At 35.7% G+C, this 72,089-nt stretch overlaps 2 annotated features.

Annotated features, from left to right (window-relative positions):
- Window positions 21,403–21,903: an enhancer, noted in NCBI's record as "H3K27ac hESC enhancer chr1:195971863-195972363 (GRCh37/hg19 assembly coordinates)". NCBI's record gives its function as "activates a minimal SCP1, AML or CMV promoter by ChIP-STARR-seq in naive H9 embryonic stem cells {active_cell/tissue: H9 hESC(naive)}" and the evidence as "EXISTENCE:reporter gene assay evidence [ECO:0000049][PMID:30033119]".
- Window positions 42,181–43,380: an enhancer, noted in NCBI's record as "CDK7 strongly-dependent group 2 enhancer chr1:195950386-195951585 (GRCh37/hg19 assembly coordinates)". NCBI's record gives its function as "activates an origin of replication core promoter dependent on BRD2, BRD4, P300/CBP, MED14 and CDK7 cofactors, with strong dependence on CDK7, by STARR-seq in HCT116 cells {active_cell/tissue: HCT116}" and the evidence as "EXISTENCE:reporter gene assay evidence [ECO:0000049][PMID:35650434]".

The following is a 72,089-nucleotide window of genomic DNA, read 5'->3' as shown; positions in this document are numbered from 1 at the left end:
ATTTTAACCACTTTCGAGAAATAAATGAGAAAATGGTAATGGATACTAAGTGTAACATGATATGACAGATATATGTTTTATATTTTCAGAACATATGGTATAGTTGATGAGAAAGATATTTTTTAAATTACGAATATTTAATTATAAACTGGTATATGCCGTGAATGAAAGTACGGGGTGCTATGTAATCTTAGAATGGTAGAAACTGATTTAATGTTAGAGGACACTTTTCAGGAAAGCTGAAACCTAAAGGATGAGTTAAAAGGAATTAAATCAGCTGTGGTAGAGGTATGGGTGGGAGAGTGGAGCACATTCCACGGAGAGGAAGTACTGCTGTATGTGTAAATACTGGGGTGGGGCTGAGCATGTGTACTTGAAAAACGAAAACAAACAAACAATATTATGGCTAAAATACAGAGATGGAGAGGGAGATGATCATGAAAAGAGAATGAAAATGTAATAATAATGATATTATAAATTGATGTTTAAATTGTGTGAAAGGCATATAAATCAAAGTAGTTTATATGTTGTAGTTAATTAAATTTTTAAAACAATTATATGAAGCAAGTACTCAATATTAATAACCCATCTGAAAACCGAGGCTCAGAGAAGAATATATCTTGTATAGTTCACATAGCTAATGACTGAACTATTTCAAATTTAATCCCAGGCAGTCCAGTTCGACAACTCCTGTTTATAATGATTATGCCAAATATGCTCAAACAGCTGGGGAAGGATCATGCAGGACTCATATGCCAAATGAAGAATATTTTTTGTTTCTCCTAAGAGACATAGGAATCCATGGAAGGGTTTTAAAGGGCAACCTGAACAGATGTGATTTCTAAAATGGTTATTCTTTTTACGTGTGGAAAATTAACTGGAAAGTAGAAACAAAGTGTTAGTGAGAACAATTAGAAGGACTCTATATTCATCCAAGGCAAGAGATGGAGATGCTTGGCTTATAGTTATAATGGTATTAATGTAGATAATATTAATAAATCTGAGAGATAGTTTAGAAGCAAATTAAAAGAAACATCTCAATGTTGAATTGTATATGAGGGGAGAGAGTGGAAGCATTAGGGACAATTCCTAAGTTACTGTCTTATATAACTGTATTCACCATAAATCATTCATTAAAATGGGAATAGTGGAGAAACATAGTGAAAGATGGATGATGAGCTTCGTTTAGGACTGTTCAACTTGAGTTGACTTTCATTTATCCATATGCAGATACGAATTAAGAAGTTGGTGGTGATGTCTGGGCCTCACTGTAGTTATACATTCAGAGGTTATTTTCTAGAGATGATATTTAAAGCAATAGATACGGATAATATTGCCAGGAAAGAGAATGCAAAGCAAAAAATATGGAATCCAGAACCAGCTAGGAGGAAGAATTACCTTCTCAGCAAAGAAAAGCTAAATCGTCTGTAAAGAATACTGAGAAAAAAACCTCTGAATTGTACAAAGGAGAATACATAGATGAAAATAGCCAGATACATAGAATGAAAATGGAGAGGTGTCAGAGAAATCAAGGAAGAGATTGTTTGAAAAAAATAAGAGGCTACGGTGTTGAAATGTGCTTAGAGGTCAAGCAATTGAAAAAATAAATTAGTTGTTCTTGGTGTCAGAAATTAACTTAGAAACCAATTATTCCAAATTTATTATTGTTAATATATGCAATTGGGATCCAAAGAAACTGAGGGCTTTGACCATTAATATAAACTATGACTTTTAAAATATTTATGATTTAATGTCTGTTGCCATACATGTTGAGGATTTATTGCTTTTAAGTGTCTAAACTTACTTTTAAATTAACACAAGATTGAATTATTATTATGTGTTAGCTTGGATCATCGAGAACATAAAGATAAATAAGATTAGGGCTTCTAGTTAAACATAGCTGTATGTTTCATACTCTTCAACCAAATAAATCTCAATAAACTTCTTAGTAAATCTCAGTGAAGGAATAAAATAATCATAAACACACAAGGAAGAAAAATCAAGAAAGGAAATAATAATATACACAGTGACTTCAATAAATTTTCAGAAGATGAAAAACAAGTGGTAAAACTGAACTAACTGAGCAGAACAGAGAAGGTTGCAATCTAGCTAACCTTCAGACAGAACATAAAAAAGAAATAAGCCAATCAAGTACAATGAAAACCAAAAAATGAAGTGGGGGCAGAAATGAGTGGAGTTGGAGAAACTGGCATACTGAATTCAACTTCCCTTCCCTTTTCCTACTTCTGAAATATTAGAGTCAAGCATGTAAGCCTATAAACTTCTTATGAAAGGAAATGAGTAGATTCCTCTTTGGAGAAATTGAGTGGCCCTGAGGTTTAGTAAAAACTTATAATGACACTTGGAGGATGTGTGAGAAATAAAGCTACTCAATTGCTTTTACAATATTTATCAAAGAACAGCTTATGGTGATCTGACATGTGATGTCACAAAAGGGTAAAGCGAGGACTCAAGTATTTGCCCTCAGACATTCTTTCTTAAGAAGATATTGTACAATGACCACATCACCAAAACAAAGAAGAGTGAAAAAAGGAAAATGCAGGCTTGTGAGTGGAATCAAGAAATCCAATTCAGAATAATAATAATAATAAGTTCCCAGGCAACAGCTAGGTGCAAGCCTAGGGAGCTACCTGGCCACATGGAAAGGAGGATAGAGTACTCCAAAAGAGGGGCTCCAAGAAAAAGCAAATTAAAGAACTGAGGGGTTATCTGATACATTCGTTAATATTGACAGGAATGACAGAAAATTGAAAAGGTTTGGCTATCTCCTTACCTTAATATAGTACTACCTGACAATATTCTACATTTTATCAGTTTATATGTAATAGTGATACAGGAGCTAGAAATAAATTATTTAGGTAGATAGTCAGAATAAAAGAGGCCTCAATAAGGTTCCTTTTAATAAAAAGCAGCCCCCAAAATCATTTCTTGGCTGGGTGCAGTGGCTCATGCCCATAATCCTAGCACTTTGGGAGGCTGAGGTGAGCAGATCATCTGAAGTCAAGAGTTCAAGACCAGCCTGGCCAACATGGTGAAACCCCATCTCTACTAAAAACACAAAAAAATTAGCCGGACATGGTGGCTTGCACCTGTAATCCCAGCTACTCGGGAGCCGAAGGCAGGAGAATCGCTTGAACCCCGGAGGCGGAGATTGCAGAGAGCTGAGATTGCGCCATTGCACTACAGCCTGGGTGACAGAGCAGACTCCATCTCAAAAATAAATAAATAAATAAATAAATAAATAAATAAATAAATAAATAAAATGATTTCTTTTCTAACAAAAAGCAGCCTGAAAAATCAAGCTGCAAGCATAGAAAAGCAAACTAAAAGCTTGCACAGGTAAATGCTGGGAGCTGTGCCAATTGAAAAGGGATACCTGGAAACCAGGTATATTCAACTTAAAGGTTCCCTCTTCCCTTTTCTTTGTTGCCACTTGTGCAGTAAAAAAGTAAGCAACATGGCACCAGCCAGGTAGAGAACCCATCTGCATAATAAAAGATTAGGGTATGATGTCCAGCTACTTTGCACACTATGCAAACGACACACCTGGTCTGACCAATCTCTCAGGCCCTATGTAAATCACTCACTACCTCCTCAAGCTTGTCTATAAAATCCTATGCATTTCACCACAAAACCAGAAGACCCACTCGGGAGCCCCCCTCTCTCTCTGCAGGAGAGAGGACTTACTGTTTTCCTTCTTTCTCTTGCCTATTAAACCTCTGGTCTTAAATTCACTTCTTGTGTGTCTGTGTCCTCGATTTCCTTGGCGTGAGACAATGAACCTTGGGTATTTACCCCAGACAATGACACTGCTTCAATAGATCATGAGCTTTATTTACTAAAACAGTGTGTGGCATTAAAAAGGAGTTTTTAACTGAATACATAGGGAAATAATATTTAAGACTGATTTAAAAATAGTAGGTTATATTTAATAGATATACATTAGATAATATTGAATAAAAACTGAAAATTGCTAAGAGCATAGAATGTAAGTTATCTTTTAGAACTAGGCTCAGAAACAACTCCTGGGTATATACTACTTGGTGAGACTTCATATACCATGTCACTTAAAAATATATAAATTTATTACTTTGATAAGAACAAGTTACTAAAAAATAGATTAGTATAGCAGTCCCTTTAGTCAAATATTTCACAATCAAGTAAAGTGGGAAAGTGGGAAAAATCTATTTAAAAGTAAGGAAATAAGAATTTTAAAACTTATTCTATAAAGTTACAAAGAAGAATGTAATTCTGATACCTAGTGAGGGTCTTGAGAGATAATTTATCTGTTAAGGTTTAGTTGCTGAACAGAAATCATTATATCTATTTGAAGTTGAAAGGCATTTAGTAAAGGTAATTACATGCTTATAGAGTCAGTGGAAAGGTGTAGGCTGGATCTCCAAAAACAATCCCTGAATGAATGTGTTCAAAGGGCCTGCAAAGGGAACACTATTCAGGAAAGGAGAAAGTCAGTAAGCCACTGTCCCAAATACTGGTTTCATGATCACTCCGCTTAGCTGCAACCCAAATATATATATATGTATATATACACACCATATATATATATCTCAAATATATATATCAAATATATATATCTCAAATATATATATCAAATATATATATCATATATATCAAATATATATATCAAATATATATATATCTCAAAACAAAACAAAAACCTGACTGCTTCCAGAAGAATTTTATATCTATGTATATATATCTCAAAACAAAACAAAAACCTGACTGCTTCCAGAAGAGTTTTATGTGATAGATCCATCTCAGCAAAATTGATGTGTTTGTGCTGTTTCTTTTTTCCCCACTTATCTCAGTTATAAATACAAGTCTCACAGGGTTGTATCTGATTGGCAGAACCTAAATCAGATTTAGAACCCTAGCTATAAGTAGATTTTGAAAATGTAGCCTTTTTCTTTCTAGTCTCTGCAGAAAAGAAAAGTACACTAAATGGAGATTAGAGCAAATGCTGAAGTGCACATGTTATCACATTTACCCCAGGTGTTTACGAGATTCCTAAGCAAATAACAGAGCAAAGCAGAGAAAGTATTTCAGGTTCACAACTGAGGATAGGCTAGGTGATTTTACAGTAACAAAGCTGAAATAATAATCAGCAGCTTAGTTGGGAAAGTTGCATTCATATTCCCTCCTTGAACAATTTTGTCTAAACAAAGGACTTAATTTTAGATATATGTCAATTTTGACACTCCCCTCAAAGATTTTAACCATGGCTGTGATGGTCATACTCTTGATTTGTTATTTGATGAAAGGCTGATGTTCAATCATCCTTTGCCACACAAAGCTTTTTCTCAATGTACTTTTACAGTAATAGGAATTTAGAGAGTTGCTTCTTTCAGTGCTACAAGACTGAATTGGTGAACTCTTTCTCTCTTCCTTCTCATTCCTGCTTGCACATTGGGTAATTCATTCCTAAACTCACCTCTTTTGTGTCACCTTATAGGACGCAACTAATAGCTAATAGAAAACAAGGCGCAACCAATATTGTTTTTCCCACCAATTCTCCCTAAAGCTACAAATTTATTAGGTATATAATCTGTTTTTAAAGTTATCACATGTAAAATTTTACCAAATATTTTGCCACTGTGTTATGCAGATTGTTATCTCTCTAGTCTCTGATGGCATTTCCTCATCTCCTGCCAATTATTAAGCCATTGCTACATATCTTGGGTTTTGGTTACAGTAGCATCCCATTCCTTGTAGTAATTTTATTATCATAAAAGGTTATATTGTAATGTGATATAACCCACAAATGTTAGAGGCTTAATGCTTTAGGAAACTCAGCACTAAATTAGTATCTTCTGAGGTTCCTTGCTGGATGGCTTCTGGTTGGACGTAGGAAATAGAAAGCATGTAAAGGAGAACAGATTGTGGGATGAAGGAGTCTTAGACATTTTCTCAAAACATCTTTCCTGCTTTGGTGTCTTGTCTCTGCCAGTGGCTATGTCCCCTGGACCTAGGCTGGATGGATCCTTTTCCATAATGTTAGCAATCACTGAGCTACTATCATGCTATTTCCTCTTTTATCTACTCAGCACTTGCTACAGTTTTAATAATGGTGCCCCCTCCAAAATTAAGGTGAAACTTAATCTCCAATGCAACAGTATTAAGAGCTGTGGCCTTTAGGAGGTAATTAAGTCATGAGGACCCTCCCCTCATGAATAAAATTAGCACCTTTATAAAAGAGTTCTACGTTGAAGGGAGCTAAGGAGCAGCCTCTTGGCTTCTGTCCCGTTTGCCATATGAGGACAGAGTGTTCCTCCCTTACAAAGGACACAGCAGCAAGGTGTGAATTTGAAAGCAAAAAGCAGCCCCCACCAGACACCAATCCTACAAGCACCTTGATCTTAGACTTCCCAGCCTCTGTAACCATAAGAACTAAATTTTTATTGTTTAGAAATTACCCAGTCTGTGGAATTTTGTTATAGCAGAACAAATGAACTAATACAGGCCTTGTCTCTGGAGGCCTCAATATTTATTGTAACTTCCCTTAGTCTGGTTCCCACCTCTCTAAGTACTACCTTCATTAAATTATATTTATTTGAGCAAAGTGAGTTGAATTCTATTTCATGTCAATAACCTGACAAAGGAGTTCTGCACATTGTGGCACTCAGAACCCTTGACTGATGAAGACTCATCTCAATACATGCTTCTGTGATCATTATGGCAGAAGAGAATACAATAAATAATTTATCAGCTCTTATGACTTCCTCTCAGAAGTGACATACTTATGTTCATGGTTGACTCATGGAAGTAAGACATGTATCCACATCACTCTTCAAAAGGAGCAGAAAGGTACATTCTTACCATTTTCTTTGAAAACATAGTGAACAAGAACCCTTATGACTCTGATATGACTACCAACCTCAGTGTAAAGAAAGGCATTAGAACATGAAAACGAATAAAGTATTTGAGACTGATGGTCTGGTATGACATGAATGTCACATATATGCTGGGATTAGATGGAAACTTTTGTTGGGGTCAGGTTGGTATGAGCTATTCGTGCCATGCCAAATTTGTGTGATACCATTTTGTAGGATTGAAAGGAAAGCATAGGAAAAGGTATATGGAAAACAAAAGACAGGATAATGTCTATATTTTAGAATATTTCTCACCAGTCAATCATTCTATCCTGTGCATAGATTCTTTATAAAGTATATGAAGGGAGGTTATGCAACTTGATTGCACATAAATTAGAAAAGTAGCATTCAGGGCTCATTATTTCAAAAACTTGAATGTATATTAGAGTGTGACAATAAATTATATGATTTTCTATATTAGGCGAAGGTTTCTATAGCATGACTGAAGAAGTTAATTGAACGGATCCAGTTAGTGTTCAGTTAACACAACCATAGCATAATCCCAGTGTCAGAAAAAAAAAATGAAAAAACACACGATTGCTTGCAATAGAATTTATTTTCTAAAATGTCCCTGGATAAGAACAATTGTTTTAAAATAGTCTATCGAAAATGTACACATAAAGCAGCATAACACAGCAGATTTAAAATTTTCCAACTAATTAGTAGCTAACAAAACTTTTATATAAATCTATTAAAATAAAATTGGATTGGCCAAAACATTACTGAATAATTCTTAGATAAGGATAATCTTACAATGCACAAATAAAATGGCATAAAATTCCTTCATGTCATGTGTGTAATTTAATTTAATTATTGGCTCTCACATACATGGCTGGAGTATCATCAATCATCATAGATAATATTTTTCTAAGTCACCAAAACTAATTATAGTCAGTAATCTCTATTCACTGAGACTAATCTCTACACTACATTAAAAATCAATCTATTATATAGTGTCATGACAGTCTGTTGAGCGTAGTGTTTTTTTATGAATGTCAAAATTCTTTGTTGATTACCTGAATGCTTTACACAGATTTATCGAATTGTCTAAATTTGTTGTAAATAAATAATACACTGATGATTGGTATTTCATTTTTGTGTTGAGAGGAATTCTACATTAAAAAATATTTTATAAAAATTGCCACTCATTGTTTAGATTATTTTTGAATTAGAATTATTGATAAAAGGGGAGTAAACTGAAATACAATAGGGAAACACTGGGGAAAGGCAGAAGTATGGTTGACGTGACACATCCTATTCCAACAGTTTTTTTCTACACTCTTTTCTATACTGTGTTCAGTTGATTTTAAGATCGTATCTACGCCACAGTAAACATTTTGTTTCCCTTAGTTGACTCTTCCCCCAAGTACTTGTATAAATCAGTTCAAATTAGATATTTCGTGTTCATAGAATTTTAGAGATAAAGATACTGTGGAGATTCATTCACCAATGTAGAAACTGAGGAAAAGTTTAGGCAGCAAAGTTATCCTAGTAATTAGTAACATCATTACAGCTCATGTTTCCTAACTGTGTTTGTTACAAAAATCCTTTCAGAAAACCACAAATAAACATTAAATGTTTACAATCATACTCATATTGAAACATGTTTTCTCTGCTTAAAGGAATAGTATAAGATATACCCATACAGTTCTTTTTTTCAACTAGATTTACAAACTGTTAATATTTTGTTGTATTTTTTTATATCTTCAAGTTCTCCTCCTCCTCCTTACTCTCCTTTCATTTTTTTCTTTATATACAGGCACCTTTTTAATTTTTATAACCGTTTGGAAGTAATTTCAACCTAGTTACTTCGTCATACATCTCCTAAGTACATGGGCATTTTGTTATGCATTACTAATATACCCTTATCAAATTCAAGAAATACAATTTTGCCATTGTTATACAATCTAACCTAGAGTCTATAATTTCAACATTTGTCTCATTGGACAAATAATTTTTTTACACTTTTTAATCCAGGAGCCAAAAGTCACACATTTAATTATCAAGTTTCTTTAGCCTCCCTTAGATGCTGTACAGCTTTTCTGGGGAGGGAGTCTTTTTTTTATTTAGAGTCCTTGATAGTTGTGTTCTAGAGTGATTATTAATTTGAAAGTGTCTGAATGTTTCCTCACAATTAAAATTACCTTTTCCTCAAGAATACTAAGCAGGTGATATATCCTCAATGTAACATCAATTTGTTTATTAGTAATACAGCTTTTTTTTTTTTTGACACAGAATCTCACTCTGTCACCCAGGCTGGAGTGCAGTGGCACTATCTTAGCTCCTGCCTCAGCCCCCCAAGTAGCTGGGACTACAGGCATGCACCACCACATTTGGCTAATTTTTGTATTTTTGGTAGACAGGGTTTCACCATGTTGGCCAGGCCAGTCTCAAACTCCTGACCTCAAGTGATCCACCTGCCTTGGCCTCCCAAACTACTGGGATTACAGGCATAGTAGTACTAACTTTGATTAACAGTTTTTAAGATAGTATGCCCCAGATTTATCCATTGTAAAGGGGCTTTTATTTTCCCTTCTGCAATTGGTAAGTAGTCTGTGAAATGATACTTATTTCACAGTAGTCTGTGAAGTGTGAATATCTGGTTTACTAAACCAAGAGCTTGCTGTAGCATCCAGTAATAATTTTTCCTGTATTAATTTTTAAATTGTTAATTGGAAATAAGTAAAATAAAAATATTTATTATATTTATAATCAGTTTTATTTTTCAAAGTAATTTATATTGACTATCATATTTAATTTTCACTTGACATGTTTATCTTTTAAATAATGTTTATTTGCAGCCTTCCCCATCTAAGATTGAGCCAGAATACTTATGGACCCAAGGCAGGAGAGAACAGGTTTTGGCCTTTTTGAGTAAGGAAATACAGTCATCCCTTCAAATCTGTGGGGGATTGGCTACAGGACACCCTGGAATACCAAAACCCATGGATGTTCAAATCCCTTATATCAAATGATGATGTAGTATTTGCATCTAACCTATGCATATCCTTCCATATCCTTAAATCATCTATACATTATGTATAATATCTAATACAATGTAAAGGATATGCAAATCGGTGTTAAACCCTATGAGATTTTAAAAATTTGTATTGTATTTTATTGTTGTATTGTTATCTGTGCTGTTTTTCTTTCAGATATTTTTAATCTGTGGTTTGTTGAATCTGTGGGTGTGGAACCCATGGTTATTATGGAGGACTGACTGTCTTTGAAAGTTGGGGTGTGAAAAGGGAAAGATAATTTATAAACTTGTTTTGTGTCTCAGAAGGCAGAGGTATTTTTGATATTCTTAGCATATCAGGGCCTCATCTAGTTATCCATCTTCTGTTCTAGTATAGGAATAATGTGCAGAAACTGACTTGTACTGATGAGAGGCTGTATCTTATCATCTCTGTGTTTTACACTTGTGAGTGTGTGTGTGTGTGTGTGTGTGTGTGCAGGTATATACACACAGAAATATTAATATATGTCATTGGGAGTATTACCTCAAATCCCACTGAAGGTATAATTAAATATATAATATATTTACATAATTACCTTTCTAAATCCCCCGAATTCTGAATTCGGAAACACATCAGGCCCCAAGCATTTCTAAAAAAGGCTTGTAGACCAGTGTTAGGGTTCCTGCTTTTTCTTATTTCTGTTTCATGACTAAGCCTGGGATATGGCTTTAGAAACATACAGGTATGAAGGAGATATGAGGGAAACTAAAACAGATGTTTCCCATTTAAACTCTGTAAGGAGAAGGCCTGATGGGTTTGACCTGATCAAAGTATACCATTCGACACATCACTGTTTGGCAGAGGGAGGTCTTGACTTTAAACATCAAGAAAGCTTTATGGTCTGGAATGCATGCAGAAGTTCATTCATGACTTAAAGAGTGATACATTAGTGAGTTATAGGTGAGATTGATGAATGTCACTGATTGGGTCACTACAAATGGAGAGGAGGTAGGTCTATGCACATCAAGACCTAATAGGGGTTATAGCCAAAGCTCAAATTATAATGCCAGTTGAGCATTGCCAGAGCTCAAGCAAATGATCTGCGCTCATCAATTACAAATTCTATGATTAGATACCACTAGGGCATTCAAGGAACCAGAGGTCTTGGGACATTATGGAGGAAGTGGGAAAAATCACAGGACTCTACTTAGATATTTTAACACCCTCTTCTTCCCACTAAGATGGTGTAGAGCATCAAATATCAAACATTCATTGTAATTAAAATTTTTTCTTTCAATGGCTATACTAACTACATAATATGCATATATCTGTATTATATACGTTATAAACATATATGTACACATAGGTCTGAATTATATGTTATAATAATATAATCATATGTAGGTATATGTATATATATGTATATATACACAAAGTTCATATACATATATATTTAACTACACAAAGTGTTAAGTATATATACAAAGTGCATATACATATATATTTAACCACACACATATGTATGTTTCCCTTCTGTTTGTTTTTATATTTAACTTATTATAAGACTATTTTTTAATTAAAATAACTGCTAGGCATATAAAAAATACCTAAAATAAATGCATTTTATTCTCATAAGGTAGTAATGAAATAAGAATTTTAGTTTAAGATTATTTTTGCTTTTAAAAACCTTTACATTTTCCGAAGAATTTAACGTATTTCTGCTGAATATTTTATTAAAAATGCCAGAGATAAGAATACGGAGTTTCCTAAGTGTTACTTCTATTGGTGTACCAAAATCAATATAAGTAGTTTTGAGGCTGGAATGTTACTACATTTCAGCTCTCTTTCTCTAGAAATACAATGAGAAAAGAAGCAATAGTAATAAGAGATGATAGCTTCAAATGTTTGGGGGAAAAAAAGAGTTATTTCCAACTGTTCACCCATTATTGGCCAAAGAAAATATAGGACTGAAGTGGGATGCATGGGTTTCTAGCATTCTGAAAAGCACCCTTATTTTAGAGATGGGTCAATGTAAAAGAAAAAAAATCCTTAAATCATCTGAAAATGCTGCAGTATTACAAACCTTTTGGGGAAAATGAAACTGCAGTTTGAAAAAGATTGTGCACTTGTAAGAAAAGGAGGAAACTAGTTATTGTCTAAGTGTCTCCATGAAGACACTAGGAACACTGTATACAATAATTTTATAACCAGTAAATTGAAAATTAACTATATGTCCTCAATCAACTTGAGATTAATAAACTACTTGAATTAGGAGAGGAAAGCATTTAAACATAAGAAACGGACAAGGAACTTCAACAGTTTTAAAATGTATCTAGTTTATATGTAAAGAAACACCACTACCACAAACACACTCCAAAAGAGAACTTTGATTATAGACTCAAGTTGAAAACCATTGTATATTTACAATAGAGACTTTGTGTACTGAACAGAGTGGTCCCGCAAATTCATGTCCACTCAGGACCTGTGAATGTGATCTTATTTGGAAATAGGGTCTTTGCAGATGTAATTAGTTAATATGAAAGCATACTGGATCAGAAAGGGCCCTAAATCCAATGACAGATATATAATAATAAGAGGGAAATTTGGACACAGAAATACAGGTACAAACAGAGAAATAGGCCACGTGATAACAGAGGCAGAGATTAGAGTGACGTAACTACAAGTCAAGGGATATCAAGGATTGCTCTTAACCATCAGAAGCTAGGACAGAGGCAAGAAACAAATTTTTCTTAGAGCCTTCAGAAGAAGTATGGTCTTCCTGACATTTTGATTTCAGACTTTGAACCTCCAGAGAGAATAAAATTTTGATCGTTTTATGCTATCCCAGTTTGTGATACTTTGTTACAGCAGCTCTAGAAAACCAATACACTGGATAGAAATAAGAAGCAATCAAAATTTTTGTTTTTTGATGTAAATCCCAAAAATAAAGCCTAACTACTGTGTTTTTCATCTTGCCTTCATCATTGATTTTTTTATGCCAGCAAATATTTTTAAAATTATACTTTAAAAATAAGTTTTGATTTAAATGGCATGTTGGATAATACCTCGAATTATTATTCTGGCAAAATCTCATTTATTCATTATGTCAACATTCATTTACTGAGCATCAATATTGTAAATCTCACTTTTGATTTCTTTCATAGTCCAAATTTTCTCTTTTGTGACAAAGCTTCAAAACTTACCTAGCTAAATAGATAGTCTATTAATTGTCCAAAATATTTTTTGAGTTAACAATTTTTTAAAATTTATATTACTCTGTTTTAGAAGAGAATGAGAAGGCTTTTTCAGGAAGTCACCATTTAATATACAGTTGATATCCATGGGTTTCACATTCATGGATATAACCAACAATGAAAACATTTGGGGGAAAAATGGATGATTTCATCAGTACTGAACATGTACAGACTATTTTGTCATTATTTTCCAAACAATATAGTATAACAACCAATTACATAGCATTTATATTGTATTAGGTATTATAAATAATCTAGAGATGATTTTAAGTATATGGGAGGATGTATGTAGGTTATACGGAAATACTACACCATTTTGTCTAAGGAACATGAGCATTTGTTGATTTTGTTATCCATGGGGAGCTTTGGAACCAATCCCGCTTGGATAACAAGCAACAAACAGTATAGGGCAGATTTCAAATATTCCTCTGGGCCACATGGTAGTTGAGTTTCTAGTTGTACAGCGTAAATGAATTATATATGTGGTCATAGTCTTGGATAATTAATATTACTGCTTAAAATTTCTGATCTTTAAGTTCTATGGATCTATAATTATTACTAATACTTATGGCCTGAATTTGGATGTCATATATGCTGATAATAAAGCAACTGAGAACTTACGAGAATATCTAATGTGATAAGCAGGGTGGAAATGAATGTTTTATCCTGTAATAGTCAGGATCGTATAGTCAGTCCATTCCTTCATTATCATCTGCATTGGGATGTCTGCCTTCAATAATAATTGTACTAGATCTACACATAAATGCCAACATTGAAAATGTTTTGCCCCTTTTTAATGTGTAGTCAGTATGTGATTTTGACCTGAAATCTGAAGAGAAGAACTAATTAAGTTTTTTTTATCCATTATGTGTTAGAGCTATGCCAGAAAATTTTAACCTTTCAGTGTAAAAAATAAGTAGAGAATGAAGAAAAAAAAATCCAGAAATCCAAAATTGTATATGTCATAAGGGTTCATATATAAAACTTAATTTCAGTAGTTAAGAGTAGTTTTTAAAATTCCAGCCTAGGTTTTCTTCCCCATGATGCTATTTAAAAGAGTTGTGTCATAGTTCTACCTGACAAAGTGACCTTAGTGAAGTTAGTTAATTATCTTTGTCTCCATTGCTTTATTTTTTTTTAAAGAAATGGATTATTGTACTTTGCTACTATTACTTATGCTTGGTCAGTTCACTGTTAGCTATGTAATCTCTGTGCAGAAACAAAGCAATGGAGTTCACAAAACCTTTGAAAGAATTACCAACTTCATACTGCATTCTGGTTCAAGAGGGTGCATTGTGGGGTGCCTAAAGCCTCATTCAAAGCAGTACATATTATAAGGTTTATAGACTAACTCCCAACCTTAATTGCACCATCTACTTGTGTCTAGCACCCTCCAAATGTAAGAACAATATCCCAGAGAAGAAGGATGGGCCTTCCAATGAGAACATGGTTTCACATATGTTTCTGAGAAATTCTCACCCGGGTTCTTTAATCCCTTGTTGGATTTTGCCATTATATGGGCTGTAGAAACTAAGTAGTATTTATGTTTATTCAATTATTTATTTGGAATGAAAATTGTGTATATTTAAGGCATACAACATGATGTTTTGATCTACATAGTAAAATATTTACTACAGTGAAGCTAATTAACATATGCATCTTCCAACATAACTACTTGTGTTTGTGCCTGTGCGTATATGTGTCTGTGTGTGTGTGGTGAAAACATCTGAAATCTACTCCCTTAGCAAATTTCCAGTATACAATATGGCATTGTTAACTTTAGTTATCAAGCAGTGCATTAGATCTCTGGAACTTATTTTTCCTACCTAATATTTTGTATTCTTTGACCAACCTCTCTCCATTTCCCCCACCTCCTCTCCCCTTCTAACCACATTATTTGCAATAGCCAAGTTATGAAAACAACCAAAGTGTTCAAATGGGCTAATTTGTTCAGTCACCTGGGAATAAAAGACTCATCACTTAGAACATAGGGAAGAGCTAGCTCTTTGTTAATGGATAGAGGAATGCTCTGAAATGCAGAAATACTTACTATGAAGATAAACTCTCTCTCCAAGGAAGAACTATTGAGAGGAAAGAAAAATTTTAGAAAGATCAAACCATTGACTTTTTTATTATTTCTACTGCTGGTTACACATTTTGAGAACAAGGTGTCTTCTCTTTGATAATCAATATTTAAAAAATAACAGCCTAGACATACTTCATGTAACAATAGAAATAAACAAACATTGAATGTTCCTCTATGTGCCTTATATTGGTTAATTTTAATCACATCCAGATAGATACAATAGGACAAGTGATATGGCCAAGATCAAATAGCTATCAAAGGTCTTTGCTAAGAACTGAAATTTGGAACTGTTCAATATCTTATATTTTTAATATAATGGTCAAAAATATATTTTATTTTTAAAAGTATATTATTATAAGTTAGAAATACTGTAAAAGTGAAACTATTCACTACTCTGTTTTCTTTAATAGCTAAATAAAAGATATCTTAGATAAATCCTTAAGTAGCATGAAAAAAAGAATTAAGACCCCCTTGTCATCCCAGCACTTTGGGAGGCCAAGGCAGGTGGATCACAAGGTCAAGGGAATGAGCTGGCCAACATGGTGAAACCCAGTCGCTACTAAAAATACAAAAATTAGCCAGGTGTGGTGGCACGCACCTGTAGTCCCAGCTATTTGGAAGGCTGAGGCAGGAGAATCGCTTGAACCTGGGAGATGGAGGTTGCAGTGAGCCGAGATTGCACCAGTGCACTCCAGCCTGGGTGACAGAGCAGGACTCAGTCTCAAAAAAAAAAAAAAAAAAATTAAAACTCCCCCCGCCCCTGCCTTAATTTTTATCATTGGCTAATCTCTGTGATAAAGTGATACAATAATCATATTGTTATTGTTACGATCTCAATATAATTCATTTTAAGCAACCTCCATGCAAATGGGTCATATCTGTCACTCGCTAATTGAAAATGGATTTGTAAAGAAGCTAATACTTAAGTCACTATTCACAAATAATTACTAGCATTAAACATAGATTCTTATCTGTTGTACTCAATGTTAAGAATGTCTAAGAAACAGATTTCTTCTCTGCAAGTGAAACTAAATAACCACATTGTATCACCAGTGTTAAATACAAACTCCACAATGAATAAGAAACCTTTGAAAAATATATATTATATCTTCCTTTCTGGCAATTAACACCCAAATTAAACTATGTTACCACAGGTAGCACGATACTGACATGATGAAGTTTTATGTTTACCTGTTTTGTTTATGTTTACCTGTTTTACATTGCTTGGTTTGGTTTGTTTTATATAACCTTTCTCTGGCTACAATGTATTTGAAGTTCCTTTAGAAGTCTGGGCCACATACATTTAAAAAATAAACATAAGAAAGAGAATAACCAGAAGTTTATAGTCACTATTTACACAATATTATTATTTGCTTAATGACTTAAATAAGGTAAATTTAACAATGGCTATTACACAAATAGTCTGTGGCTGAAGTAGTAGAAATTGAAGGATAGCCAGTTAACAAATATTTAACTACACAAGTTCAAAGGGCATTTGTAGTAAGGAGACTAAAGAGAGGGTACGTGTTTGTTATTCCCTGAATGTGTACATGGTGCCTCAGAAATTGAGACATTATAGGATGGTTAAACCTAAAGATGCTAAACCTATATTTTGTGAGTTCATCTTTTCAATTCTGCCCCTTTCTATGTGACCTTCAGTAAATTGCTGAAACTATTTGTACCTTAATTTTCTTCTATAAAATGGAGATGATAGTATCAATATCTACCCAATGGGGTTCTCATACCTCACTTCATTAAGTATGAAGATGAGTGCTTGACACACAATAAACACTTTATCATTACAGTGTATTTTCTTCTTTAGACAACAGCATTTGACAGAGTTCCATTTAACACACGGAATAAAATGTTCTGATGCCACATTTTTTCTTCTTCCAATTTTTTTTTATTCTTTTTTTGAGATGGAGTTGCATTCTTGTTGCCCAGGCTGGAGTGCAATGGCACGGTCCTGGCTCACTGCATCCTCTCCTCCTGGGTTCAAGCAGTTCTCCTGCCTCAGCACCCTGAGTAGCTGGGATTACAGTCGTGCACCACCACTCCAGACTACCTTTTTTTTTTTTTTTTTTTTTGTATTTTTAGTAGAGACAGGGTTTCACCATTTTGGCCAGGCTGGTCTTGAACCCCTGACCTCAGGTGATCTGCCTGCCTCGGCCTCCCAAAGTGCTGGGATTACACATGTGAGCCACCATGCCCGGTCTGTAAATGAATAAAATTAACAGGAAAGAAAAAGAGGGAACCTATCTGATAGCCTTTGCTTGGTGGAATTACATGATCCATTGAATTTATTCCAAACTAATTTATCCAACCATGAATATGCTCCTAGTATAGCAACACACTCTGGAGATACACAGAAAAATATGTTGACTTTGCCTTTGAGAAAATTACAGTGGTAAGCTAGATAATAAATCTATGACTATTGTGTGATAAATAGTATCATAATGGTAAGCAAAGGTTGCTGTAGGAGCAGAAACTTCTTTTTTTTTTTTTTTTTTTTTTGAGAGGGAGTCTTGCTCTGTCGCCCAGACTGGAGTGCAGTGGCCTGATCTCGGCTGACTGCAAGCTCCGCCTCCCAGGTTCACGCCATTCTCCTGCCTCAGCCTCCCGAGCAGCTGGGAGTACAGGCGCCCGCCACCACGCTCGGCTAATTTTTTGTATTTTTAGTAGAGACAGGATTTCACCATGTTAGCCAGGATAGTCTCAATCTTCTGACCTCGTGATCCGCCCGCCTCGGCCTCCCAAAGTGCTGAGATTGCAGGCTTGAGCCACCGCGCCCGGCCGAGCAGAAACTTCTTAATCCAGGACAAGATGAGTTTTGCGCTTTAGAAGATAACTTCGGGAAATGGGGGACTATATGGAAGAGAGAGCATGTATGAAGATAGAAATGTCATCAGGAGAATGATGCATGAATAAAGATTAGAGATGATAGTGATAATTGGATTGTTATTGTTTTGATTAAGAGGACTCTCTCAATGATTTAAAAGGTGTGAAGGAGGTAAGATTAATGAGAGTTGGTAATTGTTTATTTGATATAAAATATAAGGAATGGGAGAGTATCAAGAATGACTCACTATTCTTCCATAATTTATTGGATTTTAAAACAGAATCGTTTTGATTCCTTTACTTTAAAAGGAAGATAAACTATTCTTAAATTCCAATTATAATTATCCCCCAGAAATACTAACCTGAACTATTCATTTTCTTTTTGATATTATTCTTCTGAAGTCTCTCTATTAAATAGAGAGATTCTAATAAATATCTTGATTTATTATTATTATTTTGGTGTTTTTCTTTAATAGGCCTTAATTATTTGTGAGGTAAAATTTAAAACTATCATTGATTGCCTGCCCATTTATATAGCGCTTTGCAGTTCTGAAATCATTTTCACATGTGTAAACCAAGTAAAAATATTGTTTTGATATTAGATATGATCCACTTAAGTTTTACAAATGAGACTTAGTGTAAGAAAAGAATAATTCTTCAAAGTACCTTGAAAGCACATTTCTCATTTCTAAATTGAACCATGAACTTAATAACATGGGCCATGATATACCCTGATAGGAATTGAGGAAAATGAGATAAAAAAGACAGTTCATTCTTGCTAAAGGAAAATTAAAATAACACTTTCTGTATATAACTTTCTAATTTTCATGACCTATCTCTTACATAATTACTAGAAGAGAATATTCTTCCCATCAGACAAAAGACAATTTAGCACCATAATGATACTACCTCTCAGCATCATTAGGCTACTTGATAGAGGATATGATTGATGCTTATGTAAACTCATTAACCACAGGAGGTCTACTCAAAATAGTAGGAACAAAATTCTGTTCACTAATAAACAGAATTGAAATGACCGGCTATTAGTTTAGCAGTGGTGAATGGATACTTGGAAATGTAATTTCACTTGATTTAGAGTAGTACATGACTACTCACTGACAAGTTCAGAATGCTATTAGGCCAGTTAATACTACAACCTGAAGTCACTTTATCAGAATATGTATTTTTTCAAATAATATTATGGACTAAAATAGTTATTATATTATAAAGAAGAAAAAATATAGTTGCGGGAAGTCAGGGACCCCAAACGGAGGGACCGGCTGAAGCCATGGCAGAAGAATGTGGATTGTGAAGATTTTATGGACATTTATTAGTTCCCCAAATTAATACTTTTATAATTTCTTATGCCTGTCTTTACTGCAATCTCTAAACATAAATTGTAAAGATTTCATGGACACTTATCACTTCCCCAATCAATACCCTTGTGATTTCCTATGCCTGTCTTTACTTTAATCTCTTAATCCTGTCAGCCGAGGAGGATGTATATTGCCTCAGGACCATGTGATAATTGTGTTAACTGCACAAATTGTAGAGCATGTGTGTTTGAACAATATGAAATGTGGGCACCTTGAAAAAAGAACAGGATAACAGCAATTGTTCAGGGAATAAGAGAGAGAACCTTAAACTCTGACCACCAGTGAGCCAGGCAGAACAGAACCATATTTCTCTTCTTTCAAAAGCAAATGGGAGAAATATCGCTGAATTCTTTTTCTCAGCATGGAACATCCCTGAGAAAGAGAATATGCGCCTGGAGGTATAGGCTTATAAACAGCCCCCCCAGGTGCGCCTGTCTTTTATGGTTGAGGCTGCAGAGATGAAATAGACTCCAGTCTTCCATAGCGCTCCCAGGCTTATTAGGAAGAGGAAATTCCCACCTAATAAATTTTGGTCAGACCAGTTGATCTCAAAACCCTGTCTCCTGTTAAGGTGTTATCAATGACAATGATGCCCGAAACTTCATTAACAATTTTAATTTTGCCTTGGACCTGTGGTCCTGTGATCTCACCTTGCCTCCACTTGCCTTGTGATATTCTATTACCCCCTGTTAAGTACTTGATGTCTGTCACCCACACCTATTCACACACTTCCTCCCCTTTTGAAAATCTCTAATAAAAACTTGCTGGTTTTTGTGGCTTGTGGGGCATCACGGAACCTACCGACATGTGATTTCTCCCCTGGACGCCCAGCTTTAAAATTTCTCTCTTTTGTACTCTGTCCCTTTATTTCTCAAGCCGGCTGATGCAAAGGAAAAATAGAAAAGAACCTACATGAATATCAGGGCAGGTTCCCCCATAAATATAAAGTTAACCTTGTGAATGTAAGTTCAGTAATGTTAAGTGTTTCCATGATCTAGTCCTGTGATTATAATAGACTAGAGAATTATAATTTTCATTTTAGAAAACTGGAATCGTGCTGCAAATTCTATAAATGAGATATCTTACATCTTTTCCTATTATTCAGTATTACCCAGTATTAACCGTGAGAGGTAAAGATATCTTTAAGAAGGTCAAAAATGAATATTTAACCTATCCACGAGAACATCTCAGATGAAAAATTTAGTTCAGATGGTCTATTCTTTTCTTTTAGAAATATTTGATAATACTAATAATTGATCTGAAATTTCTTTACAGCTGTAAATAATTTAGATAAGAACTTTTGATAGTTGGGGTTCAGTATGGCCAAAAGACAACACTTTTAAAACTCCGCAGCAGTAAAACATCAAGAATTTAATCCTGATGAATTAGTGTGGTTCTCCAACATTCACCCCTTAGAAAAATACAATATTTAAACCTCAGTGATTATTACTCATGTCAAAATAAACAATTACTTTCTACCTGGATAGTCAAAACCATTCAAAATCAAATATTAACATGGTAAATAAGAATCTATCACAGGCAATGATAGTTTTACTGCACAAAAACTATAGGTACACATATCTAATATTTATCACAGTAAGTTTGTGGAATGAATATTTTAATTCCTTTTTTACACTGGAGTAAAGGTAGAGGTAATATTAAGATGTTAGTATAATCAGAGGTTGAGAAAAGTTTCCCCCAAAAGAATCAACTAGATGTAGAAAAAAAAATTTTCTCCACCTATTTATAATAAATATTTTGAAAGGACTTCAAGGAAAATAAATTATCTTTGTATTTTGGATTTTCCTTCATAGAAATAGCTAAACTGTTAGGATTGGTTTAGGATAACAGCGTGGCATACTAGAATAGAGCCTAATAGCATTGAATTTAAGATACTACTTGCCCGTGATCCTTGTTCAAATTACTTAATGTGTCTGCAGTACAGATTTGCTTATAGAGCTTGTGACACTGACACGGATAGGTTGTCTTGAGCACTAGTAGATGAAAGGTATGTAGACTCTGGGTGTTAGACCTGCATATTAGTCAGCGTTCTCTAATGGAACAGAACTAATAGGATAGGTGAATACATGAAGGGGAGTGTATTAGGAAAAGTGACTCACACCATCACAAGGCGAAGTGTCACAATAGGCTGTCTGCAAGCTGAGGAGCCAGGAAGCCACTCCAAGTCCCAAAACCTCAAAAGTAGAGAAGCTAACAGTGCAACCCTCAGTCTGTGGCCAAAGGCCTGAGAGCCCCTGACAAAGCACTGGTGTAAGTCCAAGGGTCCAAAACCTGAATGTAGGGAGATCCCCTGAAACTATTGCTATGGAATAAAAGATGAAATGCTCCTGATTACTGTAAATACAAAATTGCATGCAGGATTGTGTAAAGACAACGCCAGGTTGGACTGCCAGAACAAGCCAACAGCATGTGATGTGCTTCCCCCTGCAGAGAGCCTATGAATGCACGTGCAGTCAGGGAGGTTTCACATCACCAAGATTCCTATCCCAGAAAAGCAGATGTTCATAGCTCTGGGAATGGAATGCAACCCTTGTGGAGAGCCTGTAAAAGGACGCATGGGGGGTGCCTGTCCATATGGATAAGATAGGGCTATAAAGGCCCTCATCTTGCCATGGCTCTTCTAGGCCTCTTTAGGGTTAAGGCATACTCCCTTAGAATTTCTGGTCTAACCGGTTGTCTAGCTTCACGGCCTGTTTCCATGGATTGTTTGTAACCACCCTTTGTTGCAATTATTACTGCTGATTAATATCTTGCTAATCATAGGTTATGGCAAGATTGTGTTTCTGTTTTAAGGTTCTAAGGTGACGCACACACTATATTGTAAATTCTTATCTCTGTATACTGTACTTCTACATACAAATGTACTGTACTTCTACATACAAATGTTATGTTAAAGAATTACTTCATCGCCATGTGACCATCTCACCTCATAATCAAATGACCCTAAATCCCTCACTAACCGAAACCCACCCTCACTAAACTTAATAATAAATGCTGGTATATCCAGTGCATCGTTGGCACTATGGGACCAGAAGGTGGTGACCCCCCTGGACCCAGCTTTCACTATCTTGCGTGTGTCTATTATTTCTCAACCTGCCGATCCACCTGGGAACAAAGAGAGAGCCCCGTTGCATTGCGGGCTGCTGGTCAGATCCCGCAATGCCTGAAGAACTTGGAGTCTGATGTTCAAGGGAAGGAAGCATCCAGCACAGGAGAAAGATGGAGGCCAGACAATTCAGACAGCCTAGGCCTTCCACATTCTGCCTATTTGTATTCTGGCTGCACTGGCAGCTCATTAGATTGGGCCCAACCAGATTGAGAGTGGGTCTGCCTCTCCCAGTCCACTGACTCAAATGTTAGTCTCCTTTGTCAACACGCTCACAGACACACTCAGGAACAATACTTTGCATCCTTCAATCCAATCAAGTTGACACCTAATGTTAATCATCACAAGTCCATCCCTTGTCAACTTGAACCCATACACATCTCCTGAAATTATAGATATAATCTTCAAATAAAGACAATAATAAGGTCATAATTATGCCTAACATAATCCAGCTATCCTTCGTACAACCAGAAGCACACTAATCTTTAACCTAAATGCTATTACGTAAAGTTAACAACACTTAAATGTTGATATGAAGTCAATAAATCTTATGTCATATGATAAAGAAAAAGGAAAGGAAATAAAATGTAGATATTTTCTTAGCTCAAGTGCATACATGCACAAACATGTTCTTAACAAAATAAGGAGGAAATACTCATGACAATTACCATCCTCGTTTCTGCAACTGGTCACGTGGTCATAGCTGGTACTGATGACTACCTTCTACTACTCATTCTGTACTGCCTTTGCCTTCAGCAAGCACCTCTGCAGATCATGGTTTTTCACCTAGTGGAGTAACCCAAACCTTCATTCCTGAAGGGTCTGGGCCATTTGTAGTGCTGCCTTGATTGGGTTGTTGTAATTTCCCATTGACCTTAATCAGAGGGCATGGTAATACTAAGAGATGCCCTAAGGGATCTCCTGTATTCCACACATACTCTTTCTTACATCTATTGTGGAGTAGTAGACTGATTTCGTTTTGATAGTCTGGGTCAGTCACCCCAGCCAACACCGTAACTGTCTTCTGAGCCTGTTGACTTAGAGGTAGGAGGATCCCAAAGTGACTAGGTGGCAATCATAACTTCCAGTTTAATGAAATCACAGTTGTGTCTCCTGGTGGCAGCATTTTTCCCTCTGGAACTAAGACCTCTATACCAGCAGGATGTAATGTCACAGAAACAGGAAGCAAAAATTTTGCTTGTGGGTCACTAGGGGTGATGGTGAATGGTGCCACTTCCACTTCTACCCCTTGATTACTGAACCCATGAATCCTGGTTCTGGAAGAAACAGTACTATATATTGGATGCTGATTCAGAACATACACAAACTTCTGGAGAATTTTGCCCCAGCCCTGCAAAGGATTGTTACCTAGTTGGAATTGTAATTGTGACTTCAAAAGGCCATTCCACCATTTTATCAATCCAGCTGCTTCAGGAGGATAGGGAACATGGTACGACCAATAATTCCGTGAGCATGAGCCCACTGCCACACTCCTTTGGTTGTAAAGTATGACTGCCTTGGTCAGAAGCAATGCTGTATGAAATAGCATGAAGGTGTAGAAGGCATTTCGTGAGTCCACGGATAGTAGTCTTGGCAGAAGCATTGAGTATAGTATAGGCAAATCCATATCCACAGTAAATGTCTATTTGGGTGAGGACAAACCTCTGCCCTTTCCATGATGGAAGAGGTCCAATATAATCAAGCCGCCACCAGGCAGCTGGCTGATCTACCCAAGGAATGGTGCCTTATTGAGGAACAAACCAACCACTTCAGTGTTGGTCTTTGCTACTGGCAAACTGGGCACTCAGCAGTGGCCATAGCCAGGTCAGCCTTGGTGAGTGGAAGTCCATGTTGCTGAACCTATGCGTAACCTCCATCCCTGCCACCATGGCCATTTGTTCATGGACCCACTGGGCAATGACAGAGGTGGCTGGGGAAAGAGGCTGAGTTTTTGTCCACAGAACAGGTCATCCTATCCACTTGGTTATTAAAATCCTCCTCTGCTGAGGTCACCCTTTGGTGAGCACTCACATGAGACACAAATGTGTTCACAGTTTTTGATCACTCAGATATGCCCATCCACATATCTCTTCCCCAAATTTCTTTGTTACCATTTTTCCAATCATGCTTCTTCTAAATCCCTCACCATCTAGCCAAATGACTGGCTACAGCCCATGAATCAGTATATAATCACATATCTGGCCATTTCTCCTTCCAGGCAAAGTGCACAACCAGGTGCACTGCTCAAAGTTCTGCCCACTGGGAGTATTTTCCTTCACCACTGTCCTTCAGGGATGTCCTAGAAATGGGCTGTAGTGCTGCAGCTGTCCACTTTGGGGTAGGCCCTTTTCTTCTCTTCCTCTGTCAACTGATCATAGGGAACTCCCCATGAAGCCATTAGTGCAGGCTAGGGGAGAGAAGGCAGGGCAGCAGGAGTGGGGACCATGGGCACCTGAGCCACTTCCTCAAGTAACTTACTTGTGCCCTCAGGACCTGCTTGAGACCAATCACATATATACCACTTCCATTTTATGGATGAAATGCTGCTGTGCATTCCCCACTTTATGGCTTGTTGGGTCAGAAAGCACCCAGTTCATGATAGACAGTTCAGGTCACATGGTGACTTGATGACCCATAGTCAAACATTTAGTTTCTACTGAAATCCAGTAACAGGCCAAAAGCTATCCCTCAAAAGGAGAGTAGTTATCTGCAGAAGATGGCAGGAACTTGCTCCAATATCCTAGAGGCCTCTGCTGTGAAGGCCAGCCAAAGGCTCCAAAGGTTCCAAACAGCATCCCCATCTGTCACTGACACCTCAAACACCATTGGATCTGCTGAGTCATATGGCCCAAGTGGCAGAGCAGCTTGCACAACAGCTTGGACCTGTTGCAGGGCCTTCTCCTGTTCTGGACTCCACTCAAAACTGGCAGCCATTTGGGTCACTTGATAAATGGCCTGAGTAACACACCCAAATGAGGAATGTACCGCCTCCTGTGAGTGGTGAATCAAGAGTATTAAATGCATTTATTTTGCGTTGACTTTCTAAACAGTTCACACTAAGGACTATCAGTGTTCTCCATACTGTTAGAAGTAGAGTTCTAGCATTCTTAGGTCTAATCATATTAAGCAGCCAAGTCCAGAAACCCCAAAACTAACTAAAGAAATCCATCGTTAAAATTCTGTTTATCTAGAACCACTCCTGGTACCAAAATCTGCATTAGTCAGGGTTCTCTGAAGAGTCAGAACTAAAAGGATAGATGAATATATGAAAGGGAGCTTATTGGGAGAATTGACTCACACAATCACAAGGTGAAGTCCTATAATAGACTGTCTGTAGGCTGAGGAACCAGGAAGCCAGTAAACATCCCCAAACCTCAAAAGTAGGGAAGCTGATGATGTAGCTTTCAGTCTGTGGCCGAAGGCCCAGGAACCTCTGGCAAATCACTGATATAAGTTCAGGAGTCCAAAACCTGAAGAACTTGATGTTCGAGGGCAGGAAACATCCAGCACAGGTGAAAGATGGAGGCCAGAAGACTCAGACAGTCTAGTCCTTCCACGTTCTGCCTGCTTTCATTCTAGCTGCTCTGGCAGCTCATTAGATGGTACCCAGATTGAGGGTAGGTCTGCCTCTCCCAGTCCACTGACTCAAATGTTAGTCTAACCCTCGCAGACACACCCAGGACAACACTTTGCATCCTTCAATCGAATCAAGTTGACACTCTGTATTAACCACCACAGCCTGACACATTATAAATAACTTAAAATGCAGAAGGAGGGGTTTGCCAATAAAATGCAGGAATTATAGCGGGCACCTTTTGCCAGTAATAGGCTTGTCCTCTGCAATCACTCCTCTTCCTCTCAATGAATATCACCCATTCCATCCTCACTGGATTCCTTATCCAAGAGCTGTATGAGTCAAACCACTCCCTCTCAAAATCTGTTTTTGTCTTCCAACTATGCCTGTTGACTAGGCCGCACCTTTTAAAAAATCTATTTGTATAATATATATTTTATATTTATATTCTTTTTTAATTTTTTTATTTTAAAATGTGAAAGTCTGGGCCCCACCTAAGATCCGCATAGTCAAACTCTGAATCAAAGCAAAAAGAACAGAAAACTTGAAACTAGATAATCTGCTTTTGGTACTCATGTACATCACTTTCTTTTATTTTGGGCAAGTTTATTAAACACTGAGTCTTGCTCTGTTAAAAAATCTTTTAAGCACTTTACAATTTCTAATGAGGATTAACTTGAGTATGTAATAGTGCTTTGTAAACTATAAATGATATCAAATTAACATTTTACTATGGTTACAAATATTACTATTGGGATATCTGTTTTTATGGAGTTTGACATATTTTAGATTTTACCATCTGTCTCTCTTTTCTAGAGTTCCCATTCTTCATTAGACTGGCTATGGTTACCCTAAACTCTCCTTTCTAGTTCTTCAAGCCAGAAAGGTAGATTTTTCTCCTGGAGTTTTGGCAGTCCCACATGATACAGACTATGTTTCTTCATATTTGGGCTTTGGTAAAGAAATACATTTTCTGGCCACATGAAATCCACACCTGACAAAGGATAAAATAATTGGAACTCATTTTAGGAGCTTATAGCTTTTTTGAGTTGTCAAGAGCTGTTATTTCTCTAGTCAGGTGAGAGATAATATTTCTGGCAATAGTAAGTTTGTAACTGCTACATCAAGCTGTCTTAAAAGGAAAATATGGCAATTCTCTTTGTGCAGCTAACTAGGTAAAGCTACGAATTTTATCAGCTGCCACTAAAAAGCCCAAGCCAATTCACTGCTACACTACACTACACTACAAATCACACTCCCAAATTCAAACCAACTTTACCCATTAATAACAAAATTGTTTATAATTAAAAGCATACATTCTTCTATTGTAAATCTGATGATCACGCAAAGGAAAACACACTATATGGGGTATAAACGCCAGTAAAAACAGACACAATATCCATTTTCCTCAGTTTTATCCTGCATCAGCATCTACCTGTCAATGAAATAGAAACAGTGAAACTCTCATTTATTTAATATCCACAATATATAAGACCCTTAAGTTTATTATGTTTTAAAATTCTATAGCAACATTATTAGGACATTTATTTCTATCTTAATTTTACAATGAGGATCATAAAGTGAAATAAGTTTTCTATCATCATACATCCTGATGGGAGGTAACATGGGATTCACATTTATGGTCTAATTGGTTTCAAGGCTCATGCTATTTCCACTATACCATTTTACTGATAAACCGTGCAATTTTAAAACAATAAGAGTTACTATGGTAGATAAAAATGAGCTTTCTAAAAATACTCCTTTAGCTGAGTCCAAATTTAAAAAAAAGAATAATTTTACCTAATATGCCAACCAGATGTTTTTTAAAAATATTGTATGGGTGCATAATATTTGTCAATAATATTGCATGTACCATATCCTTCTTCCTTAAATTCATATGTGAATAATTTTTTAATAAACATGTATCATCGTGTATTATTTAATGATGGCCCATCCCGATTATGTTTAATGACAAAGAAATTTAAAATGTAGAAATAAGACATAATGAAAAAGATAGTATAAATTCACTATTAGTATTATATATCTAACAAGAGCAATAATTTTTGTGATCTTATGCATCCTAAGTTCTAGACTTATTTTAAAATCCTTTGACCATTTCATCACAGATCATCCAGTGTCAAATTTTACTATTTGATAATATTAATATAATGGAATTCATAGGTCTGTATCTAGCCCCAGAAAAATCCTGAATACATTTTCTAGCTATATGACTCTAGGCAAGTCATCCATTTTACACTTATTTTTCTCAGACTAAATATGGGAAATAATATTTGCCTATATGGAAAGTTTGTTGAAAATTACAATTTATTCATTAAATAATATATAAATTAATGATTAATTTACAAATACATTATATGATGTCTATCACATGCTAGACATCTTGCTGGTCACAGGGGATACAAAAAGAAGTATGGCAAACCTTCACGAGTGAGACACAGCGATATGCAAAAATAAGTGCATCTTATTTTGGGATATGCACAGCCCTATTACAGGAGGACAATAAAGGACATCTCACCTAGCCCGGGGAAATTGCGTAAAGCTTTCTGCAGCAATTCTTTGACTAAATTTTAATCACTGAGTATAATTTAACTAGGCAAAACTCCAGAAACAAATGACAGCAAGATATATGTGGAAAATGTAACAAGCATTTGATTGTTGCATTATAATACATGAGAAAGTAGTTTTAGAGGAGTCTCAAAGACAGGCATTACTGGAAATTATTTTTACAATGTATACTGAAGTTTTAGAGTTGCATTTTCACTCAATATATTTACATATTCAAATATAAAAAAACAGAACTGTAAAAAAAGATAGGCATAAAACCTTTTACTACAATAACAATTATAATAATGTTTTGAAAGACATACTTAGATCTCTTTACCACAAAGTACAACACATTACGGTGACTGTATTTTCAAGGAATATTTGATAATATTGGAAACTGTTTATAATTATCATGTTAATATGAAGATGTAGGAAACAGAGATTATTCACATGTGGGGGCATGGCTGTTTTGCAAAAAAATCTGTTTATTTATGGATAGCAAAATTCTTATAAAGTGATGCATATGAATGTTCATCGTTTCACCCAGTAGAATAAATTTGTATGAATAATACATACTACTAACAGTGTGTTTTGTATATGGTAAATGGAATTGCAGATGTTTAACTTTTCTTCTGCTTCTTGTGTGTATCTTTCAAAATTTTATATTAATAAGATTTCAGATGAAAAATTATTTATCAAAATATAATTTAAAAGCAATTAGATTAATAAGCGTAAGGCTTCTAATACTACCAGAATATGAGATATGAATGCAAATATAAGATAAGTAATCAATTTTTCGTGATAATTCAAGTATGATGAGTTAAAACATCTAGATTACTTTATTAATATTAACATAACACAAAAGTGATATAAATTGGGAGTACATGGGATATCTTATAATAATCTCTTACCTAATAGCATCCTACACATTTAAGCATATCATATAAAAATAGGAAATTGCTATTTTAAAATTTGCACATATTAAAATATTACTTTTAGGACAAACAGCTGTAAGATGATATAAAATTCTTTTCAGGCCATTATTCAAAGATACAGTGACTGGTAAAATCACTTAAGGTATATTTATTTATTCAATGGATGGATGAATGAATGATTTGGAGAATATACTCTTTTTGCTAATGACGACAGTTGTTTAATAAGTTAGGACTTGATTTAAAAGTTACAGTTAATATATTTGTGTTTACCAATTATGCTATTACTGTGATTACTTAGTATTATTGCAAATCAATCTATCTCTATGTTACATTGGCCTAATTTATGCCAGATTGGCCAGATTTAGCTAATAGTGGGCATACAATTATTTGCAATTATCAATATCAAGCTCATTTCAGTTTTGTCAACTAGTTTCAAAGCTGTAATGCCCCTTGTAAATAAACCAAAATGAAACCAAGCCCAACAGAAAATCCAAACTTGAAGAAAAAGAAAAAAAAAAGAAAACATGTAACCTGAGACCATAAAGAAACACTAAATGAACTTAACACTACTATTCAATTAGCTGACTCTATCTTATTTTAATATCCTTATAGAAGAAAACAATAATGATAGAAAATGCATAAACTACAGGATATGAGCTGAGAGTTAAAGTTTACTGTTTTAAGCAGTAAGGGAATTTTCTACAAATGGAATAAATAAAATTTTAGACTAGTGGACTAAATAACAAATTATTTAGGAATAGCCAGGCTTAGAACATTATTGAATTAAACATATCTGAGATTTGCTACAATTACCAAACCATAAAATTCACTTCCATAAAAGAAAAGCTATTTTTACATGAAAAATTAGGAGAGTCTCCAAGGGAAAATCATGTCTACCACAGACAATTTTCTATAAATAATTGTTTTTTCTCTCACTTCTTCACTATCAACATGTCCAAAAATTTACAGTTAAAAATGTAACTGCTGCTCATAGAAAGAGAACATAGAATATAATGAATGATCCACAAATCCTCTGCAAGTACAACTTCTCAGGTTATTCTGAGGCTATTTCCTATACAGTGTGAAAAAGTAAAAGTAAAAGAGTAAGACAAGCATAAAACTCAGAGAAGTAAAGCAAACATGATATAAATCACTTTAGAAAAGCCTAACATCAACCATGACTGACTCTGACCAACATTTTTTTTTAATAGAAGCTGATGATAATAAATTGGGACATGTTGCTAATGCAGTTTATAGTAAAACAAAGAGAATGATAGAAAATTTCAAGAGGCAATGAATTTTTACTTTCCATCTCTAATCAAAGGATGGTAGCAGTTGGTACATCCTACTATGCACAAAATGTGTGATACACAGGAATTTTAAAAGAGCACGTTTTTACTACTTTTTATGCCTAAAAAAACACCAAGTTAATTTTTTATAACACTACTAGAAAAGCAGAAATAATTAAGATTCATTCTGTTTTGCCTTAAATTCAACTTAAATTTCAAATAGTTTTGTTATTATACAGTAATTTAATTTTATTTCACTATTTTTCTTTCACTAGCTAAATTTCCGTAATATTTGGATTTTCTTTTTTCTCCAAATAACTCAGCTTACAATTACTAATTGGCTATGCTCTTTTTAGAAAAGCTAATAACAATCTGAAATTCCTGAGATAACAAGATTCAAAATTAATACGTATCAATTGTGTTTTTACTGTTTGGATTCTACAGCTACTGATCTACGTACATTTTCACAATCTAGTATAAATATGTTTCAATAATGTCTATACAGAAACATTGCAGTAGATTTTATAATTAAATTTAAATGACCTTAGACTATTTCAGGAGGATCATACATACTTAAAAACATTAACAGAGAGTTCTAAGAGGTTAGTGATAATTTCTCCTTTTATATTCTCACTTCTAAAAAGTCTGTGTTAATCTTGCTTTTTATAGTAGCCATAAACATGGGATGTTTTGGAAGCTCAAAATATGAAGTTCATAGTTTTGTAGATGGCTGTAAAAAATGTACAAGATAAAGATTCACTAAGGAAGGGATTTGAGTATGTCTTGAGACAAGTCTTGAGAAATAGGAAGTCTCCTGAGGGATATTAATTCTTTTCACAGATATCTTTATGTATATGGCACATAGTGGGCTTTTTGTGTTATGCAGAGCATAGAACCCTAAAAATCAGAGACAACTTCTACCCATGTGTAGCTTACAGACTAGAAAAGAAAGACATTCCTGGCAGAGGGAACAGCATAATTAAAGGCTCAAGTTGCAAAATAACTTGCGGTGTTCAGAGAATTGCAAATAACTTGCAATGGCTGGAATAGAGTATATGTGGGTGAGAGGAGCAGAAGAAAGGAGTAGAAACTATCCTACGTAATCATTCTAATCAGATTGCAAATCCTTCTTCTAAAATTCTAAATTACTGTGGACTTCATGGGTAACTAAGAGTAGACATTAACCATAAGCAGTTTTGCCGTGTTACCTATCTTGTACATTACCTTGTTTTAATTCTTATATTTGCCTACAGATATGAGACATTTAGAAAACACTAGATAAAAGAGTATCTATGGCTTTCTAAATGACTTCTGGGGTCATTGATTAGATCAGTGATAAACAGGATTTTACCAAATGTAGATTGATTTCAGAACTCTTATCTGAGTTTTGGGAGTTGAACATTTCCTAAGCTTACTTTTTAGTTTTTCCCAGTAATTGATTGACTATGTTGAAAATAACTGATAGCTTATAGTGAGTCTTTCTATGTGCCCAGCACTGAGGGAGAGACTTACATATATTAATATGAATATCTACAAAAATATTGCAATGTAGTTATTATCAATACATATTAGCTCATTTTCATGCTGCTATAAAGAACTTGGTTATTTATAGAGGAAAGAGGTTTAATTGACTCACAGTTCCACATGGCTGGGGAGGGCTCAGGCAACTTATAATCATGGCAGAAGGCAACTTTTCACAGGGCAGCAGAAGAATGAGTGCTCGGCAAAGGGGGAAGCGCCTTATAAAACCATCATATCTCATGAGAACTAACTCACTATCACGAGAACAGGATGCAGGGATATTGCCTCATGATTCACTTAGGTCCACCTGGTCCCTCTCACGAGACACGGGGATTATGGGAGCTACAATTCAATATGAGATTTGGGTGGGGACACAGCCAATCCATGTCACAATACTAGTTTAGAGAAAAGAAAACTTTGTCTGAAAGAAATTAAGTAACTTTCACAATGCCACCAAATAAATTCCAGAGCTAAAAATAAACCTATTTTAGTCCGGCTCAAATTTACACACACACACATATAAATAAACATAAATGCACCCTCATTTTTTTATTACACTACACTGTCACTTTAGTTTGGATAACCTATATTTTTTGAAATTTAGATAATTTAGATTACCTGTTTTTCTTGAAATTACTTTAGCAATTTTAATGGTTTAAGTTTTGGCAAACTGCAAATGAGAATTTAAAGCTATATACCCTTATCAGTAGTATCATAATGAAAGCTAATAATTTTACATCACTCTGTACTTCTCTAGTCCATGCTTATTAACTATGTTTGCACAGGAAGTATATGATACATTCATACTGACCCTTATAGCTCCTAATTAAATGGTGTGATGGTTAATACTGAGTGTCAACTTGATTGAATTGAAGGATACAAAGTATTGATCCTGGGTGTGTCTGTGAGGGTGTTGCCAAAGGAGAATAACATTGGGGTCAGTAGGCTGCTAAAGGCAGACCCACCCTTAATCTGGGTGGACACAATCTAATCAGCTGCCAGTGTGGCTAGAATATAAGCAGGCAGAAAAATTTGAATAGAGAGACTGGCCTAGCCTTCCAGCCTATATCTGTCTCCCGTGCAGGATGTTTCCTGCCCTAGAACATTGGACTCCAAGTTTTTCAGTTTTGGAACTCAGACTGGCTGTCCCTGCTCCTCAACTCCTATATATGTGTGTGTGTGTGTGTGTGTGTGTGTGTGTGTGTGTGTGTGTATATATAAATATATATACATATACATAAATATATATGCATATATAAATATATATATAAATATATATGCATATATAAATATATATATAAATATATACGCATATATAAATATATATAAATATATACACATATATAAATATATATAAATATATACACATATATAAATATATACACATATATAAATATATACATATATAAATATATATACCTATATAAATATATATACATATATAAATATATATAAATTTATGTACATATACATATATATATAAATATATGTACATATACATATATACATATATAAATATATACACACACACACACACACACACACACACACACACACACATATATTCCATTAGTTTTGATCTTCTAGAGCACCCTGAGTAATACAAATGGTTAATTCATTTGGAATAACTCAGTACATTGAATTTGAGCTTTAAAGCAAGACAAAACAAGTTGCTATTTTGTACATGGACTATGCATCAGACTAGTCTATGCATAGTTTTTATAAAATAAAAACTTTAGTAATCAAAACATTCCTTATTGACTTTTTTGGAACACTTTAAATGTCTGGGATTTCAGCTTTATTCTAATTATATTCTCTAATTGAAATTTGAAATGAAATGACAGGCTTAAAAGAGTTTGAAAATACTTTTAAATTCTTAATTATTTACTCTGTCTTTAATCTCCTTTTTAAGTAATTCAACCATTGGACACGTCAAAGGTATCCTGTGTCAGGGCTCCCTCAACACAATTCTATGTAATCCTCGAATGAATGAGAGATAAAGGGGTCTCTATCTAAATCTCATCATGGCATACACAAAATTTTTCATGGATGCAGTAGTTAAGAGAGGGTACTAATCTGCAGATAAGATTTCAAGTCACTCCTCAAAACCTATTAATATTTGTCATTATCCTGGGTATATTTGGTTTTGGGTATAAATAAAGCTTACTAACCTTTCTCTTCTTCATTACAGCACTTATGATTATAAAAATATTGGTTATCTTTTTATCTCTGATATCTTACTGAATAAGATGCCATGTCTACAAAGAAAATGAGATTGAGTATCTTCAGATATTTGTATTTTTCTGACTCCTGAGCGCAAATAAAATTCATGCTAAATTCATTTAAAAATGCACATAAGAATGCATACTATATAAAATTCATATTTGTCATAAAATATATAATAAGCTATGTATAATATTAATTATAAATTCCATGTATTATACATTATATATGTACATATGTTCTGTATGCACTTACTATATGGCATATAAATAGAAAGATTTGAAATATATATAAGGATTATTTGATATAATACTATAACATACAACATATTTTTCTTATATATATGCTGTATAGTATAACCTCCAGTATTAATCATAGTCAAACTGTGAAACACCATCCTATTTGCATATATATATATTTAATTTGCTCTAGGGAAATTAGAATAAGCCTATCAGAGTAATTAAGCTCCGATTCTCTACATATCTGAAGGCAGTGAAGTATAAAGAATGAGAAATTGAAACATAAATAAACAATATTGTCATTTAAGCTTATGCTGAAATTTAGGTAGGACTCAAAAGGCTAGCTCATTGTCTAAAATCTTCATGAATACTTACAATAAATATAGTTCTAATTCTGTTGCTGGCAAAAATTTATTAAATCTATAACTATTATTTAAAATTAAAGACACTCTTCCATTTCTTGTTATTCTGAAATGCATGAATCATCTGAAAACAAAGGTTCACAACCACCTATATTATCATGAGTGGTAATCAGAGGCAAAAATGATGCTTACTGAGTTTCTTTGTACCTTGTGAAACTTTAAAAAGACATTCATAAATCACTGCTAAGGAGAAAAGAATACTGGATTAAGTGGATTAATATCCCAGTGTTTGGTACAAACTTACTGACCTGATTAATTATATTTAAAATGGTTTTATTAAAACATTTGCTGGTGATATATAAGGTACTTTTAAGATGAAGTGAGCTTCTATATACAAAAGCAATTTGAAAATATATAAACTTGAAGCAAATTTATCTCGACTGAGATCAGTTATTATAGTTCTAATTAAAATGTAGCAGTCCACATGAGAGAGTATTTCATGAACTAATCTATAAGAAATATATAATAAATTTAATTCAAGGACAGGTAAATCCCTTCTTTTAAAACAGAGTGGTAAGTCGCTGATGTTTAATCAGCATTAATAATCAAAATTTTCTCTTTCTAATTTTATATGTTATATCCACTGTGATAATTCTATCTGTATCTATATAGATACAGATATAGACTATATATATATTAGACAATTCTTGCATTGCTTAAAGAAATACCTAAGACTGGGTAATTTGTAAAGAAAAAAGGTTTAATTGGCCCATGGTTCTGCAGGCTATACAGGAAACATGGCTTCTAATGAGGCCTCAGAAAATTTCTATTCATGATGGAAGGTGAAGTGGGAGCTTGCATGTCATGTGGCAAGAGCAGAAGCAAACCAGAGTGAGGGGATGGTGCCACACACTTTTAAACCACCAGACCTCCTGTGAACTCAGGGCAAGAGCTCACTTATCACCAAACGAATGGCCCAAGACGTTCATGAGGGATCTGCCCCCGTGATACAAACACCTCCCACCAGGCCCTACCACCAGCATTGGGGATTATAATTCAACATGAGATTGGGGCAGGGACAAATATCCAACCTATGTCAATATACATATAAAATATAGATGTATATTCAGACATAAAGAGTCTGATGCTTCTTCTGGGACTCATTTTAAGAGAGCAAAGCATTTAAGGAATTCATAAATTAAAATGAAGTAATATGTTAATAGATATCCATATAGTCCACACAAAAGGTGTCTATAGCCTTTTATAAATACCAAATACTGACACCAAATAATTATATACCCTTTTGTAAATAACCGCTTTTGTAAATACAAAAATATCAAGGTTTAGAGGAAAATCTAGACACACGTTATATTGTATCTTGGGAAGATGGCAAAAGTCTCATATAAATAATATTTATATATTTTGACTGGCAAGGAATAAAAGAAAACTGTTTTTGCCATCTCAAGAGCATACACATTGAGATAATTAATTTTATTTGATTGCTAATAATTTCTATATGTTGATTCCTCAAGTATTTATAGTATTCTATATGATGCCTATAAGTCAATGTCTGCAAATACTATATGGCATTGCATTTATTCCAAACAGTTAGGAGAGATTGGATATCATCACTCAAGTAAACATAAAAACAAAAAAAAATCAAACTGTCTCAGTTTTATGGTAAAAATTATCTTTTGTTTACATTTGCATTTATTTCACTACTGAAGAGATTTATTTTGTGTTGCTTTTACAAGTACTTGTATTTATTTTTATAAATTGGTTTTTGCATTTTTATCTTTTTGATTACCTACATCCTATTGATGGATATATGTGATGTGTTAATAGGATGTTCTATTAAAAAATGTAAGGATGTCTTTTGTGCAGTACTGCAGACATTCCAAGACAGACGCATCATTTGTTGTCTCTTCTTTCGCTAACTCCAGACATACATACACCAATTTCTTGCCTCAGAACAAAAGAACACTATATTTCTAGAAGACTTAGTTTATTTTTCCACAAATTTATTGGATCTGTGAGTTTATAATGCTCATCAGTTTTGGACATTATTTAGCCACTCTATTAGTTAGGGCTCTCCAGTGAGGCAGAACCAATAGGATATATTTATGTTTAAAAGATCTATAAAAGATTAATTATGGGAATTGGCTGACATGAATATGATCATGAAGGTGGAGAAGTCCCACAATGTGCTGTGTGCAAGCAGAAGAACCAGGAAAATGGGTGGTATAATTCAGTTCAAGTTTGAAGTCCTGAGGACCTGGGAGCCAATAATGCATCTCAGAGTCCAAGGCCAAAGACCTGAGAACTCAGGAAAACTACTGGTGAGTCCTAGAATCCAAAGGCCCAAAAACCTGGAGCTCTGGTGTCCCAGAACAAGAGAAGGTAGCTTTCCCAGCTCAATATGGGAGAATTCTTCTTCCTCTTTATTCTATTAGAGTGGGCCCTTAACATACTGGGTGATGCCCACTCACATTGATGAGGGCAGATATTCAGTCTATTGATTCAAATGCTAATTTCTTCTGGAAACACCCTCCCAAACACATCCAGAAATAATGCTTTACCAGCTATCTGGGCATCCCTTAGTCCTGTCAAGTTGAGACAAAAATTAACCATCATAGCCACTATTTATTCACATATTATTCAAATATTTTCTATCTCCCACTCTTCTTCTTGAAATCCAATTACATATATAGTAAACCATACTATTTCACAAAGAATATCTTTCTTTTTTCATTTCTTCTTTTTAAAAAACATTCTCTGTTTTAATAGTCTGGATAACTGGAATACTATATCTTATAGTTCACTAATATTTAAAAAACAGGTTGAGTTATAATTGACATGCAAATACTACACATATTTAATGTATACAATTTCATGAGTTTGGACATATGCATGCATCTGTGAGACAGTTACCACAATAAAGGTAATAGATGTGTACATCACCTTCAAAAATTTTCTTGTGTTCCCACTTTTACTGTTAACTATAAGTGCTATGTTTTATAGGAGATCTGTAGAATTTAGTCATCTTACATAACTGAAACTTTATACCAGTTGAACAGCTCCTCAATTTTACCTGTCCCCAAGTCCTGCTAAACAGCATTTAATTTTCTGTGTCTATGGGCTTGACTATTTCACATGATCCTAAGGACTCCACATATACAAAACAATCTGTTAGAACTAATAAACTAATTCAGTAAGTGAGAAAGCTCTCATAAAAGTGGAACCATGCTGCATTTCTTTTTTTCTGTGACTGGCTTATTTCACTTAGATAATGTCTTACAGGCTCATCCATGTTGTCACAAATGGCAGGCTTTCCTTCATTTAAAAGTCTGAAAATATTCTATTGTCTGTATATATCATATTTTTATTAATCATCCATCTGTCCACAGACATTTAAGTTATTTCCATATCTTGGCTACTGTGAATAACAGTGCAATTAATGTGAATACACAGATACCTCTTTACAGTGTTAGGTCTTATGTATAATTCTTTAATCCATTCTGAGGTGATTTTGGATATGGTGATGCCCATTCTTACCACCTCTATTTAATTTAGTGCTGGAAGTCAACCAAAACAATTAGAAAAAAAGTGATAAATGACATCAAAACTGGAAAGGAATAAGTACAATTATCTCTGCTTGCAGATGACTTGGTCTTCTAAACAGAAAATCCTACGGACTAAACACACACACACACACACACACACACACCCCTTTTAGAACTAATAAACTAGTTCTGCCAAGTTGCAGGTTAAAAATATTAATATAAAAAATCAGTTTTCTTTCTATACATTAACAGCAAACTATCTCAAAAAGAAATTAAAAAATAATTTTATTTAGTATCACATCAAAAAGAATAAAATACTTTGAAACAAACTTAACCAAGAAAGTGAAGGACTTATACCTTAAAAACTATAAATTATTGATAAAAGAAAATTTAAAAGACACAAATAAATGGAAAGACACCCTGTGTTCATGGATTGGAGAGTTTACTATTGCTAAAATGCCCCAAACCCGAAGTGTTGTACAAATTCAATGCAGTCCATATCAAAATAATAATGACATTTCTACACAAATAGGAAAACAATTCTAAAATTTACATGGAAACACAAATGATTCCAAATATCCAGTTATCTTGAGAAAGAGGAACAAAGCTGGAGGCATGGAATTTCCTGATTTAAAGATATATTATGGTGCTACAGTAATTAAAACCGTATGCTACTGACATAAAAATGGGGCCCATATAAACCAATAGAACAGAATAGAGAACCCAGAAATAAACCCAAGTATATACAATCAACTGCTTTTCCACAAGAGTGCCAAGAATATAGGATGGGGAAAGAATGGTCTCCTCAACAAATGGTGCTGGGAAAACTGAGCAGCAGAGTAAAATTGCACCCTGTTCATTTTCTGATCTTTTCTTAGGAGTTCTTTAATCTGGCATTAAGCATAGCCAATAAATTTTTCATTTCAGATAATTGCATTTTACCCCCTTAGAAGGGCTTTTTTTTTCTTTTTTCACTAAGTTTACGTGACTCTTTAGGTAATTTATTTAAAATATTTTGACATCTTTATCTTCCAATTCCATGAATTCAGTTCTTTTTTAGGCCTGATTTTATGACTGATTTTTCACTTGCTTGTGGGTCCTTCTCTTCTGTTACTTTGCATCTCATATTTTTTGAAAGACTATTGCCTATCATTAATCTTACATTATGATTTTCTGGATAAAATGTTACTTTTTAAATGAAAGGCACTTAAATTACTTTCAGATCAGCTTTATCACATTTAGGCCAGTTTTAAGCTTTATTAGGACAGGTCTAAAATAGCTTTTAATCTTCATATATTTCAGTCCTCTTTCTGGTGTTACTATGGATAGCTCCAGTGTTCAATGAGACTGCTCCATGCTGGCTTGTTAACACCAGGAATTATTTTTGAGCTCTGGGAATTATTTAGCTTATAGTGATTTCACAAAATTTCTGGATTATTCATCTAGTGTCTGTGGGATCAGTAGTGATGGTTTTCTCTCATTTCTGATATTGGCAATTTGTGTTCTTCCTCTCCCTCTTTTTTCTTCCTTAGGCTGGCTACAGAACTATCGTTGAGCTTTTGCTTTCAATTATTTTCTATGTTGTTTTCTCTTTCCATTTTTTTGTTTTCTGCTATAATATTCATTATTCTGTTCTTTCTGCTTATTCTAGATATAAGTTGCTCTTCTTACTTTCATTTTCCAAAAGTTTAGTTTACTGATTTAGATATTTCTTCTTTTCTAACAAATGCATTTAATATTATAAATTATCATCTAACATGAATATTTAAAATTTTGATAAGTTGCATTCTTGTTTTCACGTAGCCTAAAATAGTTTTTGTTCATCTCACTTAGAAATGCATCATAAATTTCTAAATATTTAGGAATTTTTACATATATTTCTGTTACTGGTATCTAGTTTAATTTTGTTATGAACCAATAAAATATTTTATATGACTTGTACTAGTTTTTAAATTTGTTAAAGTCTATGGTTTTAACATTGCTAAGGTTAATTCTTCCTATGACATGGGTAAAAATGTATGTTCTGCTATTGCATAAAGTATTATATAAATGTTTATTAGGACAAATTTGTTGTTTGTCTCCAGGTCATCCATAGCCTTGATATCCTGCTTACTTGATATTGATATTCTACCTGCTTACTCTATTAATAACAGAGAAAGTATAGAGCTGGCTTTTGTTTTTATATTTAATCTCTGAATCTGTTTTTTATCTGGTAGTTTTAGACCTAGAATTAGCAAGCCATGGCTCAAAGACCAGCTATAGCTTATCACCTGCTTTTCTAAATAAACTCATATTGAAAACAGCCACACTCATTTATGTATGTATTGCCTATGACTGCTGCATAACAACAGCAGAGTTGAGTTGTTGCCAGATATAACATATCATCCTCAAAGCCTGTGATATCTACTAGCCAATTCTTTGCATAAAACAGAGTAGAAAAGATAATTGAAGATAATTGGTGAATAGACTCTTAAATTGTTTACATTATTTATTTATTGTTGCATAACAATGTTACCACAAAATTATTTGCATAAAATAGCATGCATTTATTACCACACAGCTTCTGTTAATTAGGAGTCTGGTTACAACTTAGTTGGCGCTTCTGTTTCAAAGCTTCATGAGGCTGTAATAGAAGTGTTGGTTGGTAATGTAGTCTCATCTCAAGGCAGAACTGGGGCAGGATTCACTTCCAAGCTCACATGGTAGTTATGACAATTCAATTATTTGATGTAAGGTTGGAGGCCTCATTTTCTTGCTGGTTGCCAGGAAGAGGTTACCCCAATTCCTAGCTGATGATTAGTTGGAGACTTCTCTCAGATTCTTGGGTTCCCCAAGATGACATTATGCTTCTTCAAAGCCAGCAAAAAAGAGAGTCTTCTAGCAAGATGAAAAATACAATCTCATGTAATATGATCATGGAAGTGATTATCATCTTTGCTTTACTCCATTGGTTGGTAGCAAATTATGAATCTTGCCCACACAACTAAGAGAGAAGATTCAACAAAGCCATGAATACAAGGAGATGAGGATTTGGAGGGCCTTTTAGAGTCTGTCTGCTACAATATGTTTCCCCCACTCTTTGGGATTTTGTCATCTTCAAGTCCTAGTCATGTTGAGACAGACTTGCACTTTAAACTCTGCCTTTCAGTCCTGTAAAAAGTGCTGCCTTCAGCTTGGAACCTACTTATTCATTGCTGTGATTTGGAAAATTTCCTCAAAGACAAAGCAATCATAAATATGAAGCTTAACCTGCTTGTTCTTTCTGTTAAGTAATGTCCTCAAGCCTTGCCTGTATATGTTTCCCTCAAATTTCTTCAAGTGGTTCTAAATATTTTTTTCATTCTTCATATTTATATTGGTTGTAGACTTAGTCTGATATAAGGTGCTGTGGCGTCTGCTTGATTTATTTATAATTAATTTTCTTGGCATAGGTTGGCAAGATTGTGGTAAAGAGCTGACAATGGAGTGTTACATTTTATTGTCAAAATGAATTTCCTTGGAACTGTAATCTCATATGGAGACATTGGAATTCCACATCTGGTATGTAGGTGGCATATATCAAACTTAAAACCTATTATTTTGATATCCCAAATGTACCATACATGCATTAAATGCAAAAAAGAAAAAACCCTGTGTAGTCATACCTTTGCTAACTAGGTATTTACTGCTTCCTCTTTCAAACTTCTTGGCTTTAAAAAGCATGCATCTAACTTTATTGGCATTTTCTTGTCTTGATTTAAAGGAAGACTTAAGCACAGTATTAGTCAAGGTTCTCTAAAGGGACAGAACTAACAGGATATATGTGTATATGAAGGGGAGTTTACTAGGAGAAATGACTCACATGATTACAAGGTGAAGTCTCACAAGAGGCTGTCTGCAAGCTGAGGAGCAAGGAATCCAGTCTGAGTCTCAAAACCTCAAAAGTACAGAAGCAGACAGTGGAGCCTTCAGTCTGTGGCCAAAGGCCTTAGAGTCCCTGGCAAATCACTGGTGTAAGTCCAAGATTCCAAAAGCTGAAGAAGTTGGAGTCTGATGTTCAAGGGCAGGAAGCATCCAGAACGGGAGAAAGATAAAAGCCAGAAGACTCAGCACGTCAAGCCTCATTCCACTTTCTTCTGCCTGCTTTATTCTAGCCGTGCTGGCAGCTGATTAGATGGTGTCCATCCAGACTGAGGGTGAGTCTACCTTTTCCAGTCAACTGACTCAAATATTAATCTCCTTTGGCAGCACCCTCACAGACACACCCAGGAAAAATACTTTGTATTCTTCAATCCAATCAAGTTGACACTCAACATTAACCATCATACACATAAAGAAAATCTTGAGCTATGCATGTTCACAGCAAGGAACAAAGTAACATCTGAATATTAAAAGATGGATGAAAAATGAATATTGATGAAACATATTGTTACATCTTTCTATATTCAATATAATATTGTCCTTTTGTCATCAGGCATACCAGCACAAAGACCAACAATTTTTACAGTCTAAATCATGTTATACTTTGTGTTGTTACTCTTGGGGAGGGGGCAAATATATCCCATTCAGTATCTGGAAATATATGTATCCATAAAGGGGAACCAAATATGCATACTCTCTTAACAATAATGTATTGTCAGGAAATTAAATGCCTGGCCCAAAACTGCATTTTCTAGCCCTACATTTTTATTTAGATGGAATAATATGACTAAAACTTACTAACTGCATTTGATGGAAGGAAACATTTTTAGAACAAAGCAGTTAAGGAGTAGATACTTCTTTTCCACTCTTTATTTTGGCTTCAATTTTCCTCCTTATGCTACCTTGATACAAATGAGGATGGTAACTTTGGAAAACATTTCTGGAAAGTGGTAAATAGAAGAAGCCTGTTCCTACATCTCTGCCTAAAAGAAAGCCAGTCACCAACCATGATAGTGATTTTGAACTCCATTAGACAAGAAATATTTTTTTCTTCTTAGATGCTTTATGTATTTTTGAACTTCTCTAAGTGTTATCATTATCTTAATAAATACATAATAAAAGATATTTAGTCTTTAATACAAAATTATACTATTGCATGTGAATAGTATAGTGAGCATTCATTTTACTAAATGAATTATGATTCACTTCAACTTGGAAAAATGATATATATATATAAATTTGAAACAGCAATAACCATCTCAAAGTGCCCTAGATAAAGATAGCCAAAGGTTATCCTCTCTGGTAATAGCTACTGGGAAACAAATTACTCTAAACTTAGTGGCTTAAAACAACAGTCATTGAATATCTTACAGTGTCTGTGGATCTAACTTCTGAGCATGATATATCTCAATTCCTCCGGGTCAAGACCTTTCATGAGGCTGCAATCAAACTACCAACTGAAACTAAAGTCATCTCAATGCTTGCATGGGGAATGATCTGCCTCCAAGTTCACTCAGGTGGTTGTTGACAGGCCTTAAATTTTCTTTGACTCTTATTTGAAAAAAAATCAGTTTCATGTCATGTGGGTGTTACATAAACGCACCAAAGATTGCCCTTATGTTAATGTAGTGGCCTAATATTGTTTACTTTTTAAACAAGAAGGCTAGGACAAGTAGCTCAAAGCTACTGACAACAAACTCAAATTTTTACAGATCCATTAAATGAAATAACCCAAATAAGTGTGTTTTTAGCCATTTAGAGCCTCCTTCCTTTATGTACCCCATGAAATTGCACTCAAAATCAGCTAGCCATACTTTAGACAAACCTTGGAGCTCTCTGACCCACAGTCTCCCCACTTTGCCACTGAGTGACAACACTAAACATGTAAGCCCGTTCTTTGATTCTCCTCTCCCTTGCCCTTTGCCTTTTCTGGGTGGTGGTCCCAGGTCACTATTTCTGGAAAGCCTCCCACTGTGAAGGACTTTACTTCACATGCAACTCTGTCAAGGCACCACCTAATAAAAGTTTTGCAATACTGCCATATCATGGTTCTGTCATTTCCTGAATTAGTCTCCAAATCCTCAGATTCACCACAGTGGGTCTCTCTGGAGACCAACTCACAACATGGCTGTTGGCTTCTTTCAGAGCAAGCAAGAGAGTGATGGAGGACACCTAAGACAGAAGCCACAGTCTTTATGTAACCTATTCTCAGAAGTGATGTCCCATCACTTCTGGCATATTCTGCTCTTTCAAAGCAAGTCCATACATCCAGCCCACACTCAAAGTAGGGACATTACACAAAGGTTCAAATACCAGAAGCCTGGGAGCATTGGGGGCCATCTGAGAGGCTGCATACTTTGTAAAGCAGTATGTTATCAAACACACTAAAAACCGATTACTGGTGAGAGGGACAGAGAAAGACAGTAGAATAGAAGGCTTCACCAGTTGTCCACCTGGCAAGGACATCAATTTAATAACTATCTACAAAAAATAAATTAATATATAAATAAATAAATAAAACACCTTCATGAGAACCAAAAATCAGGTGAGACTCATGGTATCTGGTTTTAACTTCATAGCACCCAGACAGGCACTGATGAGGTGGGAAAACAGTCTTGAATCACTGACAGCACCCCTCCCCAAAGCACTGGCAATGACAACACAGCATGGAGAGCATTTCTGTGCACTGGGGAGGGGAAGAGTGAAGCTATTGTGAGGCATTGAACTCAGTGTTGCCCTGTTATAGCAGAAAACAAAACTGGACCAAACTCAGCTGATACTGAGGGAGCATTTAAACCAGCTCCTTCCAGAAGGAAATTGCCACTTGCAGCAGACCAACTTGATTTCCCACAAGCCTCATCACTATGGGCTAACATGCACTGGGGCACCAAGTAAACTTCAAAGACAGTCTAGGCCACAAAGACTGCAACTCCTAGGCGAGTCCTAGTGCTGAACTTGGTCCTAGGCCAGTGGACTGGGGAGGCACACAACATTGGAGCACCCAGATATTTAACATTTACAGAACATTGCATCCAATGGCTGCAGAATACATATTCTTTTCCTCAGCATGTGTATCATTCTTAAGGTTAGACCATATGTTAGATCACAAAACAAGTCTTAAAACTTTCCAAAAATTAAATAATATGAAAGCATCTTCTTTGACCAGGATGAAATAAAACTAGAAATCAATAACTAGTGGAATTTTGGAACTATACAAACACATGGAATGCAAACAATATGCTCCTGAATGACCAGTGAGTCAATGACGAAATTAAGAAGGAAACAAAATATTCGGAAACAAATGACAGTGGAAACACAGCCTACCAAAACCTATGGGATACAGCAAAAGCAGTACTAAGAGGGAATTTTATAGCTATAAGTGCCTCCAAGTACATCAAAAAGAGGCAAAACTTCAAATAGACAACCTAATGATGCATTTTAAAGAAGTATAAAAGCAAAGGCAAACCAAATGCAAAAATAGTAGAATAAAAGAAGTAATAAAGATCCAAGAAGAAATAAATGAAATTGGAATGAAGTAAACAATAAATAGGAATACAGAGGATCAATAAAACAAAAAGCTATTTTTGTAAAGTTAAATAAAACTGACAAACTTAGTCAAACCAACTAAAAAAATAGAGAGAAGTTCCAAACAAATAAAATAAGGAATGAAAAAGGACACATTACAACTGATAACACAGAAATACAAATAGTGGCTACTATGAGAAACTCTATGTCAATATATTGGAAAATCTAGAAAAAATGGGCAAATTCCTAGACACAACCTACCAAGATTGAACAAGGAAGAAATCCAAAACTCAACAGACCAAAAAAAATTATGAGATTGATGCCTTAATAAAAAGCCTCCCAGTAAAGAAAAGCCAGAGACCTTATTGTTTCACTGCTGAATTCTACTGAACAGTAAAAGAAAGACTGACACCAATCCCACTCACATTATTCTGAAAAACAGAGCAGCAGATATTTCCAAGCTCATTTTACTAGGCCACTATTACCCTGATAACAAAATCAAAGACACATCAAGAAAAGAAAACTGCAGGCAAATATCTCAGATGAATATTAGTGCAAAAATCCTCAACAACATGCTACCAAGCCAAATTCAACAAAACGGTAAAAAGATCTTTCATTGTGACCAAGTGGGATTTATCCCTGGGATGCAAGTATGATTTAACATTTGCAAATCAATGAATGTGATATATTATATCAACAGAATGAAGGACAAATTTATGATTATTTCAATTAATCCTAAAAAAGCATTTGATAAAAATTCAACATCCCTTCATAATAACAACCCTTAAAAAACCAGATATACAAGGAACATTCCTCAACATAATAAAAGTCATGTGCAACAGACTCACACCTGGTATTATACTGAATGGGAAAAACTGAAAGCCTTTCCTCTAAGATCTGGACCTTGACAAGGATGCCCATTTTCACCACTGTTATCCAACAGAACACTGGAAGTCCTAGCTAGAGCAATCAGACAAGAGAAAGATGTAAAGCACATTCAAATTGGAAAATAAATAAAATTATCTTTGAGGCAGATGATATAATCTTATATTTGAAAAAACCTGAAGACTTCACAAAAAGCTATTAGAACTAATAAATAAATTTGCTAAAGTTGCAGTACACAATCAACATACAGAAATCAGAAGCATTTCTATATCCTAACAGTGAACAATCTGAAAATAAGTAAAAAAGCTACCCCATTTACAATAGCCACAAATAAAATCAAATACCTAGGAATTAACTTAAATAAGTGAAAGATTTCTATAATGAAAACTATAAAACACTGATGAAAGAAATTGAAGAGGACACTAAAAAATGGAAAGATATTCCATGTTCATTTATTGGAAGAATCAGTATTGTTAAAATGTCCATACTACCCTAAGTAATATATAGATTCAATGTAATCCCTATCAAAACACCAATGGCATTCTTCACCAAAATAGAAAAAAATCCTAAAATTTATATGGAACCACAAAAGACTCAGAATAAGCAAAGATATCCTAAGCAAAAGAAGAAGACTGGAGGAATCACATTACCTGACTTCAAATTATTCTACACAGTTGTAGTAACCAAAACAACATGGTACTGGCATAAAAACAGACACAGAGGCCAATGTAATAGAATAGAGAACCCAGAAACAAATCCTCACACCTACAGTGAACTCATTTTCGATGAGGGTGCCAAGGACATGGATTGGGGAAAAGACAGTCTCTTTAACAAATGGTTCTGGTAAAACTGGATATCCATATGAAGAATAATGAAACTAGACCCCTGTCTCTCACCATATACAAAATTCTAGTCAAAATGGAATAAAGGCTTAAGTCTAAGGCCTCAAACTATTAAAATACTGCAAGAAACTCTCCAGGACATTGGTCTGGGCAAAAATTTCTTGAGTGATACCCCACAAGCATAGGCAACTAACGCAAAAATAGACAAATGGGATCACATCAAGTTAAAAAGCTTCTGCACAGCCAAGGAAACAGTCAACAAAGTGAAGCAATAACCCACAGAATGGGAGAAAATATTTGCAAACCACCCATCTGACAAAGGATTAATACCAGAACATACAAGGAGCTCAAACAACTCCCTAGGAAAAAAAATCTAATAATCTGAATTAAAATGGGCAAAATACTTAAATAGACACTTTTCAAAAGAAGACATACTGGCAGACAGGCATATGAAAAGGTGCTCAACGTTGCTGATCACCAGAAATGCAAATCAAAATTACAATGAAATGTCTTCTCACTACAGCTCAAGTGGCTTATGTCTAAAAGACAGGCAATTGCAAATGCTGGTGAGAATGTGGAGAAAGGGGAACTCTCAGACACTGTTTGGTGGGAACTTAAATCAGTACAATCACTATGGAAAACAGTTGGGAGGTTTCTCAAAAAAAACGAAAATAGAGCTACCATATAACCTAGCAATCCTACTGCTAGTTATATGCTCAAAAGAAGTGAAATCTTTTTATTGGAGAGAAATGATGAAACGATAGTATATCAGAGAGAAACAATACTGCACTCTCATGTTTGTTGCAGCACTGTTCATAATAGCCAAAATTTGGAAGCAACCTAAATGTCCATCCACAGATAAACGGATAAAGAAAACGTTGTAGTTGTATGCAATGGAGTACTAATCAGTCATAAAAAGGAATGAGATTTTGTGATTTGCAACAAAGGGATGGAACTGAACTCATGGAGATAGAGAGTAGAAGGATGATTACCAGAGGCTGGGAAGGGTAGAGGTTGTTGAGACAGGGAGAAGAGGGGATGGTTAGTGGGTTAAAAAAAAATAGCGGTTAGAGGGAATAAGACCTAGCATTTGATAGCACAACATCAAAAATAATTTAATTATACCTTTTAAAATAACTAAAACAGTATAATTGCATTGTTTGTAACACAAAGAATAAATGCTTGAGGGGATGGATACCCCTTTTTCCATGATGTGGTTATTACGCATTGTATGCCTGTATCAAAACATCTCACGTACCCCATAAATCTATATACCTACTATACACCCCCACAAAAATTAAAATTAAAGAAAACTAATTACTGTCTTAAATTTGTATGTACTTAATAATATATAACATGTTTGCAAGATGACAAAGTAATAATTCTGAGACACAATGTATTAAGGCAAACACTCTCTTTTTTATTATACTTTAAGTTTTAGGGTACATGTGCACAACGTGCAGGTTTGTTACATATGTATACATGTGCCATGTTGGTGTGCTGCACCCATTAACTCATCATTTAACATTAGGTATATCTCCTAATGCTATCCCTCCCCCCTCCCCCCACCCCACAACAGGCCCTGGTGTGTGATATTCCCCTTCCTGTGTCCATGTGTTCTCATTGTTCAATTCCCATTTATGAGTGAGAACATGCCGTGTTTGGTTTTTTGTTGTTGCGATAGTTTAAGGCAAACACTCTTAAGAGGCTCAATAATTTAAGTGAATTAGAATATTGTGTTATAAATACTCTCAGAGTTTCAATAGAACATTACAGTGATTTTTATATATACATTTCCCTAAAATTGTAGTGGCTTATATTACTGAATTGTTAAAAAATATGTTTGAAAGTTATTTTGTCTTGCTTATTGTATCTTCTATTATCTTTATTTCACATTAAAATTTTCTTTTAATTCACATTTCCTTCTTGAGAACCTGATCATTATATAATTGGCTGATGACTGTAGTGGAATAAGCTGTTCATTTTAAATAACTTGATGTTGTCAGATAAACTTGTAATTTTTAATTTTCTGAAAACTATCATTACTTTGCAATAGAAAATCTTGAAACAAAGACTTTTATTATCATTATTAGTGATCATCATCAGAAATGGAAGGTTTTTATATAGTGCTTAATTTTGTTCAAAACACTTTCTTCCCGAAAATCTCATTTGAGTGTCACATTTTATGAAGTTATATCATTTTTTACTGTTTTCCACATACAATTTTGATTTAGAATCCAACCCAACCAAGAGTAAACTTACAAGCAAACTTTTTGCATCTCAGGGGTAAATTATTTTGAGGAAATACTATGATAAACTTGCTTTCTGCAAAAAAGTCTTTGGACTCTGCACTCATATGGCATCATGGTGAGAATAATTATGTCTTCCTGATACTGAAAAGTCTGACAATGATACACAAGATCAAAAACTCTTTTTGCTTTAGAATGTATTTTTTCTTAAGTTGTTATTTAGGTTTGTGAAATTCTTAAAGCAATGAAGCCTCTTCTTCAATATGTACAAAGAATAATAATCCCATATGGAACATTTGCTTCTTCCCTAAACCTCAAAAAGAAGATGCCAGTAGGTATATTCTCCTCTGATGAACACATTTAAATATACGCCAGAATAGTTGAGTCCTGGTGTAACTACTATCTCTTTTGAGTTATCAGCTGATTGTGGAAACATTCGTTCTCATAATCTTATCTTTAAAGCGTTAATTCTATAGAAGTGCTGTTTTTTTTTTCCTCCAACAATATTAATTGGATGATACAGAAGTTCCTAGGGATTATTGGCTAGATCTTTGCTCTTTTCCCCATCCCTTCTGCAGTCACATTTCTACAATAAATGAGAGGAGCAATAACATATTCTTAGATATTATCTCATACCTTGTTCTCACTTTTATTTATTCTTGGTACATTAAGCCATCCATTAAAACATATTGGCTAAAGGTTTTGTAATTGTTTTGGAGAAGGAAGGGGCAGTACTTCATTTCCTGTGTCAGGCATTTGTCAGAGCAAAACAATATTTTGTGAGAGAGCAAATATAATGAACTGAAGTGTTGACTCATTGATACTGCCTTTTTGGTTTCTAATTAAGTTTTGAAATTCAGAGGTTTTTAAATTAATGCACACGATGACTAAAAGTTAAAGCCCTGACACAGTGGTATAGGGTACACTTACTTTCTATATTTATATATTAATCATTTTTCCTTGTTTAACTCACCACTGTGTTGTGGCAGCTTATTCTGGAATCAAACTAGAAAGGATAGGTTAGAATGGCAGATAGAGATATGAAGCAGGAAGAAGAGAATAACACATGTTTTCTTTATTATGACTGCATTTATTTAAACTAGAAAATATATTAAGTATTTTAATTGCAGTTTGAATCCTACGTTTTTGAATTTCATTGCTTTATATGTGTAATCCCAAATTTCCAAATATACATATTTTTTATAAACATAATTCAGTAAAGAAAATTACTTATTTCTTAGTTCAAGTGTTTCCAAAAAGTGCACAGAAATCCACATAATTTATAATTGACTATTGAGTGAATTACTTATTTAACAAGGAGACGTATGTTAGAATTATTATTTCTCATGACTAGCCTGATTCAAATGCATTCAAACAATTCTCTTTATAGCCAAAGTATACAGTAGGCTACGTAACACATCAACCTACATTTTCTAGAAGAAATTTCCTAAGGGAATCACTTCTCATTTAAAAATCAGCCTCATGGATTAATTGACATTCTCATCTATTGTTTTTGTAAAGACCTCTTCTTATTTACCACTGATAACAATCTAAAAATTACCCATGTTTTGGAAATGTTTCTTAGTCATTTAATGCATGCCTCTGTGTTTTCTTAAACAAAATATGCTATACCAAAATTCTACCTTTTTGATAATTTAGGCTGTCATTCCGACTTGTTTGTGTTGTATTGAAAAACTTCATTTGCCTGTTTTCATCCTTGCAGCCATTGTCTCCGATTTTATAAAATACCCTATTTAAATTTATTTTGAGTATTTTCTGCCATATGAAAAATCAGTTATAAATCAGTTATTCATGGTGTATAAATGAAAAGTAAATAAATCCTGAATAACCATCATAGGGAGTCCTCCACAGAGTCAAGGTTTTAGGTTTGGATACAGAATTTTAACTAAGTTTAGATCCCTTATTTCCTGGGTCTACTGTGTTCGCTGCATTTTTAAATGGCAAGAAAAGTTAGTGTAGTTTCTGCAAAAAGGGAGAACAGTGGAAAATATTTGAGCTTTTGACTTGTGGGACAAGAGTAATGCTACATTATTTAGATGGCATCCTGCAGAGCAGGTTCTCCAATGACCACGTGCAAGGGAAGACTCCCACCACATGGAGGATAGCAAAGATCCATCACCTATGCCAACCGTCAGGAACAGAAGCATGAGCATTTCTTCCCATTGCATCTTTGGCTACAGTTCTACCAATTGCCTGAGTCTGGGAACAGAACACACACACACAGCAGGTTATATGAAGCAGGTTTGTTACTTACAGATGGCAGCAAGGGACAAAATAAGTCCTGGATTTATTTAGTCACTCTTCCAAGGTTATAGAAAGCTGCCTAGGGCAAATGGGGTCCTGATTGCACATGTTTTGCTTGCATTACAGCTGAGGGACTTTGAAAGTCAACCCATACCACTAAGGTTTATAACCCTCAGTGGAAACATGACTCACTGGGAAAAGTTCTGAAAGACATCCTGATTCCAGGGGGAGAAGAAGCAAAACCCAGGCTGTTCTGGGCAGTTCCTCCCTAACTCAAGACATTACTTTGTTAGAAGGCACAGGAATAAGATCCAGGCTGTTTCAGGCAATCTATCTCTGTATCAGTTATTGCATTCTCAGCACATTCTGTAATTATTCTTGAGAACTGCAAGTGAGAAAGGGGAGCAGAAGTGAGTTGGTTCAAGACCACCTGGAGAACAGTCTATTCCCCTGACCTAGATATCCTCCTTGGCAAAGCTAGTTCATTTCCTATGTCCACTGGCCTTCCGAGATATGAAGGTGAAATTTTGTCTCATCAGATTGACACAGCAGCTTGATGAATACCATCTCGTTGCCATATCATTGAGTCATAGCCAGAATGCAATTTACCAGATCCATGAGGACTACTATGACAAGTAAGATGGTCATACTTGACCGCAGCAGTCACCTAGCCTAGGCCATGGCAATCCAGCTAGGAAGTTGATAAGAAGTGAAGAACAATCATTCAGGTGGTCCCACACTATGCAGCCAGTAAACCTGCCTTTCTGCGTCTTTTCCACCTGTGTCTCTACAATGCCTGAGTTAATTATCCAGGTATAACAGCTGTTGACAATGGCACATACGCCCCACAATTGGGCTAAAAGGAAGTCTAGAACAGTTTTGTTTTCTAAAATAACTTTTCCAAGTGAGTTGAGAGATGTCTGCTGAGCTACGAAAGCAGTGGCCATAGAGGATGCAATACTTGTCATGGTCAGAGACAGATTTCTCTTCATTTTTTTCTTGAGCACTGGCTCCCAGATACAGTGTTAAAGCTCTTTTAAAGGACATAAATCCAGAGTCAGTTACTTCTTTTGGCAGGTTTCTAGGGTGCCCGGTATATACACTAGGCTGTTAGCCCAATGGTGGATCTTATTGTTAGGGTCGCTATCCAAGGGCACTGGCACCCCTATGATGCCCAGCATGCAGGATCCCACAATCTTTCAGCAATACAGGCATGGCATTGCCATTCCATATTTGGGTCACCCTGGACTGCCCACAAAGAAACAGATGCATAACACACCTTTCTTCATTTTCTTATTCAGCGCCCCACTCATAGGTATGTAGGCATAAGTGTTCACCATCCAGCCCTCGTTAACTGCATAATGGTATTAACTCAATTTCCCTCCTGGAATGTTGTTCAGGGGGCTAACAATAGTTCAGCTCTTGTTTCTGTTGTCATCAGTGGGACGCTTCTTGTTCAAGTAAATCAAAGGAGTATGGTGCAGCACGTAGCCCACTATGACTTTGTTAGTGGTGGTTGTGACATTTGCCATCTTAAATCAGTCAAGTTAAAACAGGCTCTTCTGGTTCCATTCCATATGGCTGGTTCCAGATCTTCACACAGAAAGCTATAGCTTGGGTCCTATTAGTATATACTGTGGCCTTGAGAATGCTGGCATACTTGACTGCTGGCAAGACTAGGGGTTCACTTTTTAGTCAGTGACAGAATGAGGTTTCTTGTGGCCACAGCTTGGGAACTTCTAAGAAAAGTGTTACGCCTTTAGGCCTCTGCTGCCTCATTTGTGTAGAAAGAACAGACTGGCAGGGGATTACCACCTGCCAATCATTCTTCCCTCCCCCTGGTCTCAGATGTTCCTATCTCAGATGGGGGTTGCAATGAATGGTGATCAGGTCTGTCTGTCCCTGTCCTTCTACCACCACTTCTCCCAAGTCTACCCTGACCCACACTCTTCTCCCAGCATAATCAGAGGGTACCGTGGGTGGATGCACTACTTTTAGATCCACTACTTTTAGATCACCTAGGACATACCCTGTGGGAACTGGGAGCCCCACTAGGGCCACCTGTCATCCCATTAGGTCAGAGACTGAGCCCATGGGGCCAGTGGGCACATCCATTCTCTAAATAACAGTGCCCTGTGGGGTCAGCACTTCAAGGTTACAGTCTTCCAATGTGTCTGTCTGCCAGGTGGCTACACCTGTCACGATATTGGGAGGAATGCGAACAGCTGTAGTGGGAAAGAGGTTTCGTAAGAGTTTCTCTTAGGACTATCAGCATAGCCTACATCTCATACCCACATGGGCTCCATATATACTTCTGATCATCATTCCTTAACCCCTTTTGCACCTGGATATCTACCACCCATGTCCACAGCCTCGGTACTTCTATCCTCCTGTCTGCAGACTGCTCTATCAAGCAACCCAGGGCTGTGCTCCCTTTGCATTGAACTGAGGTATTTAAAATCCAGAGGGTCCTTAATAGCTGCATAGTCCATCCTTGCAAAGTTCTTTCTGTGTGTTCCTATTTAAGGCTTTTTTCAGTGGTCTATTGAAAAGGGTCCGACAGATACCATATACTCTGCATATACTCAAACATACAACTGCATGGCCTCAGCAAAAAATGCAGGGCCTCTATCTATTTGAATGTCATCAGGCTATCTGAAGACATGGCACAGCCTCTTTTCTAGGGAGGTCATGGTGTTTGCTGAGCAAGGGCACCATCCTGGAAATGTGGAAAGGTCAGTTCATATCTAGTGCATGTGTTCACAGTAGTAAGGGCATATTTATATCCTTGAGAGCTTGGGGAAGGTTACGTATAGATTCCAAGTGCCACACTCGTGTAGGGGCTGTCCTCAAGGAATGTACCCCGATTGTCAGTTTTGTGCACAGGCCTGAAGTTGAAAAGACTTACAGTTCTTGATGGCAGTGGTGGCTTCCAAATGTGGAAAAGTGATTCTTTATTTCCAGGCCCACTAAATAATAGTGGCAGTGTTGTCCTGGTCTGTTTGCTGATGGACCCAAAATGTAACTGGGACAATATGTGCAACGTCTGCCACTTCCCTGATGTCTACTGTCTCCAATTCTTCAGTGCAATTATTATTATTATTTTTATTTTTTAGAAATAGAGTTTTGCTCTGTCACCCAGGCTGGAGTGCAGTGATCTGATCTTGGCTCACTGCAATCTCTGCCTCCTGGGTTCAAGCGATTCTTGTGCCTCAGCCTCCCGAGTAGCTGTATTACAGGCATGCACCCCAAGCCTGGCTAATTTTTGTATTTTTAGTAGAGATGGGTTTTTGCCATGTTGGCCAGGCTGGTCTTAAATTCCTGACTTCAAGTAATCTGCCCGCCTCAGCCTCCCGAAGTGCTAGGATTACTGGCGTAAGCACCCACGCCCAGCCCCTCAGTGCAGTTTTGATTGATTGCTAATTCTACGGATGTTTGTTGGTGTATGGACCTTTCTTGTGTCCATCCAAATGAGTGACAAATAGGTTGGAGTATATTGTCAGTTTCTGCCAAATTATAGCACCCTACACTGGGGTGTCTCTGATTGTTCAATTATCCTGGCCAAGATCCTAACTATGTGGCCAGGCCATTAGCTACTTCCTTAGAGTCAGTAAAGATGTAGCATGGTTCAGTGTCAAGGGTGTGGGACACCACTAGCCAAACTGCATATAACTCAGCACATTAGGCAATGCAACCATCTACATTCTGTGATGATGCCTCCCGTTTTCATGCTGACAGTAGCTAAAATCCATTTCCCTCCTCAAGGCTTCAGCTTTGTAAAGCCATTTATAATCCAGTGGAAGGTATCAAGTCTTGCATCCTGTAATTGTGATTCTTACTTGCCACTGGAGTTGACAGTTTCTTGAATGGATTAGACACCATTCCACCTGCAGGATATCTGGTCACCTTCTCATGCAACTTGCTTAATCTGGGCCTAGTCTTGGATGTACCATTTCTGTTTGATGACGCAGCTTTGCTCGCCTGATGTTCTCCAATGTCTAGGCTGCTGTTAACCCAGGACAAAATTGGAACTTCCAGTCAGGGTACAGCCACAGCATGTTGGGTCAGCCTTTCAGTTTCCACCAGGGCCCAAAAACAGTCTAAAACCTGTTTTTCAAATGGGATGTAGTGCGTGGCTATTTTGGGGACCTACAAGTTCAGAAACTCAGGGCTTATTGAATCCTAGTGTTCTTTTTATTTTTGCCAAAGGCTTAAGTCAGCTTGATCTCCCAACACTTAGGCTTGTAATTCAAAAGGGTAGGCAGGCTCTAATGGGTCAGGGGCAAGGCCTGAGTAATAGATTCCTGTAAAGGCTGGAATGCCTTAGCCTCCCTGGGCCCCTAATGGAAAATAGCTGCTTTTCTGGTTATCCGGCGGGGAGGGACCATCAGAATTCCCAGGTGGGTTACATGTTGTCACCAATATCTAAAAAGTCCAATCAGATATTGGTTCTTCTTTTATTGTATTTGGTCAGGTTAATGCTAACAATTTTTGACAGCCAGGCTCTGGCATCCAGTTTGGATTCTGGCCCAGGTGAACTTTACAAAAGTCACCTGTTGGGCTGGTCCCTGGATTCTGTTGGGGTCAGTTTCCTAGGCTGCTTGTTGCATATCTGTGACTATTAAGTCCGAGGCCTCTTGTGTGGTCTGCTCATTGAGGGCCACAGTGAGTATGTAATCTGTGTAATGGATACATAGGACTCCTCTGGGCAAGGGCACAGTAGTCACGTCCAATCTGCCTCATAGATGGCATATCAGGTGAGTTCAAATACCCCTGTTGCAGCACTGTAAATGTATATTATATTTACCCTGCCATGCAAATGCAATTGTATATGCATTTCCATTTACATGGCAAGGTACAAATGCAAATGTATCTTGATATGTAAATGCAAATTTGTATTTATCTTTCAAAGGGATCAGGAATGCATGAAGAATGACTTCGTACTATCTGCTGATGGTCCCCATGTTGTATTTGGTCACTGTGATGATATCTAAAATTGCTGGTGCTAATAGGTCTGTCATAGTGTTTAGCCCTGAAGAGTCAACTTTCAAGTGACAGGTCCCACTGTCTTTCTTAAGTGGTTAAAGCTAACTGTTAAAACTGAGAAGTTTGCCTGCTATTTGCACATAATGAAGAGTATGATGACCTTCTCCTCCACAGGAATGTGATATTGGCTTTATTGTATTATATTATGAGGTTTGGGGAGACATGGTGGCTCTAAGCTATAGACTTATCCTAGTGGGATGGCTAAAATGTTTACTTTATTTGGGATGTAACTCAGTAGGCACTGTGGGATTGTACATTGTATTTGGAGATCAATTTTCTAATACATTCAGCTAAAGGAAACACAACCACTGGGTCAATTAATGGCCCAAATGGACCCACTCATAAGCAAGCAACCAGCTTTCCACCTAGCATCCCCTTAGCTCCCTGAAAATCTAAAGCCACCCAGTGTCAATGCCCTTCTGCAGGACCAGGGGCCACAGTGACATGGGCCCCAGTGTCTAGCAGAGTCATGTAAGTTAAATTCCCCCACACCATATTCACTCTAACAAGTTCATGAGGCCTCCAGTCTCTAGAGGACAGGTGGAGACCTTGGTCATACTTCTATGCCTGTTTCAGTTTAGGGAAGTCTGAGTATGAAGATCTTAATGTCTCTGTCTGGGAAGATGGCTCTCCTGGAGAGGCTGAGGTGGATATCAGTTCCTCCACTGCCTATAAAATAATCAAAACTGTTTCTAGGCAATTGAGTATCATCCAGTTCCCCACTCCTGGGCCCATACAACCATAAGCCCATTGCCATCCTGCACAAGGCAGTGGTAGCCTCACCCTCCCTATGCCAGGAGTGTATAGGAAGCTTAGGCGTATCATACTGCGTGGGGTAAGAGGTTAGAATGCTAAATGCCAGACAAAAAAAGGAAAGATTCTGGTTTGTCACCTTGGCAATCTGCAGCCGTGGCTAGTTGGATCAGCCTGAGCATGTGCTCCAACACTAGGTTTAGAGCCAATCTACCCAAGCTTTGTCATTCCTTCCCCGACAGCAAAACACTCTACCCCCTGTTCAACGACTACCTCAAATAGCCAAGACAACATGTTCTCTCCTGGATTTTGCCACCACCAGCCCCTTGAGATCACAATTTCTCTTTCTGTGAAGGAACACACTTGATGGTTTTGTTTTAAGCAACTCCATCATCCATGTGCTCCTGCACATGTTGATTCCTTCTCAAGTGCCTCAAAGACAATCTGAGTACCTCTGTCCCATAATCCTTCAAGTACCTCAGGGTCTCACTGATCACTTGCTTCCATAGCTATCCTCCAAGGATGAGCGATTGCATAAGTGCCCAAAAACCAGGAGATCACGGACCTCATTCCTCTGTTTCCACATTCCTGTCTCTCTGTCTCAATACACACAGCCAGCTCACTCATATCAGTAGGAAGGGAGTGGGGGGTGACTATGTTCCACTTATCACCTTTCCTTCCCTATAAATCATCCAGCTGCAAGTCCAGCCTCTGACCCCCAAGCTAATATCTCAGCCTTGGGCTGGGTAGTAAGGGATATTTACGCATTTTACCAAACCATGGTCCCGGCAGACTGAACATACTCACTGTGCCAATGCATGCTAGTGTATTTTGGCAATGGCATCCTTACCGTATATCGCCAGCAGAAGACTAGATGGGCTAGTCAAATCCAGTTTGATAAACTTTTTATCTTTGTCATTCTTTATTTTTGTATGTATAAGTTTTTCTCAACTGGCTAAAGAGTATGAAAAAAGGTGATCATCTTTAAGTATGTTCCCTTGACTGCATTCCTCCCTTGAATTGGAATCTGAAAATTATTTGTTAAAACTATGACTGAACTGTACAGAGTAGAGAATTCTTGGGTTCTGTGAATTGACATGTCAAAAACAAGTTCTCAGTGGTGGTTGCCAAGGCTTTAATCAGAGAAAAGTGACTCAGTTTGAAGTAGTTTGAGTTCAAATAAAAGACGTGCTAAGATTTCAGATATGGTATTTTATTTTGAAACTGTGGCAGCAGATTTAATCCGAAAATAGGTTTAAATACTTATTAGCATTATCTATTGAGCTACGTCAGGATGGTTTTATATTTTATGTTGAATATTGCGTGCCCTGAGGTTGGATTTTGTCTCAGATAGGATAAAATATGGTTTACAGTTTCTAAAATATTTAGATTTGTTCTATATCTGAAAATTTATAAGAATAAATTAACAGCAATATTAACATCTATCATATTTTTACAGACACTGATATAACAGTTTTCCTGTTTGTACAAATTAAAGTTTACTGTATTTATTCATGCATAAAATTTGTTTGAATTTTATTCCACTCATGTGATTTTCTGCTTTTCAAGAGATTTTCTGCTTCTCTCTGAAGAGGAAGAAACTGTCACATTTTACAAGCAGCTGTTTATTCTTCAGAAACTGAACATGCATTGCAAAACATTGCCTTAAATTTAATTACTGCTTATGCCAGTTTGTTTTTCTTCAGTTTGTAGCAGAATGAAATGAACTGCCTCTGAACTGCCTCAGATTCATTCACTGATTTTATATACATCAGAAGAGTTATTTTATTTTATATTAGGTTTTAAATGTTTATTCATATGTATTTATCTAAAATAAGACAAAATACAAATTGAGGTATTTAGACTTCTAAGTTATTTAACTAACCATTGTCCTTTGGAGCTGAGATTTTATCCAGAATACTGTCACAACAAACTACTGGATAAAATATATAATCATTTACAAATGCATTTGTAATAATAGGGTATATACCATTAAGGATAATTTTATCATTTACTATATTAGAAATATTATTTTATCATATTTTCAGGAATATTTAGTGCAAAAGTTATAAGCTATGTTTTTACAAGAATTTGATGTATATTTTTCAAAGCCTTTAGAAATCTTAAATTACTCGTACACTAATATTCCCTTATATTAAAAATATTCATGGGGGATTGTGGACTGTTGTGTGTTACTAGGTACTGAATACACTCTGCTGCACAAGTCAAAAATGTCCCTCCTTTCATGGAGTTTCTTTCTTATAGTCCTTGAATTTAACTCATGGAATAACATTGTCATTTAAATGAAAGACAAAAAATACAAAACGTGTATAATTTATTTTTAAAAGAAAGATACTTTGTTACTTTCAAAATGAGATATATACACTATTTTGTGGGTGACATATGAAAAAAATCGTTTCCTCTAGACGCCTGGTTAGAAGGCATATTATCAGCCAACTCCAAATCTTGACTGCCTTTATATCTGGCCTGTATGTCATTACTTTGGTTAATATCTACCATGATTTCAGTAGCAGTAAAAACTGGAGGACAGCTGACCTGAGGAAATGTGGAATCTAAGATATTAATTTTTTTTTTTCTAAGTAACTTCAGTTTCCCTAAATTATTTGGAAAAGTAACAGGCATACCACACCATAATTATACCTGTGGATTCCTTTAACCATTGCTTTTGTTTTTCTTTATATTCTTAAAGTAAAAGCACAATGTTACCTTAATCTTTATCAATATGGTTTAGTGTTGCCAATGATCCACCAATAGCAAAATAACAGAAAAATACTAAGCTTTAAAATAAGCATAACTGTTATAAAGATATTATCATTAATCAACAATAGTCTTGTATTAAATGAAAATATCAATTAGAATTACCATAAAATTATGTTTATATCATTTTCTAATAAATATGAAGATAAGCACTAGCAGATCAAAACAAGTTTATTTTAAAATTATTTTTTATTTTTGTTTTATTACTTCTGTAAAATAAAATTTTGATTGTTTTGAGCACAGAATGCCCAGTTTCATTATTATATTTATAAGATATATACTTTTTATAAGGTCTTTGGGATTCCTAGTATATGGGAAACCTACCAAACACGGCAGCGATGATGTTGAGGACTGTTAGATAAAGGGGTTACTTAAAGGACTATTATTTTCTTTGGGGAGTCCCTAGTTTAGTGGAGTAGGGCAGGGGTCCCTAATGCTCCTGGCCACAGACTGGTACCGATCCACGCATGGCCTGTTAGGAAATGGGCTGCATAGCAGGATGTGAGCGGTGGGCCAGCAAGCATTACTGCCTGAGCTCCGGTTTCTGTCAAATCAGTGGAGGCTTTAGGGTCTCATAGGAGTGCAAACACCATCGTGAACTACATATGTAAGGGATCTAGGTTGTGCGTGCCTTATGAGAATCTATTAATAACTAATGCCTGATGATCTGAGGTGGAATAGTTTAATTCTTAAGCCATCCCCAACCCCTTCCCAGTCCATGTATAAATTGTATCCACAAAACTGGTTCCTGGTGCCAGAAAAGCTGGGGACCTCTGGAGTAGAGGATAATTTAAGGTTTAATGATACCATTTTAATAGTAAAAATGTGTAATACTTTTAGAAATATGGAATATGTCCTGTTTTAACCCTAAGGAATGACTATAATATAAAACCTTGCCTGATAATTTTGATCATGTAGATGATCAAAAAAAAAACCATTTTCTCCGGGATGAAATTCATAAAAACAATTCTTAGTCCAAATTTTCTTTGGCTAGTGATGAAAATGTCGTGTTATCCTATTCCTTGTGGATATATAAAGAATGACAGAAAAAAAAGGTGGTTTCTGAAGTTTAGTGTTGGCTTTGCATATCTTGGTTAATTCTATCCTGCAAATACATTTTAAAGCATGAGTTTCCATAGCCTTCTGTTGGTGAGATCTCATTTTTTTTGTATTATTTAAAAGATCCAGGCAGAACTAGAAACCCCCATCTCAGGCAAACAGGTGGAAAAAAAAAAGGAGCTGGTTGATGGACAACACAACTGGTTGCTATTTCCCACCCCTGAAATCATCTGCCTCACTACACACTTAAGATGACTGACAGTGTCAGTGTCCAATTATAGCATTACTTTTTTCATTTGGGACAGTAAGAGAAATGTTCTTGTATCCTCTGACATTTCAAAATGTAAAGATTGAGACTAGTTCATGCTTTTCCTCTCTTTATTGTGACATGAATTTTTCCAGGTGATTTTCATGCCTCAGATTTTGCCATATCATGATCTCCCAATAATTGCTCATTAAATTCAAGTATTTTCACATGATAAATATTTTATCATGTAACAAATGGTCACAGACTCCCTCAGGATTTCCAAAGCAGGTAAGTCCAAAGAACTTTCAACTCACAATATATCAAAGATTGTTTTCCTATATCATGTCTAGTAAGTCTAATAATTCTCTTACCAGGTAGACTAACCTACATATTGAGGAAAACCTTTTTCTTCAATCAAAGGAATTACCTGCAGATATTTAGAGAAGCAAACAGTTTCTTGAAATGACATCTCTTGTGTCAGAGTCCGGTTTAGAAGGAGGCCTATTGAATTTGTTGCTCCTTTTTCTACAACAAATTATTCTTATCAGTTCTAAAATTATTACTTTGTATGCTAAACTTAAGATGCTCTTATGCCTGTCTTACTTGTCTTCAGAGAGTGTCATTTCTTTAGATACAGTGCCTAATGCAGTATCTCACTTTCAGTAGTTGGATTTGTTGGAATCTAAGACAAATATTGAATTTAAATTCTAAAAATAGAAGAAGATTATAGTTCTGCAGGCTGAATTTCAGATTTTTACTTTGAGTATGTAGAAACTATATGGGACAAAATAAATTTGTGTCACACAAAGTATGTAATTATTGAGGCAAACTCTTGTTTGTCAGTATTTTTATTTTTTACAAAAATTATTTGTGAATACCTTACATATCTTTTCCTTTCTACTTAAAACTACCAAGACTAGCGGAGCCAGATAATACGTGAAAATGTTTAACAGAAATGCTCCTTTTTGAATTTTATATACACTCTCCAACCCTTGATTTACAAAGCTAGTAGCAACTGTTGCCTCAGTGGAAGTAATATAGCATTGGACAAATAAGTCATAGATCATTTATGAGTTTCAAATTAGACTTGTTACACGTTCATAGTAAAAAGCTCTGGAGCTACCATTTTTTGCAGAAGTCTGACGTTTTGAAAAATAAAAATATTTGTTGATCTCAAATTTGAGAGGTAGGATGACTTGGACTATAAAATACCTAGTGGACCTAAGTGTTTTTTTCCTGCCACACAATTTATCCTTGATTGCAAATGGCAAGCAGAAGGTTGGGTGCCACTTACTGGGGGCTCTACTGTAATCACTACTGAGTGCTCCAAAAGATCCCTGTCTGATCTTTGACTGCTCCTGGGGTCAAAACCCTTATTAGAGAATGATAAAACACCTTAGGTTTGTTCAGGACTTTTAGAGCACAGAGTCTGTGCTGAATTTGTGGTTGGGACTCTCCCTAGTGTCAACCCTGGAAAGAGTCCCTGGCTCTGTGAAATGGTCTCAGTAGTGTGGAAATGATTCATGCTATATTTAGGAAGAGGGATCTGAGACTCTCCTAGTTACCGGGTTTCCTCAGGCTCACTGAGCTTCCACACCATCTTCTCAGTTTCCTCTCTCTTCTAAGGGTGAGGACCAGCAAGGGGGCCCCGCCTTCTCTCCTTGTTATTGTATTGCTTTGCCTTTTGTCTTTGGGCAAACGTGTTTGCCTGATCACTTTTGCGTTCTTTGGGGCCCGAAAAGTGTTCTAGATAGCAAGTAATATGTAAGTGTAAATTGTTTTGGAATCTCTTTGAGTGCTGTTAAACTCCTTTAATAAATCAGATGGGTTTTGTTTATAAAAGTTTGGAGTTGAAATGCACAGATCTTTCCACATTGCCCATTTTGCTCTGTCATTAAAACATAGGTGCTCAGAAAGTTGTATTTTGAAATAAAGGCTAGAATTTGGGGAAAAAGAAGAGAAAATAATATCATATAATTAAAGGCTTTTTTTGCTAAGCATTTAATATGTGACTATACGGCCCTACGTTTGAGAAAATATAGGGTAGCATTATATCTATCATATCACTTTTTATAGAATGTTTTACAAATATCTTGACCATCTTCACAATCACTTTAATATTGTATTCATTTTTCCTTTGAGAATGGATGAAATAGCTAATGAAATCATTATTGGCTGCAGTATTTTCAAGTTCTCTTTTCCAATGCAATACAACTGACTTTTATAATTTTCATTATATTTAGTTCCACAAAACCAGTTTTTTTCAAAAAAAAAGTGTGTGTGTGTGTGTGTGTAAAACTTCTAAAACATTTATAAATAACAGTTACTAAAAAATAAAAAAAATTTTGCAAAATGAAAGAAAATTGAGTTTGGAGTAGGAGAACTCATCTTAATGAAAAGAATGTAGGAATTAAAAGTGGAAATTTGGAAGTCAGGTGGTGTTAGCTCAGCTTTGCCAGGTTTTAGCTGTGTGAACTTGATCAAGTTAAAAAACTTCTTGAAGTTTCAATTCCTCTTCTTTGAAAGAAGGATGTAGGAATAACAGTGAGGATCAGTTGAGGTAATGCATAAAAAGTGCTAGCATAGGCCCTGGCTTAACACAAATACTTAACAAACGGTAAGCGAAACATTCATGAGGGCAAGAACTCAGTTTTCATAATTGTTATTTCCCCAATGACTAGAACTGTGTTTCCCATATATTTAGCACTCAACTATTTATCAGAGAAATAAATTTCAATATCATTATTATTATAACGTTCAAATTAGACTAGAAACTTGCATAAATAAATATACACATAATTGAATAAAACAATTATGTTAGTTATGAAACTAAATATAAAGCAGAGAATCAGCAAAAAGAAGACTAATCAAACAGATTTCTAATGAAGGAAAACATTTTCATGATTAGGAGAAATTTATTGTATCAAGGATTACAATTATTAAAATAATATTAAAAAGTTGGTATTGTGGAATAATTATGTTGGCAAGTAATATAAATTTTCTCTTTTTAAATTTAACTTAATTAAATGTATTTATTTATTTATTTTGAGACAGAGTCTCGCTCTGTCACCCAGACTGGAGTGCAGTGGCGCAATCTTGGCTCACTGCAACCTCTGCCCACTGGATTCAAGCAATTCTCCTGCCTCAGCTACCCTGAGTATCTGGGCTTACAGGCATATGCCACCATGCTCAGTTAATTTTTGTATTTTTAGTAGAGATGGGGTTTTGCCACATTGGCCAGGCTGGCCTCAAACTCCTGACCTCAAGTGATCCACCCACCTTAGCCTCCCAAAGTGCTGGGATTACAGGCGTGAGCCATAGCAACTGCCCATAACATTTCTAATAAATTAATTTTTACTTTTATATAAGGGCAAAGTGATAATCTCTCTGTCCATTATAAAAATTTAGTTTATTACAGTTACAGTATTATTATAAATAAATATGAACCATGGCTCTGGTGAGCATTCCACAAAACTGTTATTACATTTTTGATTTAATTTTTTACAAATGCTGATAAGATGAAAAGATTTAAAAAGAGATACATTCAAAAAGAAGTACTTTAAATACTTTATAAAAGTAAGAGTACACTTAGCATGCATTCAAATAGATAATGCTTTGTAAATATGGCCACAGATGTAACAGATTCTAGAAGAGATTCTTCACAAATATTACTAATGAAAAATACATCTAAAATAATATAAAAAAGTCTTTCACACTTATAACTAAATATGGCTACTGTACTAGACAGACTGTGAGACTTTAAATAACTCACATTCAGTCTTTTGATTTGACATTTGACTGTGATTCCTTTCCACAGAGACTGATTCAGGAGTTAGCATCTTAGACAAAGGCAATCTTAGACTAGACTTATGAGTAATAATAAATGGCAAAAATCAAACAAGCAAGCACACGCCTACCCAGTGGGGATAATCTCCCTTTGATGGTGACAATGCAGTTCAGACACGTCCTTTCTGGTTGAGAGTTTTAAATATAATACCTAGACAGACAGCCACGGAAGTGTGGCAATAGAATCAGTACTGGGAACAGGAGGAGGAAGACAGAGCGGGAATACAGCAGGGTTGTTAAGATGGAGGTAATACCAGAAAAGGGATGTCAGTTTGATACCTGAATTGAGGTATTAGTAAAGCTTCCATGTGTGATTTCTGAAAAAAAAAAAAAAAATCTTTGCTTCCTTATTTTCCAGTACACACTCTCTAAAATAAATTCCCATCATGAAATATAACTTGAGGTTGTTCTATTGCTTGTAATTTGAACTAACCTATGCTATTTTTGTCTTCAGAAATGTTTTAAGAATTTAAACCACTGGTTTCACCTTGAAATCAGAATAATTAAAAGATCTCTTCCACCACAAAAAACAGTACCAGAGATATAATAAACCATAGTTATTCCACAGCATGCTGCTGTTCAGTAGTTGTAGGGATTTTGTAAAATCTTATACAACTTAAAGTTTTCTGTAACAGTTTTATTAAAAATGGATATTAGTGATACAATTGACTCTTGAACAACATTGGTTTAAACTGCATGAGTCCATTTATACATAGACTTTTTTTCTATAACTATACTGGAAAAACTTTTGAGGATTTGCAACAATTTGAAAGCCCTCCTAGGTGAACTGCGTAGCCTAGAAATGTCAAAAAAAATTAAGAAAAATTTATGTATGTCCGAATGTGTAAAATATATGTAGTACTAGTCTATTTTGTTATTTATTATAATAAAACATCCACAAATCTATTATGAAAGGTTAAAATTTATCAAAATGAATGCACATAAACACAGACCTCACGTGGTGTCATTCGCAGTAGAAGTAAATGTAAACAAGTGTAAGAATTTATATTAAATCATAACAGCATAAAATTAACTGTAGTATGTAGTGCACTACTGCTGTAATTTCATAGCTGTCTTCTGTCGCTATTGCAGTGAGCTCAAATGTTGCGAGTATCTCTCAAAATTGTGATGCTAATTATCTCCATGTGAGCAGTTCTCTTTAGTAAATTGCATATTGCAGTTAAAAGTAATCCCTCATGGTTCCCCTGTATTTTTCATTGTGTTTAGTGAAATAGAGTAAATCTTGAATAACATCGTGAGATGCATACAAAGAACAAGTGATGCTGAAAGCGCTCCCAAGAAACAGAAAAGTCATGATATTACAAGAAAAAGTTGAATTGTTTGATGTGTACAATAGATCAAGATCTCCAGCTGTGGTTGCTCAACATTTCAAGATAAATGAATACGGTGTAAAGACCATTGTGAGAAAAAAAAAAAAAAAAGGAAAATTGTAAAGTCATGGCTGCAGTTATGCCAGCAGGTGTGAGAATCTTGTGCTTCTTGCAAAATACCTTTGTATCTCCTATTAAAAATGCAGGTTTTATGTGGGTACAGGATTGTTATAACAGAGGCATATCTATAGATTCTAATATGATTTGAGAAAAAGTGAAATTATTATATGACAACTTAAGGTAAAAGAAGGTGAAGGATCCAAAGCTGAAGAAGTTAATTCCAGCAAAGCATGATCTGATAATTTTAGAAAGTGGTTTGACTTAAAAATGTCAAGATAACAGGAGAAGCAGCTTCAGCCAACCAAGAAGCAGCAGGCAAGTTCCCAGACGCCACTGAAAAAATCATGGAAGAGAAAGAACATCTGCCTGAACAGGTTTTTAATGCAGACAACAGTGCCTTATTCTGGAAAAGAAAAATCCCACAAAGAACATTTATTAGTTGAAAAGAGATAAATGCTTCTGAACTAGTGTCAGACAATGAAGAAGAAGATGTAGAAGAAGTGGTACCAGAAAACAAATTGACAGACAATCTGGCAGAAGCGTTCTGTTTATTCGTGACTGTTTATGACTTCTTTTATGACATGGACCCTTCTATGGGCAATGAAACAAAATCAAATGGTAGAAGAAGGATTATACAGTATAGAAACATTTTTTGAGAAATGAAAAAGCACAAAAAGAGTCAGACAGAAATTAGGTTGTATTTCCATAGTTACACGTAGCATACCTGCTTCTCCTGTCCCTTCTTTTACCTCCTTTACCCTCTGCCTCTGCCACCCCTGGGACACCAAGACCAACCTTTCCTCTTCCTCCTTCTTTTCAGCCTACTCAATGTGAAGAGGATAATATGAAGACCTTTATGATGATCCACTTCCACTTAATGAACAGTACACTTATTTTTTCTTCTTTATGATTTTCTTCATAACATTTTCCTTTCTCTGACTCACTTTTTGGCAAGAATATAGTCTATAATGCACATAACATACAAAATATGTGTTGATTGATTTTTTGTTATTGATAAGGCTTCCAGTCAACTATCAGTAGTTAAGTTTTTGGAAATTCAAAAATTATACGCAGATGTTTTTTGACTGTGTGTAGCAGTAGGGGTGGGAGTTGGTGCCCCTAACCTGTGTATCAGGGGTCAACTGTATTTGAAAGGAGCCAGATAGACAATTTTGTTTTTTCTTCTTTATACCCAGTATTTTAATAATTAGAATAGTTTTGTTACATAAGATCTCCAGACACTTTCAACTTATTTTAGTCTCTACACTAATAGACTAGATCTTATCTTTAATCTTCATTCCTATATGCTATTTTAAGCCAAGTGTTAGTGTTAATGTTAGCAATATTTGAATTAAGACATCAAATAGTAGTAGCTGTTTTTTTAAAATATACATCTGTGTTTACATCTCTTCTGGATTATATTTTCATAATGATATAACTAGGCAACTGGAGAAATGCATTTTCTCTTTATAGACCAAACACCGGCAATTTACCTGGACCTGGAATGGATTTCTTACCAGTTGTGCAAATGTAAAGCAATTAGGAAAACATTTTCCTAGGGAATGGTTTAATGATTTATTTGTGGGGCAACAAAAGCACTACTACTCTGTATACTTCTGGATAACACTGGTATTATAAACAGTATTATAATAAATAAAAATAAAAATAAATGAACAGTGATAATGAAACAGGGTATTTCCCTGACCCCTTTGTGGGCGGGAACTGGAGTACAGGAGCTCGGGAGTCAGCTGGCCTCTCCAGCGAGTAGGTAAAGGAGCCAGGCAAGTGCTTTTGGGCACCGGCAGGAGTGAACTCCATACCAGCCCTGTGGCAGCATCTAGGGTGTGGTGCCTGTGACCTTTGAAGCCCCAGAGGAAATGTTACAGTGCTGTTTTAGCTCAACCATCCATGGGCAGCTTGAGTGTTGACAACTCAGTGGGCCCTCTGCCTTTTCATGTGAGGCAGCTGCCTTCCGCCAGTTAGGGTAAAGGGTCAGTGTGACAGCCGTTTGCATCTGCACTCATGGCACCCAAGCTCTTGTCCGGTGTCCAGGAGAAATGAGGTCACACAAACAAATTGGAGGATGGTAAATGTGGAGGATTTTATCACTAATGGAAGTGGCTCTCAGTGGGAAGGGGAGCTGGAAAGCGGATAGAGCCAGAAGATAACCTTCCCTTGAAATCTGGCTGTCTCTGGCTGGATTCTTCTCTGAAGTTACACTGTCAACCTGTCCGTCTGAAGTTAAGCCACTTCTCTCCAATATCCAACCATAGTCTCTGATGTCTGGCTACTTCTCTCTCTGCCAGTTTAGCCTGGGATTTTTATACACACAGGATTGGGGGCAGGCAGGCCATGTTGGTTTTAGAAAAGGCAACATTTGAGTCATGAGGGATGTAAGTTCTCACTTTGAGCCACAGTTCCAAGCTTTTCAGCTCGAGGGTGGGTCCCTCGCCAGGGACCTTCCCTCTTCTGCATAGAATTTCCCTGCCTCCTGTCCCTATCAATATTATAAATAGTGGTGTTATAGAAAGGACTATTTATAAACAATAGAAACTTATATCTCACAGTTTTGTAGGCAGGGAAACCCAGATCAAAACACCAAGTTCCTGAAGATTCAGTGTGTGGTGAGTGCCAATTCCTCCTAGATGGTTCTTTCTCCAAAGTCCTCACATAGCAGGAGGGATAGAAAGGGCAAACAGCTTCCTTACACCTCTTTTATAGATCACAAATTCCACTGAAGAGGGGAGAGCACTCCTAAAGGCCCCACCTCTTAATACAATCGCATTGGGGATTACATTTCAACATATGAAATTGGTGGGACACCAACACTCACACCATAGCAGAGGAAACAGAGGCCTTCACTACTATGTGTGACTGCAATGATCTATTTACATAGTGAGAGGGGCTGGCACAGTGGAGCTGAGGTTATAAGCCATTGGGCACAACCACACTAGCACTATATTAATTTTTAAAAACTATACCTTAGCATACAAGTGATATTTAAAGGAGCTGGGTTTTTTGAACCCCAACCCTGATCTCAGAGTAGTATCTAAGGACATAATCATTAAGTATTTCTGGACTTGTGTGGCTGGTTTTCATCATTTGTAGGGATAGGATTATGTGTGTCTCTGAGTTTATACTATTATATCATCCTGCAATATGTTGATATTTAAAAAGACTAGCCTGGTGAACGTGGTGAAACCCTGTCTCTACTAAAAATACAAAAATTAGCTGGGCATGGTGGCACACACCTGTAATCCCAGCTACTCGGGAGGCTGAGGCAGGAGAAATGCTTGAACACAGGAGGCAGAGGTTGCAGTGAGCCAAGATCATGCCATTGTTTTCCAGCCTGGGCGACAGAGAAAGACTCCGTCTCAAAAAAAAAAGAACCTCATACTACTTTTAAAATCAGATTTTAAGAACATAAAATCTATATACAGCTGTATATAAAAGTTGAGGGGTCAAAATAATTGTTCATGGGTAGATTTAAAAGCAATTCATAAGAATATCTTAATTGCTTTCAACACTATATCTAGCAGAATAACCATTAATTTTAATATCTTGTATATTTGTTTAAATATTTTTTGAATAAAGCTTAAGAGGATATCAAGTTGCATAAATAAGTATCTCTGTCCTTCTCATCTAAATAAGATTAAACTTTCTAATTGAAAGTTACATACAATTTGGAGTGAAATGATCATTTAAATCATTTTAACTCTCTTAATAAAATCACTTTGATTTGTATACACAGTGCTTAGGATGATAATACACTGGAGGACAATATTATAAATGATAAACAGTTGTGCTACTTTGAGATAAGCAAATTTTATCCCATTTACTTCAATTGCAGAAATACATTGAGCCTAAACTACATGTTGGTGCAGTTCTAGTTCTAGGCATTGTGTATAGAGTAGTGACCAAAAATAGTCTTTGACCCTACAGAGTTCAAATGTAATTTGAATTCTTTGTAATCTTGTTCAAAATTATGTTTGAATTCCATAGGGTCAAAGACTGTTTTGCAGAAACAAAGGGGCAGAAAGTAACAAAAAATTTAATAATATCAGGTGATGATAAGTAGTCCAAAGACAGATAAGTGTGTGTGGACATGGAATATGGGATTAATGCTATTGAATATTAGCTAGTTAAGGTCTTTCTTGTAAGGTGACACATTTGAACAGGCACCTGAAGAAAGTGAGGGTGGAAATGACAAGGGTCTGGGGCAAAAGTGGGTTGGTGTAGTCCAAGTATAGCAAGAAGATCACTGGATATTTTGCAGTAATATTGGTGTGTTAGGACAGGAAGTGGAATCTGAGAGTTAGTCCAGATCAAAGCATATATTGCTATATCTAACACTGTGTGAAATGGGAAGCCATTGAAAAATTTTGACCGGGCATGATGGCTCATGCCTGTAATATCAGCA

The sequence above is a fragment of the Homo sapiens genome, chromosome 1 (assembly GCF_000001405.40).
Source record: "Homo sapiens chromosome 1, GRCh38.p14 Primary Assembly".
Taxonomy (NCBI): domain Eukaryota; kingdom Metazoa; phylum Chordata; class Mammalia; order Primates; family Hominidae; genus Homo; species Homo sapiens.
This window is presented reverse-complemented; position numbering and strand designations above follow the sequence as displayed.